The following is a 72,089-nucleotide window of genomic DNA, read 5'->3' on the forward strand; positions in this document are numbered from 1 at the left end:
TTACAAATGGAACTTAAGCTCCTTTTATAGGGAGCGGAACTCAAACTAGAATTCAAAACATAAAATGTACAGGATAACTCCGTGATCTTCTGCTTTTCTGAGTGCTCCTGATGATGGAGGTCGGACAGGGAAAAGCAAAAGCATTTGGGTGAAATGTTTTTCACCTTCTTCTTTTCTGAAAAGCAAAAGTATCTTTTTGAAAAGGAAACAGTTGCTTTTTTGTTTTGGTGCCTTTTTCTTTCACCAGCTGCTACATGTTGTCATCAGTCTCTGAGTGGTGGCCAAAGACAAACGAGTTGTTGTCTGTTTGCGCCATTCTAACTGTTGTAGCATTGTCTTCTACATCCGTGTCGACATACATCTTGTAGTGGTTGTCGTTTTCAAGTTTGTCCATCCACTGCATGCATGCCATTGTTGAGTCTATCTCTTTTCGGGTGAGAGATAGGAATAGGTCACTGCTGACTACGTCAGGATGATCGTAAGCAGTGATAATAATCTTCTCTCCTGCTGCCAGGAAGGTATTGCTGAGGTCTTCAGAGATGATCTTCTTTATGTATTCTAAAGTCATGGCCTTCATCCATGGGATGCTAGAGTTTGGTTGGCCATTATACCTAACACAGGCAGGTTGCAGATATTGTCTTGGAATAATTCTCACATAGTGATATGGAGCAATATATTCAACCTCACCATTTGCTTGCCGGATCCATTCTGGAGGGGTGGATCTAAACTTCAGACGAAGCTCACAGTCTGTTTTTCTAACATTCTTGACTGTATTGACGATGATGGGTGGCAAACCTTTTAGATCATCATTAGTTTTGGTCCACAGATTATGGACAAAACCATTTTCAACAAGCCAAAGCTTGTGTTCTTGTGGATGTTCACTCTGAACATTTACCAGGTATCTTCCAACATATGGTCCCGCGATGATGAAGAGGGTTGGAGGAACTAGGTCTTCTGAATTATGCCTTCCTATTAGATTGTGGAAGTAATGCCAGTCTGCTTCAGTGAGTGCCATGATAGGGACCCTAGCACTTTCTGGGCTTTCCAGGAAGTTAATTTTTTCTTTCTTGACAGCACTCTGCTGTAGTTCTTCGAACTGTGGTCTAGCATTCTCGTATAGTTCTTCAGCTAATGCAAATAGGCTGGGAACATTAGACCACTGCTTCTTTCCTGAAAGGCAAATAAAAGATTATCCAGAATTGCCTTCTGGTGGTAAGCTAGTCTCCTGCCAGTTCTGAACACAGGAGTATCGAAAGTTCGAAGTTCATAATTAAAAACATTTATTACTCCAGTTGGAGTAGGTTTGCTTTTTGGCAAAGCAACAGCCGTCAACGGTCTTGATGAGCCTTTACCGTCTGCCGTTTGAGACGGGCTAGTCAATCCTTTACCCTGGGATTGATCAGTTGTGGCTAAGCCTCTAGGACTTAGCAGGAATCTCTTGAGGATTTTTTCTTTGGGATCCTCATTGGTTTCATGTTCTTTCCCAGCTCTTCTGCTTCTGGGATTGCGACCTTCGTCGTCGTCATCATTTCTTTTGCTGAACATGGCTAATTCTCTTGTTAAGGCGTCTGGAAGATAGTTCTTGTTTCCTGCAATTAATTCGACAACATAATCATATTGGTTAAGGAATAATTGCCAGTTAGCTAGTCTTCCTCTATCAGCAGCTTTATCAAGTTTGAAATTTTTGAAATTCTTTACTCTGGCACAATCGGTGCGAACAGTAAAGGGTTTTCCAAGAAAAGCTGGAGAATTTAAAATCGTTTTCTTTACAGCCAAAATTTCTTTTTCCCCTGTGGGATAATTCAGTTCTGCAGGGCTGAACTTGCCACTACAAAATTTACAGATTTTTTCAATGTTAGTTCCAGGCGTTTTTGCCAGGACAACACCGGACCAGTAATTATCACTCGCATCTGTTTGGAGGATAATTTCATCATTCTCTTCTGGTTGTTGAAGAGGAGGGAGGTTTTTGCAGAGATTCTTTATCTGCTTCACAGTTTTTTCGTCATCTTCTGTGAAGTTCCATTTTCTTTTGGAACTTGTCTTTGTGGATAACATTGCTGTTAACCCTGAGATCTTGGGGATGAAATCTCTCCCATAATTTATGACACCAAGGAATCTCTCTAGACTTTTGGCATCAGGAACTCTATCTAGGAATTTCCAGATTTTCTCAAGGATGTGAGGTTGGAGTTTTATTACTCCATTCTTGATATTTATTCCTAGGAAATCAACTTCATCAAGGATAAAGAAGATTTTCTTTTCACCTAGGATAATTCCATGCTGAACTATTAGCTTTACAACCTCATGAAGGTGTTTCATGTGTTCTTCTCTGGTTTTAGAGAAGACCAGAATGTCATCTATGTAGACGACGCAGAACTCCGCAACATGTTTGAAGATATTATCCATTTTTCTCTGGAATATGGAGGGAGCTTGCTTTAGACCAAAAGGCATTACTAACCATTCGTAATGTCCTTGAGGTGTTCCAAATGCAGTGAGAGGTACACTCTCAGGATGCATTTTGACCTGCCAAAAACCCGACTTTGCATCGAATTTTGAAAAGACTTTAGCTCCTCTGAGCTGGTTGATCAGTACTCTTACTTGAGCAATTTGATAACCGTCTTTGACAGTCTTTTTGTTGACGTCTCTGTAGTCAATCACCATTCTAGCTTTTCCTCTTAGCGTTTCTGCATGGTTTCTTACGTAGAATGCTGGAGCATGATGAGGGCTAGTGGAAGGTTGAATTAATCTCTTGTTCAGGAGATCTTCAATATCCTTTCTGAATTCTTTTTGGTCTTCCTCTTTGTATTGAGGAATGGCTTTGACATGACAGATGGCATTCATGTCATGCAATCTTAATTCACAGACCACTGGGTCTTTTTCCCAAAACTTCTGAGGATCTACATCGATGTTCTGCTCGAGTAGCTTCTTGATTTTTTCAAGAGTGGGAATTTTCTGAGACTCAAGCTTATTCTGAAAGTGCTTGAGGTTATGCTCATGGATGAAACTAGCTTCTTCTTCTTCACTAGTTTCTGCTTCTTCTTCTTCTTCAGAAGATTCTTCAACAAGTAATTCTTCTTGTTGTTTGATTTGGAGTATGGGTTCAAATTTGGGTTTGTAGGGGGTAAGATCACCACTATTCTGTTGCGATCTCTGATATTGGGTAGTAAAGTTTGGTCCTATAATACTTTTGGCCTGAATAAGCCTATCAGCCCAGAACACCCGTTCTCCTTTTCTGAAGCCTATTGCTTCTTCATCCTGAATAAATCGCTGTTGGAGAATGAAATCATTACCCAACAAGAAATCTGCGCCTTGTCCTTCAGATTGCCAGACGTTATGGATGGTAAATGTTCCTCCACCAATGGTGATATGAACATTTTTCGCTACTTTATTCATGGTGAGATGGCTTCCATCAAAAGTAACACCAGTAGCTGTTTTCTTTTCTTCTTTCCAGAGTTTTTCTAGAATTGCAAATCTTTTTGCAACTGTAAATCCTGATCCATTATCTACAAAGGCATGTAGATGATATTTTTTGTGATCAGGGAATTTTAGTCCAATCTCTATGTAGTTGCTGTATCTACTCGTAGAGACGACTTTCGATTGCTGAAGCTCATGTTCTTGAGCTTGTTCCTTTGGAATGAATGGTTTACATTCTACTGGAACATTTTTCTGAGTGGGAGATTTATCAAAACTAGAAGGTTTTGTCTCATCCCAGTTTGTAGGAATTATCTCTTTGCTATCTGGATTACTGAACCATGACGGAGGGTCATATCGGACTTTATAATCATACTTGCCAGAAGGTTGGCCAAGTAGATCCCATGTTTCAGTAACTGTTATGGCTGCTTCTTGCTTTTCTAAGAGATGAACAGTTTCTGGTGGTTTCACCAGTTCTATATTTTCTGGTATTTCAACCAGTTCAAAGTTGTCTTCTATTTTTTCTTCGATGATGTCTCCCTTTTTCGAGGAAGATGGTTCCATGGTTTCCCGGAACAAAGTTTCTACTTCTTTCTCTTTTTGTTCAGAGAAATATTCTTCATATTCTTGTTCAACCAGTTGGCTGACAAGACCATTCTTGGTTTTTCTTCTTGCTTCAGCTATGAAACATTCTTTGTGATACGTCTTTTTTGACTCTTCACAAAACATAGGGAGACCATTCTTTTCGTGACATAAGCAGTAGTCACAGATGAATGTACCAGGGTTCACCTGATAAGAAGACATTAAGGATTCTGTCTTGCTTTCTTCCCAGTTTTTGATTTTTAAAATATTCATTTGTCTGGATTCGAAGTACTCTACTTCAGAATCTGTCTCAGACTCAGATGAATCTTCTTCTTCGGACCAGGCAGAGTAAACTGACCTGTCGTCGTCTTCATCATCAGAATAGGCTATTTCGTAGCCTTTCATATTTGCTGATTCTACTATATGCTCATATTCTTCAAAGAGAGCCTTAGTAGATGTACATACTAGGGAAGTCTCAACTAAGTTTGGCACTATCGGCTTGGCCCATCGGTACTCCCATGTACTATGCCATGGGCCGGGTTCACGACCCACCATGGCGGGGCTCATTTGGGATGCCACCCCGGGCACCCAGGGCCCTGGGCAAGGCCAGCACAGCCCAACTATTTACACACAGGAGAACTGATATGGCATCAGAAGAACAACTAGTGTCCCACATCGAAGATGGGGGAGACTTCCTTGACATGCTCGAGTATAAAGGCATTAGCACAACCACCTTTTACGGGTAATAACTCCTTCGTCTACTATTTACTTACTGTACACTTATATTAGCTTCTCACTCAGGCATCGGAGAGGTGTAAACCGTCCGGTACGGTTTACCCCTCTAAGCGTGTGTTCTTGGTACAGGATTTAGAAGGTGCATCGGTACCCCAGACGGTATAGCATTCTGTGTGAGGTACCCGGAGAAAGCCACCAGAAACATTGGCGCGCCAGATAGGGGAGCAATCATGACTGAGCCGGAAGGAGCGGCAGAAGAGGGTAGAAGTGTCGCCCGGGCACTGATATTCTCTCCGGGTACTTCATCAGCACAAGCGCCAGGTGTGGAAGAAATTCATGGTCTCGGATCCTCGGACCCGCATATCCCGGACCAAGTGTCTCCGGTATCGGAATTGGAATCCATGCGGGCGGAGATAGCAGCGTTCAGGGAACAATCCAGGATCGATCGGGAACAACAGAGTACCGATAGGGAAACGAACCGCCTTACGCAACAGAAAATGCAGGAGCTGGAAGATGAAAACACAGCGCTGGCCCGAGCACTGGACCGGAGGCATCAGCACAACGAGGCGCTCACCCAGGCCCTGGCTAGGGCATCCCAACCAGCAACGGGCGTGAACGCTGCCCAGCGGGTAATCCAAGTACTGGTAGAGTTGTTCCCGGAAAGCTTGAGGCATCTACCACCACCACCGTTGCCACAGCCAGTACCGAATATTCCCCCGGTAACCGACGCAAACACGGCATTACTTGTGCAAATGAGCAACTCTTTGCATGCTCTGCAAGCAAGGGTGCAGGCCACAGAAACCAGGGACACATGGAGGGCCCTGGCCACCTACGAGGACCGCCCGGGTCCTTTCACCCAACAAGTCAGGGGAGCCATTCGAGCGGATATGTCGAAGCCACTAAAGATTGACTACACGGGGGTTAGAGACCCCTATCAGCATCTATAGGCCTTCCGTTCACAAACAAGCGCCAAGGGATATACGGATGAGGTGTGTTGTAATATGTTCCAGGAAACCTTGTCAGGGGAAGCTTTGAGTTGGTTCTACGAACTGCCGGTCGGTTCTGTAGGGAACTTCAAGGAGTTAGCTGACAAGTTTGTAGCTCGATTCATCTTACGCACCGATGGGATACACACACCAAAGGGCCTATTAAAGGTCCAGCAGGGAGAGAATGAGACTTTGAAGTCTTTTGTAAACCGGTGGCAGGCGGCTACCGCCAAATGCCGGGACCTTAACAAGGAACTGGCCGAGCTGGCTTTCAGGAGAGGCTTGAGGCGCGGAGAATTTCTCTATGGGATTAACCATAATCCTCCAGCCAACTACGACGAGCTGATGGCCACTGCCATCAGACACGCCCAGGCCGAATTCGAAACCTACGGGGACACCCCCAGACCAGAGCTAAGGGTGCCAACCCCGGCTTCAACTGTCAGGGATGAGCCACGAAAGAGGGAGTGGGCCCATAGTCATGACAGGTCACCCCATACCTCGGGCAAAAGAAGCAAGGAGTCCTCGTCCAGGACTAACAGTTATGGGACCACTCACCATCAGCGGGAGCCAGGGGTACAGCAGGCCCCGCGAACACCACCACCCCCTCGGTATGAGGTGTTCACAATCCTTAACGCTTCATACGAGACTATTTGGAACGAAAGTAAGGATGAGATACCGGGCCCACCCCCAAGGAAGTTCCCGAAGAGTAAACTTACCCAGCAGGATACCGGAAAGTTCTGCACTTATCACGAGGATGCCGGACACAATACCAATCTCTGTGTTGCTTTAAAAAATACTATCGAGTCCCTTATCCAGTGGGGCAAGCTTCAGCGGTACCTGCCTGCTAAGAAGATAGGAGCGGTGGACGTGTACGGCCAAATCTTCACGATCCACGGTGGGGGCCCGAAGGAATTACATCCCCAAAGGAAGAGGCGAAATTCTAGTTTCGGTCATCCGGAAGTTTTCAACTTCCACAAGGCCCCGCGGCCGGACGGGGGTACCGGATGGACATCGGTGACATTCCTGCAGGAGGAGGAGGCTGATCTGAAAATGCCCCATGATGATCCCTTCTTAATCACGCTCCAAATGGACCATTATATAATGTCCCGGGTTCTAGTGGACACCGGGGCTTCAGTTAGCGTATTATTTCGCGATGCGTACAAAGCTTTGAACAGAGGGAGAGCCAAGCTGTCGCAGGATAATGAGCCCCTCATTAGCTTTTCGGGGGATATTGTCCAACCACTCGGATCAGATTACCTATCAATCACGGTAGGCGAAAGCCCAAATTGTTCAACCATCAAAACAGAGTTCATCGTGGTGGACTGCGTCTCATCCTATAATGCTATCCTAGGCCGACCGGCACTTTGGCGTCTGAAAACCTTCATTGCAGGTCACATGCTGATGATGAAGGTGCCAACCCCGGTCGGCATTGCTACGATCCGGGGTGACCAGGCCGCAGCGAGGAAGTGCTATTCATTGACCGTATCTCGCGGTAAGGGAAAGTCTGAGATGTTGCCCGTGGCTACTAACCCTCTGTCGGAACGGTACGAGGATCCCAGGGATGATACCGATTCAGACGAAGAACGGCCCGGTGCCGTAGAGGACATTGAGGAAGTGGTTCTATCAGAGCAGTTCCCGGACAGGACTGTTAAGATAGGTACTAAGCTCCCTCCGGTTATCAGGGAAAGGTTGATCTCGTTCCTCCGCTCAAACTCATCTGCATTCGCCTGGTCATATGAGGACATGCCCGGTATACCAATGGAGATAGCCACGCACAATCTTAGTATTGTCCCTTATTCAGCACCGGTAAGACAAAAGAGGAGGGCCTTCACACATGATAAGTACCGGGCTATCCAAGCTGAAGTAAAAAAGTTGATGGCCATCAACTTTGTTAGGGAAGTCACGTATCCTCGGTGGTTAGCTAACGTGGTCATGGTGCCAAAGAAATCCCAGGGATCATGGCGCATGTGTGTGGACTACACAAACCTCAACCGGGCATGCCCCAAGGATAGCTTCCCGCTCCCGCGAATTGACCAACTAATCGACTCTACTGCTGGGTACCGGTTACTCAGTTTCATGGATGCGTTCAGTGGGTACAATCAAATTCGAATGAACCCGGCAGACGAGGAGCACACTGCCTTCACCACAGACAAGGGTCTCTATTGTTACCAGGTCATGCCTTTCGGATTAAAGAACGCAGGTGCCACTTATCAGCGACTCGTCAACTCTATGTTTGAAGAGGTCATCGGTACTATCATGGAAGTTTACGTGGACGATATGCTGGTAAAAAGTTTAACTCCGGAGGACCACGTAACCAACTTGTCAATCGTCTTCACCATCATATTACGCAATGGTATGCGGCTTAACCCGCAGAAGTGCATCTTCGGGGTCGAGGTAGGAAAGTTTCTCGGGTACATCATTAGCCACAGGGGAATCGAGGCCAACCCGGAGAAGGTGCAGGCTATATTAGACATGGTATCCCCAACCTACCGGAACGAGGTCCAATCTCTTACAGGCAAGGTGGCCGCCCTGTCAAGGTTCATCTCCAGGCTGACGGACAAGTGTACTCCTTTCTTCAACCTGCTGAAAACCCAGCACGTCGAGGTAATAGCCTGGACAGCTGAGCACAAGACTGCTTTTATTGGCTTGAAGGCGTACTTATCAGCGGTACCTCTACTTTACAAACCTGTTCCAGGAGAAATGCTCTACATATATCTGGCGGCATCTTCGACGGCTGTAAGCTCAGCTTTGATTAGGAAGGACTCCGATTGCGAGTACCCGGTGTACTATGCTGGAAAGGGGTACACTGGTGCAGAGTCCAGGTACCCGGACATTGAAAAAATAGCACTGGCCCTCCTGGTATCGGCCCGGAAGCTAAGGCATTACTTCCAAGCACATTCAATCACCGTTTTTACTAATCACCCGCTAAGGCAGGTTTTGCAGAAACCGGAGACATCGGGTAGGTTAATTAAGTGGGCCATCGAGCTGGGAGAGTTCGATATCAAGTACCAACCCCGGACAGCTATCAAGGGCCAGGCAGCGGCAGATTTTATTTCTGAGGCGATTCCCTCCCATAACCCTTCCCGGGAATCATCTGAACCACCAGCCCCGGATCCGCCTCCACCGAGCACTTGGCGATTATATGTTGATGGCGCATCCAACAAGAAAACAAGTGGAGCCGGTATCCTGCTAATTAGCCCGGACGATCAAGCGTACGAGTACGCCCTCAAATTTGCCTTCAAGGCATCCAACAACACCGCAGAGTACGAGGCACTCATAGCAGGTCTGCAGATCGCCCGGGAACTAGGAGTGCAGCACCTTAGCATTTTCAGTGATTCCCAGTTAGTCGTGAACCAGGTCAGCGGTAACTTCGAGGCAAAGGAGCCCCACATGTCCTCTTACCAGGCTCTGGCCCGGGCATTAGTGCAGAGGTTTACCTCTTACATTTTTACCCAAATACCGAGGGCAGAAAACGACAAGGCAGACGCCCTTGCTAAGCTTGCGTCAGCTTCCCCAAGTCCTACCTATGGAGCCACTAAAGTCGAAATACTCGAGAGACCCAGCACCTTTAAAACGGTGTCAGAAATATTCGCTGTGGATCACACAGCTTCGTGGATGGACCCAATTTTGAAATATATGATCGACGGCCTGGCACCGGATGATAAGGTCGAGGCCAGAAGATTGCAGTTAAGGTCAGCTCGATACACGATCATGAATGGCAAGTTATACCGGAGAGGCCACTGCTTCCCCAGTCTGAGGTGTGTAACACCGGAGGAAGGTCACAAGATAATGAAGGACATACATGCTGGTGTATGCGGTAACCATGCCGGAACCCAGTCTCTTGCACACAAGACCCTAAGGGCAGGATATTTCTGGCCAACCATGTCGGCCCTAGCCCAAACAATATCCAGTTCTTGCCACAAGTGCCAAATGTATGCAAATATCCCAAGGGCACCGCCCATTGCGCTCTCCATCCTCCTGGCACCGTGGCCGTTCTGTCAGTGGGGTTTGGACTTGATTGGTAAACTTCCCACTGCAGTGGGACAATTCAAATACGCCATCGTCGCTGTGGACTATCAAACAAAGTGGGTTGAGGCAGAACCTCTTGTCGCCATCACCACGGAAAAGGTAAAAAATTTTCTGTGGAAGAACATCTACTGCAGGTTTGGAGTCCCGGACACCATAATCACGGACAATGGTACCCAGTTTGACAATGATGAATTGAGGGCTTACACAGAGAACCTGGGCACCCGGATTCTGTATGCGTCCCCGGCCCACCCCCAGACCAACGGTCAGGTCGAAGCTGTCAACAAGATCATCAAGAAGATACTGAAAAAGAAGCTCGACGATGCCAAGGGACTTTGGGCTGCTAAACTCCCGGAGGTGTTATGGGCTATCAGGACCACGGCAACAGAGGCCACCGGAGAGACCCCATTCTGCATGGCTTTCGGGACAGAAGCGGTACTCCCTATCGAAACACAGGTCCAGAGTCCCCGGATCGAATACTTCGATGCGGGTACCAACTCGGAAGGCCTACAACTCGATGCCGATTTACTAGAGGAGCGAAGGGATGTGGCACACATGCATAACTTGGCTAACAAGCGCAGGATAGCTCGCTACTACGATGCCAAGGTACAATCCCGCACACTGAAGTTGGGGGACTGGGTCATGAAGCAGGTCTACCCAGAGCCCCGGGGGCTGGATCCATCCTGGACAGGCCCTTACGAGATCATTGAAGAGGTAGGCCCCGCAACCTTTTTTATCCTGGACATGGACGGAGTCGTATCCCGGCATCCATGGAATACCCAGCGCCTGCGGTACTATTACAAGTAGCTCCGGGAGCATCTTGTCCTAGCTTTTGCTTTTTGACCATACAGCTATGGCAAGCTACCCATCGGGTACTCATTCTGTATTTAACCACCATGTGGTATTTGAATGGAAAAATGAATTATTCAGACCATTTCTAGCATTTTTTTTTTACCTACCCCGGACATGCCCGGACATAGCTATTGTCAGTTACTCTATTCCAGTAATAAGTGATGCAAGTAAATGCTTAAGGTACAAAATCCTAGAAATTTTAATTCCTTTCCAATTCCCATTCAAATTCAAAAAATTTTAATCCACAAAAGCCTGGACTACCAAGCACAGGAATTACGCCATTGTTCAAGGCAAGGGTTACTTCTACTAAAAAAAAAAAAACATATACAAAAAAAAAGAAAGAAGGGAATCCAGGTATTACTGCTCCCCACCGGTACTCTGGGATCCACCGGCACCAGACCTGGCCGCCGCATCCTTGTCTTTCTTCTTCTTCTCAAGAAGGCCCCGCCTGAATTTGGCCTCGTCCAGGTACCCGGCCGCCACCCATCCATTCCTTGAACTTCATGATAACAGCTTTGTCTTGGGCAGCAGCCAGCATGGCAATGAGCTCTTCGGAGGCCTTGTACTCCTCCACAGCCTCGTGCTTCTCCGCGGGAAGACGCTCCTCCAGGTAGTCTGCTTTCTCCTTCCAGGATGTGGCAGACTCCGCAGCCTCTTTTTCGGAGTCCCGGGCACTTTTCACTTCTTCCCGGGCCTCTGAGATTTCAGATTCAAGCTCCGCGATCCGCTGCTTGGCCGCGTCCATCTCGGCAACCAGGGGAGTCAAGGACTCAACCTTCTTCTTCAAGGAGTCCCGCTCCTTCTCCAGCTTGGCCTTCTCGCCATGAAGAAACTTCACCTGCCCGGAGAGATTGCTAACCTCCTCCTTCAGTTGAGTGTCTTCCTCGCTGGCATCCACCGCGTAGACATTGAAGAGTGCCTGCAAGCGCACCGATTAAAATATATATATGATAATAAAAGGCTACAAGGGTAAAGCCAACTCCGTACCCGCATCATGGATTCCCGGGCGATACGGCGATTCTCTTTGGGAGTATTGTCTTTCGCCCGCACCCGGTCGAGATCAATATCCTTCAGGTCACTAAGCATGGACCGCACGAACTTCTCGTCAGCAACCCCGTACTCACTCAGCAGCTGCTTGATGGGCTTTTTGGGGATTACCGGAAGGGCAGGAGAGAACAGGGCAAGCGAAGGCGACGACTCGGGTACCGGGTGATCCTTCTTCTGTCTCTTAGCACCGGACCCCTTAACGTCCCGGCCGGTGTAAGTCACCTCGTGCTTCTCACTTCGGTGCCGATGCTTGTGAGATCTCTTCTTCTCACCCGGAAGCAAGGCCTCATCACTCCCAGTGGAGCGGGAGGAAATAGATACGGCGGCCGGTGCTTTTTCCTTTCCGGTATCAGCAATTGTAATAACGTCAGCAACTGACGGCTGTACGACTTGGGTCGTGGGAGCTTCAGGATCAGGTTCCCCGTACCCCGCATCGGTAAGCTCCAGTAGGGTCTCTTCGACGGACCGACCCGTAGTTTTCGACCCGAGGTCGACTTCAATGTGCAGGGCGTCTTCTCCCTGCCCCATCAGCATATCCATCAGCTGATTATCGTCCATCCTGTCCTCCTCTTTGCCTTTCCGGGGTTTCCTCTTCGGTGCTTTTACTGCAATCAGTTCGAAGTTAGTCAAGGAAAAAGGATAGGGTGTCATACAAAAAAAAAAAAAAAAAAACAAAAAAAAAACCTCTCAGCCTCACCGGGAAGCCATCCTAGTCCTAGCCTATAAAGTATTGAGTGCCGGATGAATCTATAAGAGCTCCTCTCCTTCTCACTCCAAACAGCATATACCCGGGCTATCCTCTTCCTTTCTACCTCAGACAAACTGTAGGCCTGGTCCCCGATGGCTTGGAAGGTACCGGTCAGCTGCCACTTCTTATTTTTGATTTGCCACCGGCCCCCGGCTAGAAATACTTTGTTCCTCCACCTTTTGCTCATCGAGGAAGGCATATCGGTAACTAGCGGTTCGTAGTCCCTAGCAGCAAATGTCACCGTACCCGCACAGGACAGCTTCCTCGAGTACAGGATCCTGTGCACCGCGCGGAATTCATTTACGGAAGGCCACCCTTGTTGGCACAAGTCCCACATGGCCAACATACTGTATATTTGACGAATAGAATTCGGGGTCAACTGCCCCGGTGACAGGTTCAGCATCCGCAGCAGATACTGTAGGCACCGGGGCAGAGGTAGCGATAATCCTTGGTGGAACTGGTTCTCGTGCAGCGCTACCCACCCCGGGGCAGGATTTGCGGCCATCTCTCCATCCTTGAGAGGCCTCAGCTCCACTGTATCCGGTATTCCCCACTTCAGTCGCATGGCGATGATCTCCTTCATCGTCATACTTCTCCGGGGTTCGTCGCACACGGTCCCGTCCGCAAGTATATACCTAGGCTTCGGTATGCCCTCGGGAATTGCCACTGTGACTACCGGGGCCTCCGCCGATCCTCCCTCGCTCTCACCCTCGTCCGACTCCTCACTGCTCTCCGAGAACACCCCAGTCGAGGATCCGGTGTTCTCTGCTAATTGACTTACTTGCGCTAAGTACCGATCGATGTCCACTTCAGCTTGCCTGGCAGAGGACTGGTACGACGATCCCGCATCCCCACCCTTGGTTTCTGATTCCATCCTAACTACGATACCGGGGACTTCAAACTCGATGTATCTGGAATCAGAAGCACAAGGGTTAGCCTAGCCAGATCTAAGACCATGGTGAAGCGCGGATCACTCCCCACTTCAAACGAAAAACCCAAAAATTCAAGCAAAGTCCATAAACACCCAATCGGCTGTAGCAATCCCTACCCACTTTCACATATTGCTTATTCTGAAAAACCCAGAAAACGCAAACAAACAAAAACCCAGAAAAAACCCAGAAGCGCAACACAAAAAAACCCAAGAAAAACAAAAAACATGCCAAACGAAAACCACATTCTCTTACCTTTTTTCCTGCAGTCGCTAATCCGGCCAAGGCCTTCTCTGTGATCGCACCTCAAGGCTTTCGTCTTCACTCCTCACAGCAACAGAAGCACACAGAGAGAAGGTGAAAAAGCAAACTCGCAAATACTCAGAATTTTGGAAAAAGTGAGAAGGGAAACAGTCTGTTTCCCTCTTAAATTCAATCTCCAAAGCATCAGGACCGTTGAAGACAAAAAGACTTCAACCGCCAGATCACTACACGTGTCCCAAGTCTCGAAAACCGTCAGTTGAGGGGACGGGCATTTATTGCACTCAGTCTGCCCCACGTGGCTGACATGCACCACCTACCTCATTGGGTACCGGAGTCTCACTTCCTCTACCCCATCGGGTATCAGAGCCGAGTCATCCTCCACCCTATTGGGTACCGGAGTCTCACTTCCTCTACCCCATCGGGTATCAGAGCCACGTCCTCTCTCTACCCCATCGGGCACCGAAGACTCGCATCCTCTACCCCATTGGGTACCGGAGTCTCACTTCCTCTACCCCATCGGGTATCAGAGCCGAGTCATCCTCTACCCCATTGGGTACCGGAGTCTCACTTCCTCTACCTCATCGGGTATCAGAGCCACGTCCTCTCTCTACCCCATCGGGTACCGAAGACTCGCATCCTCTACCCCATTGGGTACCGGAGTCTCACTTCCTCTACCCCATCGGGTATCAGAGCTTCTCACATCCTCTACCCCATTGGGTACCGGAGTCTCACTTCCTCTACCCCATCGGGTATCAGAGCCAAGTCCTCTCTCTACCCCATCGGGTACCGAAGACTCGCATCCTCTACCCCATCGGGTATCAGAGTCGAGTCATCCTCTACCCCATTGGGTACCGGAGGCCCAACCCTCACCCTATCGAAGCGTGTAGATTAGCTACCTACCGCGTAACCCGCTCAAGATATCCCTTGAAAGGGAACTTGGGGGACTCCCTATAGGCACACTAGTGCCAAACTTCCGAGACAATAATAAGTCCCCACCCAAGAAACATCTTGAACGGGAACTTGGGGGACTTGTACATACTAGGGAAGTCTCAACTAAGTTTGGCACTATCGGCTTGGCCCATCGGTACTCCCATGTACTATGCCATGGGCCGGGTTCACGACCCACCATGGCGGGGCTCATTTGGGATGCCACCCCGGGCACCCAGGGCCCTGGGCAAGGCCAGCACAGCCCAACTATTTACACACAGGAGAACTGATATGGCATCAGAAGAACAACTAGTGTCCCACATCGAAGATGGGGGAGACTTCCTTGACATGCTCGAGTATAAAGGCATTAGCACAACCACCTTTTACGGGTAATAACTCCTTCGTCTACTATTTACTTACTGTACACTTATATTAGCTTCTCACTCAGGCATCAGAGAGGTGTAAACCGTCCGGTACGGTTTACCCCTCTAAGCGTGTGTTCTTGGTACAGGATTTAGAAGGTGCATCGGTACCCCAGACGGTATAGCATTTTGTGTGAGGTACCCGGAGAAAGCCACCAGAAACAGTAGAAGATCTTTTACCCTTTTCCGGGCATTCATTGGCATAGTGCCCTTCAGCTTTACATAACCAACATCTGCAAGCTTTCTTGCTTGGTTGTTTATGTTGATGAGTATTCTTCTTTTTCTTGAAGAATTTCTTTTTTGGATCTTCATCCTGATGTTTCTTGTAATTGGAACTTTTCTTGAATTTCCAATTTTTTCTTTGATTATTCTTTTTGAATTTTTAGAGTAATATTTTCCTTTCTTCTTTCTGTAGAACTTGGATTCATGACATCCCCAGTTGGTTGGCATGTCCAGTATTCCATAACAGAAATTTTCAACTCCTTTGAGTTGTTTCTTGGCCATCTTAGCTCTAAGATTGGCTTTGCATTGATCTTTCAACAGTTGCCGGATTCTGTCGGCAATTCCTCCAACTGAAAATCTTTCAATTGGTTTTTCTGCTATGCTTTCTCGCACAGCTGTTCTCCATGGTTCAGGGAGTTTCCTGTGCAACAGGTTGACTAGATCAATATTTTCTAGTTCACCAATTGTACAGTAATATTCTTGAAATTCATTCAAGTATTCTTCAAAATATCTCATGTCACAAATTTTGAGAGCATAGATATTTGATTTGGCCGTTTCTCTAGCCTTTTCACTCATATTTGCAAGATCTCCACAGAACTGATCGTACAGTGGTGCTGCAAAATCATACGGAGATTTTGAAGTTTTGATTTCTTCCAGCCATTCTTTTCCTCTAGCTGTTTCTTTGAAGGAATAGTAATACTTCTTGGCGACTCCTGTGAGAGTAGTTTCGAAGTACATCTGAAGATCAGGAGCTTCAAATTTTCCAAGGGTTAGAGCAGATGCCATCATCAGGCTGTCTACCCATTGATCAAGAGTTTTTCTCTTGTCTAGAGCTTTATCTAAATCGAGCCAGATACCATAGTTGGAAATAGGTACTCTGGGTATCTTGTCCTCTGGGACAAATCTTTGAGAATTTCTTTCTCCATTTCTGCCCGTAGGGGCCTTCTGTATAGGGAGTTTCACTTTTCCCTTTTCTCTGGTGATGGAAGTTTTGGAGCTTTCTCCTTCTTCCATTTCAATATCTTGGTAGGGAAGGAGTTTTCTTTCCTTTCCTGGATTGAAGTTTTTCATTTCTTCGATTAGTTTTTCTAATCGTTCAGGATTTTCGCAAAATTTTGCTTCTTCATAGAGATCATAAAGCTTTTGTGCTCTAAACATATTAGCTGGTCTGTTTAGATCAGCTTCCAATTCTTCTTCAGTGATGGATATGGACTCTGATGGTTCTTCATAGCTTTTTGTACCACTAACACTAGCTTCTCTAGTGCTGTAGCTTCTTCTGAGAAGATTTTTGTTTATCCTGATATTTTCAGGACAGACATCACTTTTTCTGTGATTTTCAAAATTTAGACTGATTTCTCCAGTCTTTCTACTTTCATAAATTTTAGCTTTTGCACTTTCTGCTGGTAGCTTCGGACCAGATAATTTCCATTCAATGGGAAAAGTTACTTCATTCCAAGTAACCTTATGGATCTGTTGTGAATGGTTCTTCTGACTGGTGAGGAATCCAGTAGTAAGACCAGGGATGTTTGATATCCTTGTCTTTGGCTCTACTGTAGTACTCATCAGTTTATAGTATATCCTGTATACTATTGCCAATTCTTGCATATCATTTTTCATAGATATGCCATCTGTCTTGACTCTCAGTCGGAGACAGTGAGCTGCATCTTTCAAGCTTGTTGAAAAGTTGGGGAAGCAGTTGAAATATGCTACTTGGTTGCACAGAGATGCTTCAAGGGTTCCCAAAAGACTAGCTTGAAAATCTGTTAGTCTATTGTCTTGTAGGACACATAGAACTGAACAGTTTATGCCTTCTCGAGCAAGAAGTTTTATGCCTACTTGGACTGCTCCAATGTGCATAAATTGATAATTTTTTGCTTTTGCTCTGGCAACTTCAGCAGGAGTGATCAGTAGTAGATCTGTTTCTCCTGTTGTAGAGGGGGTTGTAAATTCAAGTAATTTGAAATGATGGCTGTCCATCAGGTCAAACGTTCCCTTTTTGTAAATTTGTTTGAAATCTAGCTTTGGAATTGAGGCGTTTTTTACCTCATGCTCGATTTCATTGTATTCAAATTGTTCAGCATTTAGGAGTTGAACTCCTTTCTTTTTCCCGAAGATGCTCATCATATTGACATCTCGAGTTTCTTTCGGCTTTTCATACCGAATACTAGTAGAACTAGTTGAGGGATCCAGAAAAATCATGTTTGGAACAGGATTCTTTTCTGGTCTTTCTAATGGTTTGAATCCATTAGCCTTCTTTGGTTTTACTGTAGGCACTTTCTTGTCCTTCAGTATATTTTTCATAGAATCCAGCGTTTTTTGCTGTTCATTGATTTTTCTGCTAACACTTGTTAGCTTTTCTTCTTCCGTTTTTGGAAGATCTTTGATATAATCTAGTTTGTTTTCCAATTTTTCCAATTGGTGGATTATAACAGAAATTTTTTCTAGATGTTCTTGATATCTAGAAATCTCTTTCTGCAGGATCTGATATTTTTCATCAGAAGATTTTAATAGAGAATTCAGTCTCTCTATTATTAAATCAGACATTGTCCCCATAGGGGATTCCCCTGCTGAGCTATTTTACAAGCTCTGATACCAGTGATTTGCGGATCTAACCAATGCTCAGATAATCAAGAGGTTTTTGTTCCTCTCCCAGAATATATAAAAGATTTTCAATATCTTCTTCTAATTTATAAATTCTGGTTTGAAGTCTATAGATAATATCCCAGTAGTTGGGAGTTTCTCTACTAAGACCTTCTCTATATTCTTTCAATTTTCTCAATTTTTCTTTTTCTTTGTGCAATTCTTTGTTAGTATTCTTGCAGATAGCCTTTAACTCAAGTCTGTCGATAATCGAAATACTGAATAATAAAACGTACTGTTCACCTTTGAACTGGAGGATGAATTTCAGCTATTGTATTTATTTAAACAAATAATTTCAAGATGGGCCCACCACGTTTCATCAAAACAGAAAAAGTTTAAGTAATATGATAGGAACTCATAAATAGACAGAAAGAAAAAGGTGAAGGGTATTGATGGTAGGGTTTTTAGAAGAGACGGGTAGGTGAGAATAAAGGGAACAAAGACTTGGGAAAAGAAGAAGAAAAATAATACACTGGGGTGTACGAGAAGTATTTTATCAGAATTGGGGTGTATGAGCATTAACCCAAAAAAAAACTAAAAAAAAAAAAGAATTTTTTATTTATTTATTTTTTTTTTTTTTTCTTCTGTTTTTTTATTTTTTTTTTTCTATTTTTTTTTTTTTTTTTTTTTTGTCTTCAACAGATACACCACAAGTTATAATAGGTTTATAAGAACAAAAAGATACTCTAGGTGGTTGAAAGCCGCTCGCTGATCTACGATATTTGTGATATATCTCCGATAATGTGAAGAATTTTAGGAGATATCCCCAATAAAGTGAAGAAATATCTGTAAAAAACGATTTTACACTTTATTTATAAATATCTGTAAAAAATGATTTTACACAGATATTTCTTCACGATTTTACACTTTATCTGTAAATATCTGTAAAAAATAATTTTACAAAGACATTTCTTCACTTTATTGGGGATATATCCTAAAATTATTCTCTTTATCAGAGATATATCATAAATATCGTAGATCAGCGAGAGACTTTCAACCACCTAGAGTATTTTTTTGTTCTTATAAACCTATTATAACTTGTGGTGTATAGGTTGAAGACAAAATTTATATAAAAAAAAAAAGATGGAAAAAAAATTTTAAATGAAAAAAAAAAAGCAGAAAATAAAAATAAAATAAAAAACTAAAAAAAAAAAATTTTTTTTTTGTCTTTAAATGACCATTTTAGCCCTCAAAAGTCAGACTTAACGGTCCAAATTGGACGGAATAGTAGAAATTGGACACGGCTGATTGAAATTGGAAAGCTTGGGGGATAAACTGATTAAATTGAAAGGATAGGGACTAACATGAAATTACCCCCAAACCTTAGGGGGGTAAACTGAATTTAATCCTATTTATAATTAGCAGCCACTATGCCAAATGTGAGTAGGGTTCAAATCACTACAAGACATGAACTATGTGTAAACTGGGGATCAGGGAGAAGAAAAAAACAATGTTTAATAAGTGCTATATCATTTTCCATTCTGGCTTGGACATCTTGATGAAATTTTTGTCTAGAACGGGTACATGAGCCTCAACACCCCAAGCTGAAGTTGATTTGTTGGCCCTCAAACAATCGTACAGATGACGAGCATTAATCTGTTGAATAGTCACAATAGTTCTATAAGAAAATGAAGTTACAATAGCCATCAATGGTAGTAAACAAAATCCAGTAATATTGCAAGTACATAAACATTTACAGCGACGACAAGATGAGCGAAAATCAAACAACAGATCGTTTATATGGAATACCTTCTGACATGCTTCTTGGTGAAACTCCTCCTTGTTTAGTGCCTTGTGGTAATACAAGTACCCCCAAATACTTCATTTGAACCTTCACCAGAAAGGACCATTTTTCACTCCCACTCTCCCAGAGATTTGATTTTCTGAGGCATAAGAAACATTGGAGTTCTGGCTCTGACAGTGATCACATCATATATCTTAAGATGGTAGATAACTTCTTCAAGTGCATCTATGCCTTCCTGAAACATCCAGGCAAAGAATTAAGTTATCTGCATAATTCTTGGGATTAATATAGAACCAGGCCTTTGTCTGGGATTACTGATCTAGAACAGTGTTTCCACAAGAGCTATAAGGAGAAGATGTGAAAGAAATTGAAGGAAAGGAGAGAGAATGAGATAGAAGGCAGATTGGAAAAAAGAAATAGAAATGAGCGAGAAAATCAGGGTGAACACAATTTTGTATTTCCAGTCACCAATCAATATGAATATTCTGAACCCTATTTCAAGCAATTCCTAAATATTGAATAAGGTAAGATTAAAACTGCATATGGACCTGAATTATAATTTAAGAAATTCTAATTTCCACCCTTGAGCCTAAGTAAATATATTCTTACATCCCTTATACCTGAACTGTAAAGTGAAACTTGTGATGAAGAGTTCAAATATCATCTGCTACTTCTCTTGCTGCTTTCAAATCTGAAGAACCCTGAAGATTGTAAATAAAAAGCATTTGAATAAAAAGAAAAATTATTAGAGAGATAATATCTTAGCCGGTCAGGTATCAAACTTTGCATGGGAAAGGCTATTGAACATTAACACCGAACCTTTAAACATACCAAGTTAATAACCTATACAGATTTCAGACACATATTACCGATTCAATGCCCTCATCACAGACAACAACCAACTTTTTATCAGACACTTTGACACAATTAGGCCTAAGCAACAAGAACCCAGCCATGGTTGAATTTTTATACTTGATCAAATAGGATTTATGTTGTGTGCCAAGTTTGTGAACAGACATTTCTTGTTTATAAAACGGAAAAAATGGTGTAGTTAGCATTTTCTAAGCACTGTTGGGGGAATATAGAGGGGAAAGGAAGAAGACTGGGAATTATGGTTATATAAAAAGACATAACATATAAAGGCCTCGAGCCAATGCACTGCATTGGATTAACAGCTCAGATTTACGTTATCTAAACAGAGAAGTAAACTGACCTCCAAGCTGACGCAAAAGGTTTGCAACTGGATCCCCACTGAAGTGCAGCTTCTGATTTAGCCAAATGGCGACAAGCCGCAGCAGCAACAAGTGACGAGTCCGACCCGCCGGATAAAAGACACCAAATGGTCATAAGTCTCTTTAACACAGCCTGCAAGAGTAGGAAAAGGAAAAAAGAAAATGTAAAGAAATGTATGACGCAAGAAATTATAAAGAGTGACTGCAGAATGAGACCCAGAGGCCAGTTTAAGTCTCTTTAACAGACCACATATCTGATGATCATTCGAATTCATAGCATTGATAGAACAGGCTGAACTCATATCTACATCTTTTGCATTGCCCACAATTACTATAAAGGCATAGGTAAATTGCTACACTAATATTACGATACAAGGCAGCGTGAAAGAAAAGTTGTATGCAACTTTGTATAATTATACCAGAAATAAAAAATATCAAGAGGGAAATAATAAAACGAGTATATCATCCGATCTGAGTGTGTGTGAGAGAGAGGGTTAGAAGCCGTTTCTCAAGAGAAGTCGAGCTGTCATTTTTTTTTTTTAATAGCATATGAGTAATTATATATACACGTCCCTCTTTTATTAATACACACTCCATAAAATTTTTTTGGCCAATTTTTTTCCCATATTTCCTTTCCTGCCCTTCCTTTTTCTCCCTCATCTCTCTCTCCAACAATTTTTTCTCCTTTTTATTTTTTATTTATTTATTGTGAAATTAATTGCTAATTAATTCCTACACATTAATAGGGTGATTACTTTCTTCTTCCTCACATCGATGAGGTTGATATATTGCTACAAGATTGAATAACTAAACTTTCTTACCTTTATTGTTCTTCTAGTTGAAAAAACTTGATGCCTCTGAGATTTAAAAGATTCAATATATGTCAATATCTTCATGGTCCATATAATCATGGTCAATATTTAAATCGGTAATTAAAGAATGAGCCGAGATGGTTGGATTTGCAAACCAAGTGATTGATGATGGTTTCTAAGATATATTTGATGATTTTATAACCTCTTTTAATATGTTAAAACCAATTTGGTTACTTGCTAATTCTTCATGTGGACTACAATAATTTCATTTGCCATTGACATCGTTCACTAATGATCTTGAATATATAGAGGTCGATGTATGATGAGGACAATGAGAAAATTTAACCCTATAAGAGAATCTTTAATTACTATTTTGATATATGAAGCCTTTATTTTTGTTGATTATTCTTTGTTTTTATTTTTACTTATTTATTTATTAATGAGGAGGGGTATAAATGGAAGTTTAATGACAAAAAATATAGAGGGTGTGCATTAAGTAATTAGGAGTGTGTATTTAAATTTGGGTTTTTGTCCATTTACCCCATTTCTAGGGATTTTTTTTCCCACTAACCCCATTGAGTTTTTTTAATTCCCTCTTACCCAATACACTCTAAGAAAGTTTTCCCTAATACCCCATTAAGATTTTTTTTTTGTTTTTAATTTTTTTTTAATACCATTTTACCCATCACCCCTTATTTACTTAGAGAGAGAGAGAGAGAGAGAGAGAAAATAGAAGAGAGAGAAACCATAGGAGACTTCGCCGGAGCCCGTCATCGTCGCCGGAATCTGGCCAACTTTCGCCGGATTCCGGCGAACTTTCGCTGGATTCCGGTCGCCGGATTCCGGTCACCTGCCGTCGCCCACCGGATTTTTCTGAAAACCATTATTGCCCTCCAATAGAGGGGCAATAGAGGTCTATTGCCCCTCAATAGACGTCTATTGCCCCACTAGTCTATTGCCCCCTAATAGACGTCTATCAACCACGTATTGCCCCCCAATAGACGTCTATTGCCCCCTAATAGAACTTTCGGTAGCCGGAATGGGAACTAATCTTTCTAAGATTAGACAAATAAAACTTTGATTAAAGAAAAAAATGAGGTAATTACATCAATTCAAAACATATATTGCCCCCTAATAGACGTCTATTGCCCCCCAATAGAACTTTTAGTCGCCGAAATGGGAACTAATCTCCCTAAATTTAGACAAATAAAACTTTAATTAAATAAACAAAAAAGGAGATTACATCAATTCAAAACGTCTATTGCCCTCCAATAGACGTCTATTGCCCCCCAATAGACGTCTATTGCCCCCCAATAGACGTCTATTGCCCCCCAATAGACGTCTATTGCCCTAATAAAATTTTTCTTTCTTTCTTTCTGGGCCTTCTGCCCCATTACAAATACAGCCTTAAAATTGTTTGCTGCCTGAATTCACATAATGATACACTTTTCCTAGGGCTTTTCAGGTATTGGAGAAGAGAATGTTGTAGAAGTTCTGACATTATGTCTTGGCCCCTGCAAATTTTGAATTGTTGCCGTTAGATTTATATTGCAATACTGGAAAGAAAAATCCAAGTAAAACAAACATGCCATGATTTATAGCAGTCCAATCATAAAGCAGAGAAAACATACTACTAGACAATAAAAAAAAAAAATGGTCAACGGTACTAGGCAGAACGGTAATGTGAAAGTGGTGGGTTAGTACCCCTAGGTTTCTCTGGACTATTGGGTTGTTTGTTTTAGCCAAGGACGATTCTGGCCTTCTTCCCTGCAGAGAAGAATAATTGCTTTTGAGAATCAAAGTCGAGTGATGAAAACCCATATTATTAACTTATATCACCACAACTGCTAGCAGAAAGCAGTTTGATCTTTCTCGAAAGTAAAGCAATTAGGTCGAACAGCAGATGATTAAGAAAGAACTTCTACCTGGGAACCTGTGACCATCCTTGGATTCGACTCCGGCCGGTCACTTAAGCAAATCTGCTGTCGCCGGAGCTCGAGGCTGAAACGATGGCGGCTGGTGGTTCTGCAAAACGAAGCTGAGGTCCTCCGCCGGATCGCGTTCCACAAAACGATGGTGGCTGGTGGTTTTGCATCGTCTACTAGGCCGATCGGAGCAGCAACGACGACTGGTGGTTCTGCAAAAACGATCGGAGCAGAGGCCTGGATCGTCGTCTACGAGGCCGCTGTCTAGAGAGAGAGAGAGAGAGGCGTTTTGGTTTCATAGAGAGAGAAGGGGAGAGTCAGGAGAGAGAGACAGAGAGGAGAGAGAGATCGAAGGGAGGAGAGAGATAGAGAGTGGCAGTAGCTGTAGTTATGTAATTAGGAAGCGGGCAGAATAGTAATTTCAATTTAAATTGGGTTAGTGGGAATAAAAATCTGTTGCTGGGGTAAGTGGGATAACTTTGGCTTATTTTGGGGCTTTTGGTCAAGGACCCTTTAAATTTCCTCATAGCATATTCATTTCAATTTCAAGCTAATTTACCAACAACCCGGTTCCTGTTCCATCGGTTCTGCTATTATCCAGTTACTGCATATTTACCAAATTGGGGTTAATGAGGCAATTAGCTTCCAAATGCAGATGTAATGTTGCCCATTCAATCACAGTGGACTGAGCATAAACACAAGTTTAAGTCTCAGAGATAAGTTTGGCTGACCAAAATAAATTTGGGACTAGAAAGTATATCGAATCCCACGCTCATTCCTCACAAATATCAAGTCCTCTTCAACAAAATTAGTTCCAATCAAGCAAGTTCCTCAAAAAAAAAAAAAAAAAACTCATTATGAACAAATTCCCATGAATATTTAACGCTTCATGTTGTTTACAAATTAAATTAAAGGTATGGAATTGAGAACATCACTTGTATTTGAATTTCGAAGTGGAAAAAACTTGGACCTCTAGTCCTCTATTTACATTCTGTTGGATAGAAATGCTTTATCATTGTAAGGCATTTTCTTTCCAGCACGGTGCTGGTAGATGTCCAAGTTCAAATACCCTTCCTCTCTTTATAAGAATGCCCACAATCTTTTGATACTAGACATCAATGCAATTGCTTGTGTTCAACCTATCATTCCAGAAAAACCCCGATTAGGAGGCCCTCCATTGTTGAAAGGTTACGACTATTGTCACCCTATCAATTCCTTTCCACACCCTACATTCAATATTTTTGTCATAAACTACCAATTTTACCCTCTTTTCACAATTAGAAAATAAAAACTAAAAAAGCTAAATAATAAATAAATAGAAGAATTTCTGAAAAGGCAAATTAAGAAATCTGGGAACGTTGTATCATCTCCAATTGACCTCCTCCCTCTTCCCTCTTTCCTTAACCTAATGTAGAAGAAGATATAAAATAAAACTGGGAACGCTGGGAATTCTAATTTATTTTAGAAGATAATATATAAAAATAAACTGAGTTAAAAACTTCAAATTGATCGAGTTGCAGACTTGCAGCAAAATTAACCATAATGAAGGTTGAAGTATGATCCATGAAATTGGGAAGAGGTATATTAAGTGTAAGTCAATTGTCGTCATTCTTGAATATGTAATTTTCATTAGTTCAATTAAGGAGAGAAATAAAAAGAGAAATAGAGTAATGAAAGAGGGAAGAGGGAAGAGGGAGGAGGTCAATTGGAGATGATACAGAGTTGCTAGTTATCTTAATTTACATTTCCAGAAATTCTTCTATTTAATTATTATTTAGTCTTTTTATTTTATAAGTGTGAAAATAGGGTAAAACTGGTAGTTTATGACAAAAATATTGAATGTATAGTGTGGAAAAAAAAATGGTAGAGTGATAAGAGCCGCACCCTTGTTGAAATCTACTTGCCCTAGCAGTGGCAAAAATCAATTCTTAACCTTATCATCAAGTGATGCAGCAAATTCAGTTGTATTAGAATTTGAGATGCAATCATCTGCATCTCCACACTTCTCCATCACAGCCATCGCAGCTATTGATAAACACCAAGCCTCAGGAAGGTCAGGTTTGAAAGCACCCATATATAGCCTCGGAAAAGTAAATATGTTAAATGTATTAATGCCAGACAGAGAAAATGGTTGGTGGATATCGTTGTGTTTTGGATTCAAGTCATCAGAGGTTCAAATCAAAGAAAAGGAAGGTCCATTTGTACTTGTACGTGTCAAACTCACATTACATGCACACTGCACTGAGACCACGTGGATTTGCGTGTCCAAAGCCTTGAGCGAAGAAGAAACGGATCCTCATTTCTGAACTCTTCAGTCAGTCTTGAGTCCGAGTCATTCACCAGATTTCATAAAAATGGTCACCGGGAAATCAAGCGACCCAGAGCGTCTGCAGCAGCTGAAGGCCTTCGACGACTCCAAAACTGGTGTCAAAGGGATCGTCGATGCCGGAATCACCAAACTCCCACCAATTTTCGTCCGTCCAAAGAAAGATCCCTCCGTCGTTGGCGACCGTACGGTTTCAGGTCATTTCAGTATCCCAGTGGTGGATCTGGCTGAATATAACGGAAGGCGTGCTGAGGTGATCGACCAAGTCCGGAGGGCCTCAGAGAGCTATGGCGTCTTCCAGGTGGTGAACCATGGGATACCCAAGAGAGTGATGGAGGAGATGATGGAGGCGGTGCGTGTGTTTCACGAGCTACCGAGGGAGGAGAAGGCGGAGTACTATAGTAGGGAGATGGGGATGAAGGTCAAGTACTACTCTAGCAGTACCATGTATGATTTGATGTTTGCTGATTGGAAGGACACTTTGCAGTGCATCGTAAGTGACGAGCAGTTTGATCCTCAAGAAATTCCTCTCGTTTGCAGGTATGTCCGACGTCCGAGATATCACATCATTTACATATGTGATGACCAACAAGAAATTTTTGTTATTAAGCATGATAATTATACTACATATATAAATTTATATCTATCATTTTCATATATTGTTACTCATAATCACTGCTTTGTTTATTTAATTAACCATGATATCATATATCTATTATTTTTGTAAATTCTTGTGCTGGCTTAGACATGTTAATTAATTTGGTGTCCTTTGTGTAATCTCTAGAGAGATAACTATGGAGTACTCTAAGCACGTTCGCAAATTAGGTGTCACTTTGTTTGAATTTATATCTGAGGCGCTTGGGCTCAAACCTAATCACCTCAAAAACTTGGATATCACAAAGGGGCATATGATTCTTAGTCATTACTATCCACCATGCCCAGAGCCTGAAGTGGCTATTGGCACTGCTGAACACTCGGATCCTAATTTTATGACCATCCTACTTCAAGATCAAATTGGTGGACTTCAAGTTTTGTACCAAAATCAGTGGATTGATGTTCTTCCTGTACCTGGAGCTCTAGTGGTGAACATCGGAGATTTCTTACAGGCAAGTTTTCTTTATCATGTACATTCACAAAGGTTGTTTGCTATTGCTTCACTACATATTGGAGTTATATATATATACGAGTAATTAAATTGCATCTTGTACGTACACAACTTTTTATTTTCACATAGCATAGGAGATGTACTTGTGAATAGTATGAAAGCTAATACATATGTTGTCAATAAGAAACAAAATGGCAATACGTACATTGTCATTCCAGAAATAAACCGGCAACACATACGTTGTCATTTTGGAAAATTTAGATATAGATAGAGCATGCAAAAAGTCTAAGACCCTATTATAAATTTGCAGTTAACATACAACATTTTTCACATGAACTTTTCAATCCATTGATTTATTACTAGTATAAATAAGTCCATTTTCATTTCTTCCCCTGGTTATTACTTGGCCGTATTCTTTTTTGACTTTAACTTAATGATTTGAGGATAGTGAGATAAAAAAAAAAGTAATACTTCCATTGCATTCCAGGTGAAACGGTCTTATATGTGCGTGCGCACGTGAGTGTTTATATATGTTTATTGATTAATTGCGTACAACTCCTTATGTCATTGAGACATTGACTATAAAAGTTTCTAAAATTAGGCCACCACGACTCAAATACATTGGACATTCTCTGTTTTAAGTTGTCTTCTTTGTTATTTTAAACACCACTCATGAATTATTCTAGAGACTTTTTAAAAGGGTTAGTTCTGTTGCATTTTTGTACTTTCACAATGTTTGAACTTTAATCCATTGTCGATTTATATTTCTCTAGCAATCATAAATCAATTCATTAGTGCGATTATGTGATTAATGGGTGCGTTGATGCAGCTAATCTCAAACAATAAGTTCATAAGCGTCATTCACAGAGTATTGGCTAAAAATGAAGGTCCAAGAATTTCTGTGGCATGTTTTTTCAGACCTTCACTAGAAAACTCCTCAAGATTATATGGGCCAATCAAGGAGTTAACATCAGAAGAAAAACCTCCAATTTATCAGGAAACTACAGTGAAAGATTATGTTATGTGCCACTACAAGAAATGGGAACTAGATGAGGTCTCTGGGCTAGAAGACTTGAAACTGTGAAATAACTAGTGTTCGTCCTTAAAAATGTATGGTCTAATTAATAGTTTATGCAATAATTGATCAATCGATCTTGAAGTTTGTCCTTCAAAATGTATGGTCTAGTAATAGTTTATACAATAATTGATCAATCAATCTCTTATTTATTGATAAACTTAATGTTCTTTTTGGTGTTAACATTGTCGCATGACCTTAAGGATCTTCTGAGTACTTTTTGATTTATGGGTGTCTATGAGTGCCACATACTGTTAATGGATTATGCGGAAATTTATTGCTAGTGTCTTTATTTACTCAATAGATGGAGGATACTGTATATAATGGTCTATATATGTTCAAGTTTGTGTGTAATTTCTCCATATCAAATACTAGTAGTTTAGAGCTAGCTTTTATATATTTGTTTATGAATAAATATTTTCATTGATTAAAGATTATTACAAAATTTACATAAAACGATTAGATTGGGGAAAGAGGTAAATAAGGTATTGGTAGGCGATATTAGATTTGTAAATATAATACTTTTGCTAGCTTTCTAGTTAAAGTGGTCAACCAAATATGTTTCGGGTATTAAGTGTCTATGATCAATATGTATCATATGTTATGTGGTTTAGGTCTATGATCAATTTATATTGGATTAGTATGAATCATATGTTTGGAATTTTATCTTAAATTTGTGATTGAATATATACTTGGGGTCTCCGTAGTCACATGACTATCTTTCTTAGCCTCATGGTAGACCAGAGGTGGTGCAGCTTCTTGTTAGAAGTATGGAAGATATATTTAGGCCTAATGGCCTGAATTGTATTATAAGTTGTAGTTAATAGCTTTGGTTTGTATTGTTTCAACCTAGTTGTAACACTTCTTTCAATGAATGAAGTTCATATTATGATAAAAAAAAATAGTACAGGCGCAAATGGAGGGCTTCTCATCAGCATCATATACAGAGCACAAAAGTAGAGAGGTATCATATTTTTAATCTGCCTTCAACTAATTTACTAGTAGTAAATTTGTCCACGCACTGTTCATTGACTTAGTAACAGTGCCGGCTGGAGCTGAGCCGGTCATGGATGAAAAGACGATTTTGCCCTTGCGTGCTGTTTCTTGCTTCGACACCTGGGGTGCTGCTCAGTGCGTGCTGTTTCTTGCTTCGACACCTGGCGTGCTGCTTAGTGTTATCGTGTCTTTGCTATTTCACTCCACAGAGAGGTAGATAGTGAAGGAAGTGGTGCTATTTGTTAGCATGTACGAGTCTGATTCCATCTTCCCTGTAACACTGTTTGCTGAGAATTGCGCAACCGCTCTTTTACTCGCTTCTAAGGACTTTTGGCAACATCAGCTGCAATCGATTTGCTGGTAATTTTAGTTCTGATGTTGACGCTGCATTTCTATCAATTCTGCATGTCATGATTGTGTCTATTTTTCTTCTATTTAGGGTTTCTTTTTTGGGTTTTCTTTGGATTTACTGTTCGTCAAATTCGATTCGGGTTGAAAGATCGGGTTCTGGTGATGAGTTAAATTTCTGGGTTTCACGTAATTTGTTTTCTCAAGCTGATAGACAGGATCTCTCTCTTTTCGTTCTTGGCTAAGCTTTGTGTTTCTGTTGTTGATAGAGTGAAAGAGAGGGAGAGAATTGCAGAGAATAGGTTCTGCATGTTCTCTGTGTGTCTGTTTTTGTGTTCTCTTATAAGAGAAATAATCAAGAAAAACGGAGAATGAAAGAATTTGTGGTTTTTTTTAAAGAATTCTGATTTGGGGTTTTGGTGATGTAGGGGTTTAGGGTTGTCGTATTGGGTTTGTCATCAACAAGGAGAAGGAAGGCAATTCTGGGTTATTGGCTAAACCTTGAGGTGGAGGTGCGTTCAGAAAAGCAGGAGAGCTGCAGCTTCTGGTATTTGAGTTGTGGCCTGAAACATCCGATTCCAGAGTCATTGTTCATGCATGTAGACATAGATTGCTTCTACGTTCAAGGTTCCTTAATTCCCCTCTTTCAATTTCTCTATTGTAATTGTAAATTGTCCCTATTAGGGTTTGCAATTGAGTAAAATGGTAGGGATGAAATTCCAATTTAAGAGATGCTCACCTCGGTTTTCTGGTATAAACAATATCTCCCGCACTATTCTCTTTCGAGAAGCCTCTATCAACATTAAGCTTTCCCCTTAACTGACATCGGAACTACCCATTACTGTCAGGATCAATCAATATTGGTAAGCTTATAGTTTCATACAATTAGCACATGATCAATCATTCTGTTTATTAGATTATTCATCTTTGCCAAAAATTGTACTCCATCTCTAAGAGCTGGAAACTGTCTGATTCAAACTCTTTGATTCAAGTTTTTCATGTTCTTTTGGTGCACCGTTACTTTGCCGTTTTAGTAAACTTGACAAGAGTGAAGATTACAATTTTGAAAATCTTCGTCTCCTATCATTTTGGGATTTTTAGCGTATTTTGATCTCTAATTGGATCTTTTGTTGTTATTGATTTTCAATTCATATGGGTTTTAACACTATAAGCATTCTGTTTGTTTTCAACTTCAACAATTAGATAATTGGTGCATCAATTCATATCTGTCTTGAATAAAAATTTTCATTACTTGATAGCACACTTTTATCTTCCTGTAACTACAATCAATTCTGTTGCAAAACTTTAATCATTTGTTTCCAAAAAATTTTAGTCAAATGGTTCACATAGTCTGAGCATATTGAAAAGGAATTCTCCCTTTCTTCATTCATTCAACTGTATAATCTCAACTAATTCATTCAATTTTTCATTTGAATCAGAGGGTTTCCAGTTCTTAGACATGTATTACATGCAGATAAACAACACTTCCAACTGAGTTTTACTTGAAATTCGTTGTAGACACCCTAGAATTTCATTTTGTGTTCTAATCTGTCCTTTTGCTTTTGAACAGCTGTCAAACTGAGACTCATGATAATCTGAGAAGACAAATTTGTGTTCACAGCAAATACACAAGGTTTGACTCCTATAAAAGCGATTTTTTTTTTTTGCTGTTTTTCTCTTAATTCTTATGCGTTGTTACTCTTATTCCACATTGTATTATTATTAAGCTTCAACTGATACAAACTTTCATCTTCTACGAACTTTGTTTCTTATATGGATTCGTTCTACAAATACTCATCTATTTATCTTATGAATCCATTTGTTTTATCAATGTTTTCATTGTATTTTCACTTATGATTATTGTTCTATTTGATTCACTAGAACATCAGCTATTTATTATGTCTATGACGATTATGTGCTCAGCTCATTTCACAACCATCTCTTTTATCCTTTTAGAACACTCTTTCCACTTATTGTTTTCTTAATGAATTATTCTCAATCAAAACTGTACTAAAAGCTAATATATGAAAAATATACTAAACCTTAATATATCTTTTGGGAACCTGTAAAGGATCATTGCTTACCAGTTCTTGAACATTTGATACAGCAAGAGATAATCTATGTAGTCTCTGGGAAACACTCCGAACATCCTATCCTCTTGCACACACGCCACTTCTGTGTTTGAACTCATCTTCTTTCTCTGTACCCCTTTACTGATTAGCTACAGCTTGGATGTTATATATGGGGATCTAAGATGATCTTAATGATTTCTACTTTCTGGTTAGTTCTCTGAATTAAGATAGCATTGTGTCTTTGAGCTTTCGTAATCTGTTTTGTACAGTCACTTTAGTTGACGACACACGATGAAACTCATTTCCCTTTTGACTGTGACTTTGAGAGACTATAATTGGAGTGACTTGGATTCCACTTGAGCGGGAGCAAATAGTTAAGCAGAAATTACATTGTTGATCCTTTAATAATTGCTATCTGTTCATTGATATGGTTATGGTTTTTGTTTAAGCAGAAGGTGCAAGCGCTGCTTTGAGTCTTGCCAGGACAATTCTTCGATTCTCCACTGTGAGGGTGTTCCCTTCTGAGATAGCTATTGCACCTGTTAACCCAACATTCTTGCCTCCAGTAAGTGAACCTCTTATTTTGAGACAGTTACAGATTTCTGAACTTAAAGTCTTTCAGCACCACAAAATTAATAGTTTCTTTATTAATAACGTGGTTCTTCTTTGTACTTTGGTTTAGACTGAAGATGAACCTGAGATGTGTGCAAGAATATATATACTTTACAAATATTGACAAGAAGGTACTTTTTATTGGTAACAATTTGTCATTTGTTGGTACCTAGATTTTTAAATTTCTTATCTAACTGTTTTTTTTTTTTTTTTGGGTACAGAGTGTGTAATGCCAAGAGGTATATGTAAGGGTAGGAGCAGCTCAAGTTCAGAAAATTAGTAAATATTCAATTTAAGAGCAATGAACTTGAAACTTTCCAGATCCTAAGTTGACATGCTAAGGTACAACATACTAAAATTTCAAGCAAATTGGAGTTCAGCAAACATGGCAAAACATGGATGGAAACAGACTGAACTGTGCAGTTTTCTTCAGAGTTTTTGTAACAACCTGGAATGTAAGAGGGAAATCTCTCCATAGTGACCTTAATCTGCACGATTTTCTGCAGCTTGATAATCCATCAGACATATATGTCTTGGGGTATGGTTTCTCTTTTCTTATTTTTTGTCTTCCTCTCTGATTTTCTTCAGGTTAATAATCCACCTTTCCTAACTCCTTTCGAATTTTGACTTTTTGTTAGTTGACTTCGATAAGATTGGACAAGGTGGTTTTGGGGCTGTTTACTATGCTGAGCTGACAAGCAAGGTACTTGCTGAACTTTTTCTTACCGTTGTGAAAATTTGGGTAGAATTTGGAGAGAGATGTATGTATGCAGTTTTCTTTTATCAGTAAGATAAGTCATGGTACTTTTGGGTTCATTTGCTGATGCTTAAGTTTATTGTTAAATATTAACTAGCAGAAACTAAGAAAGCTGTAGTTCTGATTTCAAATGGTATTCAATGAGAATCTTATTTTGGTTATTTAACTAAAGACTTTTAACGGTGCTGCTTCCATGCAATATGCAAGAGCTTTCAATATTGTTTCTGCTTTTGATATCGGACAAGTGAAAGCTACCTTTCTTTTTATCGTAGTCATATGGATATCTTTAATAGTTTTCTTTGTACCTCTGTTTTACAGCCCTACCATTTATTTTTCAGTACATTAGTTTTCTACAGAAGAAAAAAAAAATGGAGGAAAGGTAAAAAGTTTAGGCACTGTTTCTCCAGGACCATTTTGAAATTAGCAGTAGTCAGCCTTTTCTTATTAGTTCCTTATACTGCTGATTTTTAATTATGAGAATGATTTAACAAAAGATTTGCTAATTTTGTTAATTGAAAAGCTTGATAAAGGTTGGATTTCTGTTTTATTAGACCTAATAAAACATATTTTCTTTTGGGATTTTGTTATTCACCCAACACAGAGAAAGGGACGAGACGAAACAAAAAGAGAGAGAGACAAGAGAACAGGCAAGAACGAAAAGAAGGAGAAGAGAGAGACGGGAAGCTCTTGCTTAGATTGGTAAGATTTTGGTTTAGTAGAGTCAATACCAACATACTTTAAACTGATTTCCTTGAATTAGTTATTTGTATGCAGTTTTCTAGCTATCCTAATCAGTCTTTCTTTTGCTTTGTATCCAGTACTTTTTGCATTGTGAACAGCTCCAGTTTTTAACAAGAAGATCAGGTCAGTTTACTTTATTACTGCTAGGCATATCCATGTTTTATTAGTCACTATCTATCTGATTTACATATCAATTTGCTGTCTTTGTATTTGGATCAAATAAAGCTTGCAAAAATCAAAAAGGCAAATTACTTTGTTGGCTTGGGACAATAATAGGGAATGAATCATAGTAGTTATCATTTTTTTTTTTTTGATATAATTAGGATAGACACGGTAGGCCATTTATCCCGAGTATTGCTTCCTGCTTTTCTGATTTGTCACTTTTTTTCCCAGCTGCCATGTAACTTTTGGTCTCTGGTTTTTCTTCTTTTTACTGAGACCTGTCTTCATTTATTTGTGTGCAGCTACTTCGTCTATGTAATTTTGCTGATGGAGATCTTCAACATCAGTGGTAACTCATTTCATATAAGAACATGTTGTAGACAATGTCTATTGGAAGCATGTTGTGCACCACACTGTAGCATGTAAGGTTGTACTGCATGGACATGCTGAGTTTGAGGCAAGTGATGTTATCTTAAAGGTTAGTTTAAACAAATATTGTGAATATGCAAAGAGGAAAACAGAAATTCTTCAAAATTTTTGAATTTCAGGCTCTGTTTTTTTTCCCCTTCAAAATTTTGAATTTCAGGTGCTTTACTACATATTTAGCTTTACCAATGTGTAGTGGTTTTCAAGAGGTAACATTAGCTAAATGCTTTTTAAATTCATTTTCAGCTTCTCCTGTAATTCTGATTTTTTTTTTCTTTCATGTTAGTAGGTTATTTGTTTGGAACAAATAAACACTACAGACTGAAAGCACACTGGAAGATCACATGATGATCGTTATTGATCTTGGATTTAGAACAAATCTCCTGAATAGAATAAGGACAAGTATGATGGTAGAGTTTCTACGAGTTCAGAGTCGATGAGTAAAATAGAGGCAATGTTTGAAGCCGAATTTGAGAGGTTAGGGCTAAACAGCAGTACTTCTACTTTGGAGCAAAGATTAACTTGAGAGGTACAAAGCCTATGCTGATCATTGCAATGTTAAGTTTAAGCAGCACAAGTAATTCGTATGTTTTACTTGAAACATAAAGTAGTGAAAAAAACCCTCATTTTTGTTCTGGTTTACTTGGTATGTTAATCTTCCTTTTTCCTCAATTCCAATAGCTCTGTTCTGTAACATTTCATATGATTATAAGCATCAAATAATTGTGTTCATCATGAACTGATTGAATTTGTTGCAGCTTCCAAACAGTGTTCATCAAGTTTCTGAAGATTACATTTGGGAAAACTCTAATACTTTACAGGCCAGTGTTTACATCAGAGGAAGTCAAGGTAAAAAAAAATATTGGAAAAGAGATGAAATTTCATTTGTGGTTTGATCCTTCCCAAATATATGTGATCATCCTTTATTTCAGTATAACCACATGTTCATAATGCATGCTATTGTACACATACAACTTCGATTTATGGTGTCCTACCGTCTTCACTATATACCATCAAAGTTTTGATTTCTCTCAGTTTTGGCAGCCATAACATCAACAACTAGAACTTGCCTGGTGGCTCCAAATGATCACAGAAGACTAAGCCTAGACGCTTTACAGAAGAATGCACCAACTGTGAAGAACAGACTGCTGCTGTTAGATTTGTAGCACCATCAAGGTGGAAGCAGCTTCTCAGGATTATGCTCATGTCAAAGCGTCCTAAAATCCCACCTTCTAGCCCAAGCCACAGGACCAACAAGACACCTAATTCCTCAAGAGATTACTAAACACTTCTGTTATTTGTATACAGAGAACAGCATTTCCAACTGAAGTTTGGTTGAATTTTTTGGCAAACTTCTTCATGTGTTTCTGATTTTGTTTGATGGATTTGATTATTCTTCTATCGTTTCTTGAACAACTATATTCCCGCAGCAAAGCACGGGCACGCTTTCTAGTGAATTACAATATTTCAACCAGATCATCATCTTGACAAGTCGAGGTGAACTTGGGTCATTAAAGCATAAAGGTTCCCTAACAATCAGATGGTACATTTGAACAATAGGAGGTTTGAGCGTCTAAGGTCAAGCTTTTAACACAAGTAAAGAATGGACAATCATGCTCGGGAAAAACAATTTTAGAATAACACTTTTTTTTCTTTTCTTTTTTTTGACGACTAAGGTTAAAGAAACAAAGAAAACAGGAAAAAAAAGAAAGAAAAGAAAAAACCCATGAAACAAGCTCTCATGGGGGAGCTGAAACTGCATCAGACGGCAAGATGTGGAGAACGGTTGGAGGTGGATTCTGAATCCAATTCAGAGGACACTCCAACCTTGAAGCAAGATGAGCAACACGATCAGCTGCTTTATTTGCTTCCCTACTGATCCAAGACCAGTTGATACTAGAAAAAGAAGAGGCCATACACCTGATCTGTCTTAACCAAGAAGCTGAAGACCAGGAAACAGCTCCTTTAGGGGATTTCAAAGCTGATATGAGAGAAAGGCAATCAGCTTCCATAGATATAGAGTCGAGAGATTTAGATTTAGCCAAACGCAGGCCCAGTTGAGCAAAAACAAGTTATATAATCTACACATTAATTTTCACTGAAACTATTATTGCACTTGGTGCAAGTGTAGAAAGTAGTTGCCCCCTCATCAGCTGATCTCATCTGTACAAAAAGATATCAAATAAATTAAAACATGGCAACTAAGAAGATAAAAGAGAATAGTAAAGAGCAAAGATCCGTTATAGAATACCTGTCTAGAAAAATACGTATGCTCATTGTGGCCACACTTTTCACATTTTTTCATGTCCGTCTGTTTTAGAGAGAAAATAGTATTAGAAAATTAATGAAACAAATATAAAGCCTTATGAAGATTGGAAAGTGCATTTACCTTTGCCAATTCAGTCTTTTCCTCCTTAATTGTTGACTTGCCTAGCTCCCTTTGAATATCCTGCAACAAGGACACACAGGGAGTAATGACTTGGTGCTACGATTAGTAAGAACGTGGAAAATGATATAAAGTCTGGTTATCTATTCAGCTTGATCCAGATGCTATTATGAGATTGTAAACCGACAAAGTCAACAACTCAACATCCAAGGTGCATAATTTTACAACGATGTCAAGTATACCATCGGGTTAAAATCAGAACCTAGGCCATCATCTAAATGAAGCAAAGCCATATCATTCCTATAGTGCAAAGGGGCAAAGAACTGTCGACGCCAACAACAACCTCTATCATGGAGTAAACCTCCCACAACTGAAATAGGGCATTATCTATCATTTATCTCCTCTCTCTCATCTCATCTCGTCCCCAGTAAAAATTTATGTTTCTTGCATCTATACATGTCAGTAGTTACTAACAAACACATCTAATATGAAAGACATAAGAGCTTATCTGCATAAAAGAAGATGCACATCAGGCCATCAGCAAGTACAAAGCATACCTCTTTACTGACTGTGTATGAATATTTACATTTGGAGAGCCCTGAAACAACGATGATCATATCAGAAATTCACAAAACTAGGGAAAGAAATATTAAGATACCATTCAACTTCTATTACATTTTTGGTTCTGAAATGGACTTAAGAATCATCTATGCCAAGCAATAGAATGCCCCAACATACACATGTCATTTATAAGAACACACTCGATTCATTTATCCCTCAATCATGCAAATCAATTTCGATACCCAAAAACAGATTATGCAATTCAGCTGGCTCTACCTTCTATAGGTCGTGGATGGTCGCAATAGGGGCATCGGCCAGGTTTAGCATAAGGAGTTGTCGTCAAAGATAGCATATACCCACAGCTGTTGCAGAACAGGAAAGCACGAGACTCTGACATGGACGACATTGTTGAAAGTAAACCTATATGCATTCACAAAAGTAAAATCCCTGCATGAATTCTCTGGAGCATTTGCTCAAACAGCAAATGGGCACAACTGATGTAACTCACCAAACCATCCAAAATTTGAAATGAAATTCAAGTTCAAACAGAAGGACAAGCACAAAACTCAAAAACAACTTCATGATTCTTCCATATCTTCCTCATCATCAAGTTGCAAATCACCAATACTATTATTGTCATTGTGACTGCAGACTATCATAAACTCTTGATAAATCACAATCCTAAATGGCTAAATTCCTAATGATGAACTGAACTGAACTGATAAAAGTAATGATAATCCTCAGTTCCTGACATACCCATCAAATTATCCTCAATTCAATACCTCACATGATGATCCACAAAGGAAATCTCAAAATAATAAACACGAATGACAGGACAAATCACCTCTATAGAGTCTCGGGAAGAGACAGAGCAGTGAAGAAGAGAGAGCGGCGGGCGACGGTGAGAGAGCGGCAACCCAAAGATTGTGACTTTGCGCAAACTCTAAAACCCTAATCTCTGATTTTTTTTTCTTCTTCTGTTTTTTCGAGAGAGAAGATCTCTGATAAGGAAAGAGGTGCACCTACAGTGTTTGGGCACTGACAGCGTGCTGATCACGTGACCATTAAATTTTTTTTTTTTTTTTTTTTTTTTGGCACCTCTTATATGAAAAAAACTGCAGATAGAATTTCAAAAGCAGTACAGAGAATTGTGTTCTCAAACTAGCTCAAGAACTAGCTGTGTTACTAAAAAATGGAATGAATAAATAGTCTGTGCAGTGTCTACATGACTGAGTTTTCCATGTGAAGCATACCAACTATAGGGAGCCTTATCATGCTCGTATATGGTTAATTGGTATGATTTGTTTGTTTATTGTATGCTACGTACATACCGTTTTAAACACAACTACTCTTTCATTCTTTGATGGTTTTGTTAAATGGTCTCTGTAGTTGAATTATGGGCAGCATCACATTCTATAATTGTTGTCATTGTGCTCGAGTCCATGCCAAGTTATCTTATAGACTCCATTCTTAAGTGGATTGTCCGTGCTAGCATGCATCCTTCTTGGAAAACTTTAGTGTCTTCACTTCGATCAAGCTTTCAAACAGTACTGATTCTGCCCAGGCAGTGCATTAAGTTATTGTTTCAATCTTTCTTTCACCAAATAGAGAATTACTGCCTAACTTGCTCCTCCAGCTTCTTGTTAACTCACTGATATACTTTATTTGGATGATGAGGTGAATATGACTGATAAAATCAAAGCATAAATTGCTCCATGGAAAGTTCTCAGAGAGGTACAATCATGAGGATACATCAGAATGTTGGCTAAACGGAGCAGGGCACAAATCAATGCAACCTCAACAATTATTTTTTGGCCAGGTATCTCTTCAGACTTCTTGTTGTACTTCTTTTTCTTATTGTTATCCAACAAAAAAGAAAAAGATTAGTTGCGCGCATTTGCACCCTTATACTGTTGAGTACTTGATTATGTTTTAGCAAAATGTCACTATAATTTGGAAAGCTCTGCTTCCCATCTCCAGAATTTATTGTTTAATTAGTGTTTCTATCTTACAGGATTTGAAAGCTGTGACCCCTACAATAAGGATCTAGTCTTTGATTCCCCCTGAGAGTTATTTTGAGAGGCGATGTTAAGAGAGACAAAGAGCATGAAGGAGTTGACTACAATGGTTGAATGGCTCATGGAGTACTCGGAACGGAGAAAGGATCAAGCCATTTAGAAGACACTTGACGGAGATTATGAGTCCATGCTTCTCGTCTTAGTGCTGTACTATGATAATGCCAAATGTAATGCGTTTGGTTCTTTTGTTTTATGGTTATGCCTCAAATAAAATTATCTGCAACAATATGATAATTACAGATTCATATTATAGGAAGAAATAGTTTTCCTTCACCATTGTTGGCAAAAATGCTCTGACGAGCAAAACTTGTAGTAGAGAATTTGATTCTTTCCTCTTCTTGGCAAGCTTGGTTTATACATAGACTCGCATCCTAAAAAAACTATATATGACACAACATAAAAGCTGATTGGCAATATAAAAACTATCTCAACTTCAATGAAACAAATAGGCATTACATTTTCCGCAACATTGAACCGCATATCCACAATTCAACATAAGTACTTCTTGCAAAGCTTTCCCCATTTCATCTCAGAATTCTTTATTTTTCCATGCAGTTTCACTCTAAAAAACTCTCTGTAACTTGCCAAGCCTAAACCTGTTAATTTGGAATACCTTGCCCAGATTCAAGGTTACTCAGACGTCATCTGCAAATAACTTAAAAATCTGTACATAGATGTATTTAGTGTGTTATGCACAGATGTAGAGCATAATTCTAGCTAATGCCCATTTTCAACAGTCTTGAAAGCAAGTACTTGTCAAATAGGCCAAAAAAAGAAAAGATAATGAAGACTATAAAGCACCTTTGCAGCTAATTCAATTTATTCTGTTTGTTCTCCATAAACATAATGTCGGTACATGGATCAACAAATCCAAAATATCCGTCAGAATAAGCAAACCAAATGGGCAAGATTTAAACACATGGTCGTATAATTTAACATTAGGTTGTCAATTAGACTCAAAACTTTGCAGGCAAACAGAAGGAGGCAAATGAAAAGAATTATTAAAGAAATACAGCTTAATCACACACAGGCATGAATGCTTTCAATATTACCACTTCATGATTACCATAGCTATAAATCATAATACTGAGTAAACTGAGCATAAGCTTACCATGAGAAGATCCAACATCCAAGACTAAATCAACTGCATAAAGATAATACAGCACTCAGCTGAATAGTCCACAAGAGGTTTTAAAATCATCTTGTATGTAATCGCCATCACCTCGAGCGAAAGTTATTTCCTCTGAAATTGCAGCACCATGATATCCTAAGATGTGCCACCTCCATCTGAACCACTAACATATAACACTTTGCTTCTGTTTGCTTTATCTACAACCAATATTAATAAATTGCCATTAGTATACACATTATAGTGAACACAGATTAACCTTGAGCTGTTTACTATTAGTAGGCAGATAAAACAGTTTGCAAAGAACTAACTGTAAGAAAATAAGTTCAACAAGCAAGTTACTCTCATTTTTGAGTAATGGTTTATTTCACACTGTTCTTAATACAAAAGGGACACATTCAGATTTCAAGAACAAAGTGTTCTATATCTCGAGCGGGAACTAAACTCCATTGCACAAGACAGCAGTTTACCATCATACCAAGCTCTATAGTATTAGTTGTAAGCTTTTATTTGGACTTACATATAACACATAATTCATCAAGCACATGCATTACTTAAGAACATGAATTAAAGTTTGTACATTGTGGGAGTGGTCAACTTTTGCTGGGTCTGCAATTAAGGTAATTAACTCCGTAGTTAGTATGGCGATAAATTTCAGTCATGAATGCGGCTATTATTACGGCCTTAACTACGATAATAACTACACGCAATGATTACGGTTATGAATGAGCGATGAATGACCATCGTAAATGAGTCATGATTAACCATCGTTAATGCAGTAATGATTATCATCATAACTGTCTAAGTAAATGCGGCCATAAAAGCGGGAATAATGGCGGCTTGTCCCCCAAGTAAGTCATCGCCTATATAAAGGCAGCCCGCCGTCAAGGTAAATCATCCCATTCCGACTCTTTCTATTCCACTCGACTAAGAAACGTATTGACTTAGGCACTGCAGGTATCATCCCCCCCCCCCCCTCTTCGAGCCGACAGTCAAACTTCCGAGTTAATGCCCAAACGAAGCTTCTCGATTGTTCCCGATCAGCTTCCGCTCCAATCTACATTCAATGGTGAGTCATAATTCTTTTCGAAATTTTTCTTCACCAACAGGTGGCGCCATATTGGGAAACACTTTTCCCTAAAAAGTGAGGTCAAGAGCTGCCCCTTACAGGATCCCATTTCTGTCACTGAGGACTGATAGTGACGAAATTCCCCCCCCCCCCCCCGACCGTCGAATAGGTCCATCCCAAACCCAAAAGGCGACCTGAACTTGCCTCCCATTAATGAGACGCAAAGGCTGAGGCAAGAACTTAAGTAACTTCAGAGGGAAAAGCAGAACCGCGAGGCTCTTCGTCGGCGAAAACTTGAAAAAATTCTCTGCAACTTGACAGCAATTAGTCAGACGACGACGTCGTTGGCGACCTCCGTCAAACCAACAACGTAGTAGCAAACACGGGCACCAGCGGCTGTTTGAACCTAAATTTAGCATGGCCTACGTGACGTTAAGTTGGGTCCCACATGAAGCAGGCCTGGATCATAGTGAGCCGTGATATAATAAATATTTAGCCGAGGCCCGGCTCACTTCAGCTGAGGTCCGGCTCACTTCACCTCACTTCAGCTGAGGTCCGGCTCACTTCACCTCAGCCGAGGTCTGGCTCCCTTCACCTCAGCCGAGGCTCGGCTCACTTCAGCCGAGGTTCGGCTCACTTCACTTCAGCTGAGGTCTGACTCACTTCAGGCTCATTTCACCTCAGCCGAGGCCTGGCTCACTTCAGCCGAGGTCCGACTCGCTTCACCTCAGCCGAGGTCCGGCTCACATGAGTCGATTTCTGGTTTACTTGTGGCTGAGAAAGTCCTATCCAAAACCCGTCAGAGACACTGATAGCATGACATTATGAGCAGATAAATGCCAACTTCTACGTTACAGCACTAAGTGTGGCTGTTACAAAATAATCATTGAAGAGTCATGATGGCTGATTGTCAGTTATGCACATCAAAGGAATTTTATTCTTAGAATTCAATTTGTAATCAATCCAGTCTCAACAATTAAGGCTGAGATTGTACGTATTAGTCTTGTTATCTTTATTCTGCACTATAAAAGGGGCCGTAGACATCTTTGTTAAAGGTCCTCGACCAAACGCTCTACGCGATTACACAAATTTTATCTCAATACATTTCAACATTTCAGCAACACTTATCAATCTTCACGTGTTTATCTTATTGCTTTCTTTTCTGGTATTTATCTTTCCTGCACTTTACTTTGTTGCTCTTTACATTCAAGCAGTTTATCTTCCTGCACTTTATTTGCTGCACATTTACATTCCTGCACTTTACTTTGTCTTTACTTACACTTTTATTTTATGTTGCTTACTTTACGTTATTTAATTACTTTATACAAAATACAAAATCACAAAAAGAATCATCATCACTTCACTTTCATCTCAATCACCGAGTTACACAGCACTGCGGCCAGATAAGGCCGATCCGTGCTAAAGTCCTTGCATTCAAGGCAGAGAGAACCCCGCGGCCGAGATCGATCCTTCCTCGGCCCACAATCAACTGATCAGAAGTCAGATCGGCGCAAAGATCTACAATCTAGAACAAAACCTCGCTTGGTCAACCGCCGCGAGTTGGCACGCCTGCGCACACGTCACCACTCCAGAAGGACACGTGTAAGCCAAAGAAGACCTCGGCCCAGTGACACGCGGCCGGGACGATTTTTGAGCGAACATCTTTTGGCACGCCCAGTGGGACAACACTCGGTGAATGTTACCAGATCCCTACGCTAAGTCTCGAGGGAATCATTGTTACAGGTGTAGGCAACAAGGCCACACCTCTTCTTTTTGTCCAAACAGATCAGCTACCTCTAGAGATCTCATTGTGTCCATGTCAAGTCTCCCAATGACATCAGTTCAACCATCAACTTCGACGTCAAGTGGGACCTCTACGAGTGGAGTCATGGCACATCCTGCATCATTAGTCGCTACGACCGCCACTGTAGTGTCAGCCTCCACTATAGCGAGTCATCCATCTTTCAGTCAGCAACCGCAGTCACATGTCGTCCAAACCTCAAGGACAACAAATCAAGTTGATTTTACAACTGCGGCTAGTACTCGACAGTATGATCCTGTAACTTATCCATGGGGCCTGCCACCAGGGTATACCCCTCCTTATGAGTCAGTCAGTGTACTAGCAGCTACAGCCTGTATCGGATCATTCCCTTGGGGGTTCTCTCCAGGATATAATCTGCTGTATGAGCCGCTTAACTCCTCTGCAATAGTGGGTACAGGACAGACTCCGTGGCACCATCGGGAAAGCTTCCGGAGGACCCTCGTCGAGGGGATGGGAGGCATGTCGAATGGGGAGCAGAACGGCCGAACCGGACTAGGCCAATCCAAGAGAGCACGCAACGAATCATAGCGTGAAAAGATAGAGAAAATGATTGATGCATGCAAGTGTGCCGGCCTCGAGAGCTCGCGGCCTAAATTGCCAGAAACATCGGTAAGACTCCTTTTACCGTTGACATCCTCAATGCCACGAAACTTCGCATGATCACCACCCTCGTGTTCCAAAAGTATAATGGGACTACCGACCCCGTGGATCACATCAAGAGGTACAAACAGCAGATGTCCATCGAAACAATCGACGAGAAGTTGATGTGCAAGCTCTTCCTCTCAAGACTCACAGGGCCGACGTCAACATGGTTCCAAGATCTCAAGCCCCAATCAATCCCAAATTTTGACACATGGAGCATAGTTTTCATTTCGCAATACTTCTGTGGTCGTTTGCAAAGGAAGGATATGGCGACTTTGTTCAGCATTAAGCAAAATACAGAAGAGAAAATAGGACGGTTTTCTGAACGGTTCAAGGCTGAAATGTGACACGTCAACTGTGAGCCTCAGTTTGCCGCGATTTCATTTAGAGAAGGACTCCTCCCAAGCACACCCTTATACGAGAATTTGTTGCGCGAACCCCCAGGAGGCATGGATGACATCGTTACAGGAGTCGAGGGGGAGATCAGGATCGAGAGACAAAGGAGGCATGAGAGGCCCGGGTTACTACTGCCGTCGACTGGAGTAAAATTAAGAAGGACATTCAGAGTAATAGTTGTCTTAGCGGAGGGATACCTTGAGATCTATCCCGCCCCCTGAAGAATGGTTTACGATCCACCTCGTAACCATATACAAAAGACATAGCCACGAAGGAATATTTGAGAAGCCCCCCCCCCAACCGGAGTCTAGTAACGAGGATGAGAAAAGTAAATATTGCCTGCTCCACGAGCAAGGGGGCACAGAATGTATAAGTGCGAGGAAGTGCGGCCAACAATCCTTGCAGCAATGAAGGTTGGTAAACTTCTTCAGTATAAAACAAGATAAATTGAGGCAACCAAAGGGGTCATGGAAAAGTCCACGTGCTGAAATTCATCTCGAGTAATAGAGAAGGTCGTGACTTCGTTTTGATAAAAAGATGGCACGACTTGTAAAACTCAGGTAAGAAAAATAAAAGAGTTTAGTGATTTTTGCGCATGTTGATATCTCATTCGAGAGACTATTGAAATTACGTATTTTGTATTTCTCGCATGAATAATATCACTGGGACTGGTTCCTCGAGTAGGACAATCCCCTTTAATTTGTATGACTGGTTCCTGGAATAGGACAGTTGCCATTAATCTGTATGAGTGGTTCCTTGAGTAGGACAGTCCCCTTTAATTTGTATGACTGGTTCCTTAAGTAGGACAGTCACCATTAATCTGTATGACTGGTTCCATGAGTAGGACAGTTGCATTCAATTTGTAGAAACTGGTTTCTCGAGAATGACAGTTGCTTTGATTTGTAGGTGTTGGTTCCTCGAGTAGGACAGTTGCCTTAATGGTTTGAAACTGGTTCCTTGAATAGGACAGTTAATTTGATTCACAGGAGCTGGTTCCTCGAGTAGGACAGTTATATTTGATTCGTATAAGTTGGTTCCTCGAGTACGATAGTTGCCTTAATGGTTCGAAACTGGTTCCTCAAGTAGGACAGTTGCCTTAATGGTTGAAACTGGTTCCTCGAGTAGGACAGTTACATTTGATTCGTAGGAGCTGGTTCCTCGAGTAAGACAGTTACATTAACACTTCGGAACTGGTTCCTTGAGTAGAATAGCTGCGTTGATTCATATGAGCTGGTTCCTCGAGTATGACAGTTACCTTAATGCTTTGGGTGGGTTGGCATGCCTCACCCTCACTACAGGCAGGGACATCACCCTCGCTGCAGGTGGGGGTAGGACGAGGTGATGGATCTTACCCTCGCAAGATGTGGAGGTGAGACAACACAGGTTACGAGATTGGTAATAAATTTGAGCCCCTCAGGGCATGGGGGCAATCCCATCCTCAGAAGACGATAAGAATTAGTATGTGGAGAGAGAATCGTCCTATACAATTTGGTTTCAAATTCTCCAATACATTGTTTTTGTTTAACGTTTATTAGATTGTCAGCTCATCGCCGAGTATATTGGCTCTCAATTTCGAATTGCCCAATGCATTGGGTTCTCGTTTTGTTTTTCTTCCTAAGGGTCTGCACGCTCAGAAAAGAAAAACAAGAGGGCATGTAGGGAAGTGAAATATACGTCACAGCCATGGAAACACTGATGACTGTTATCGAGGTCAGCATCGTCGACGTCGAAGCAGGCGTCGCCGTATCGAGAAGGGTGTCACCAACGTTGGGGCCAACGTCGTGGTCATTGAGAAAGGCATCACCGATGTCAATGTCGGCATCGCAGTCATATTGAATGGTGTCATCAACGTCGGAGTGGACGTTGCGGTCATTGAGAAAGGCGTCACCAACATCGGGGCCGACGTCGTGGTCATTGAGAAAGATGTCACCGATGTCAAGGCCGGCGTCGCGATCATAGTAAAAGGTGTCACCGACGTCGGAGTCGACATTGCGATCATTGAGGAAGGCATCACCGACATCTGGGCCGACGTCGCAGTCATCGGGAAAGACGTCACCAAGGTCGGGGCCGGCGTTGCGATCATTGAGGCAGTCATAGTGAAAGGCATCATAGATGTTGGAGTCGACGTCGCGGTCATTGAGGAGGGCGTCACCAACATCGGGGCCGACGACGATGTCATTGGGAAAGAAGTCACTGAAGTCGTTGCCGGCATCACCGTCATTGAGACAGGTGTCACCTATGTCAGGGCTGGCATTACTGTCGAGATTAGCACAGTCGTCGTCGGGATGAGCGTCATGGACATCAGGACTAACAATCAAGGCTCAAGAAACCAAACGTTTAAGGGATTAAGCAGTTGAGAAGGTCAGCCCCTAATTTTATTGTACTTAAATTAATGAACTGATATTATTTGAGCATAAGTAGAACATTCAAAGCTGGAAATTGAAAGAAATCAAAGCGATTGCCTCCCACACGACCTTATGACATGGACATAACATTAAAAGCAAAGGAAAAATAAAACATTCGAGGATGAGAAGCTTCAGAGTCGGGGGGGGGGGGGGGGGCGCCGTTGGAGCCCACATAGTATGGCAGGAGAGACCCGTCTATCTCAAGGAAATTCAGTATCATGCATTGGCAGTACTTGATGACAGCGTCACGAACCAAAAAAAAACAAATCACAGGTAGAAGAGAGAGAGTTTAGCAGCAGGGTACCTCAGGCTCGGAGTCCGGTTTGAGCTTCGCTGGGGGCACCGCACGTAGGCGAGATTGGAAGCTAGGCTCTAAGCAGCGGGCGAGGCACTGGGCACACAACGCGAAGACCCAACACTGGACTGGCTGCAAGACAGATGCAGATCTAAGTCCTCGTTTGGGCGGGTCGGCGTCATCGACGAGATGAGATGCAGACTCTGAACAAGGAACGAGGATCTTCTTATAGGAGCACATCTACGCTTTCAGTGCAAGGAAGGCCTTAATGAAATTCAAAGAAGGGTACCCAAACAGAAATTTGTGGAGCCCAGAGAGGAAATTTGAGCTTTGGAAATTTTCTCTTAGGATGAATTCGCTGGGCCCGCAATTAAGGCGATTAACTCCATGTAAGAATATTAAGAAACATATATGCAGTTATATATTGTACTCAATACAAGAACACATGTGATGTAAATTCATGAGTAAGAAAGCTAACCTGAAAAATACATGCTTGATCTTCTCCTCTGAATAATCTGATGAAGGCAATCTCACTAATGGGGTAGAGAACTTGATTACTTGTAAGTGATTGCTAAAGCAGGGATCAAGGTCTATAAATAGGCATTGAGGATTAGATGCCTCCCATAAAGGTTCCCTAATCCTATTATATATATATTTAGGCCAACCTGTTTTCAATTCCATATACAATTAGGTATACCTCATTAGCAAAGTAACCTCTTAAATCAATACTGATATCAATAGGAAATCCAACATGAACCGATGAACACTAGGAATGTCTATATGCTTGTCCCGCAAGTATGCAGCTTAGTTATTGTAATACTTGATGAATATTGATAGTCCACTTTAAGTCTTACAATCTCCCACTTGGACTATCAATGTTCAAACAATAATAAAAGTTGTTGCATCAGATATAGCAAAAATGAAGTGTGCACAGAGACATACTTAGCATCATCAAATTCATTCCAACACTCGGTCATTCTGTAATCCATTATATTGACCCACAGAAAACATAATGCTTAACCAAGCATTTGCACCCTGCAATCACAATGTAATATTTCACAGAACACATGAGCACAATTGCATATGAAACTCAGATTTTCTTACAAAATGCAGTGCAAGAAAACGATCCAAAACAGAGATTCTGAAAATTAAGGAATCTGTAACTTTAGTGCTTTTAACCAAGCTCAACACAAATTTCATCAGTATATTGAAAACTTCTGCAAATAAGGCTAATGAAACAATCAATAATACTCGAGTAAAACATTACAAATGCAGAACTTATTCAATAATACTTCTTAAGTCAGAAATGTGCAGATTCAAAATACTGAATAGGAACCTGAAAATCAATGTTTTTAATAAATTTGAATGAAGTCTACAGCAATGAAATCAAATAATGCAAGAAAAATAAATTCTAAATCCTCCCACTAATCTAAAGCATCAAAAACTTAATAAGATCTCCATATGAGTTTGAAACAAACCAACTGCCTTAACTTCTAGCCTCCTTGTTTGGGATCCTCTTCCTTAGAAATCCCTTTCTTCATAAGCCAGTCTTTGAAACCCTTGCAATCCTTTTTGACATGTCCAGGCTTTCGGTAGAAAAAGCATTTTACAGAACTATTCTTAAAATTTTAAGAGTTGCTAGACCCCTGAGAAACTTTAGAAGATGAGGCACCTGATTGGTTTGATCTATAGTTGAATTTCTTCTTAAACTGAGGCTTGCTGACATGGTTAATTCTGATCCTCTTTCCCTTCTTAATTCTATCCTCTTCTTGGACACGTATTGAAACCAATTCATTTACACTCCAACTCTCCTTCTGCGTATTGTAATTTGACTACATCTGACTATATTGTTGAGGTAGAGAATTCAAAAGCAAGTGTACAAAGAAGGTGTCTTCAATACTGACATTTAGGACCTTGGGTTTTGCAGCTACATCAATACCCTTCATTATATATTCTCTACTGCTTCCAACTCCATCAAACTTCATGGTAATGAGAGTATTCATCAGGTTTCCAATTTCAGCTTTATCTGTCACTTTGAATTTTTCTTCTACATTTTTAAAGTATTCCCTAGCATACTCAGACTCAGGTATACTATCTCTCACAGCTTCTGTCATAGATTTCTTCATAATTACTAGGGTCAATCTATTGTGTTTATGCCATTGATGGTACCTATCTTTCACATCCTTGTTGGTAGTAGGTGTTGGTTCAGCTGGTGGATCTTCCTTAAGAACATGGTCATAATCTATCATGCCTAAATGCAGCTCTATATCCTGCTTCCATCTTTTATAATTTGATCTATTTAAGCTCTCAATTTGATGAAATCCAAGAGGGAGGTTAATGGTTGTAGCAAAAACATTAAAAGGTTCCAGATTTAGTAGGAAATTTATAAATTTGAATTCATGGCATTAAACTGAAGTGCCCCCCAAATAATACATAAGGTGTCTGCCTTACCTAGAGTGGCAAAGGACATATAGGCTTAGTTTGGGATTGTTGTGTTGTGAGAAGAAGCACTTCTGATATTGCTGCAAGAAGAAGTAGCTGATGCGTTTGGTAAACTGTTTTTAAAAGTGTTATGTGAACCAAAAGCAATTTTTGACTGTTTGGTAAGTTGTAAGTAAAAAGTGCTTTGGTTCTGTATAATTACCAAAATGGGCATAGATGATAAAAGATGCTGCTAAAATACATAACTTTGTTTTCTGATTATGTAACTATACCAAATTAAAAAAAATTCTCATGTATTGTCCTTGTACACTAGTTCAAATTATCAATTCATCACTTTTATCTCAATATGTATATTAATTCTACAAATTATATAAGCAATTTTAGTTTTTTGTAATTTGTTTGGTTATATATTGCTTAGATCAAATAAAAAATTACATTAAACCCTTAAATATTATACAAATGAGTTGAGAATATTACACAAAACATTCCCCCACCATAGTCAATGGGAAACATTACACAAAATGTAATAAAGTCAATACAACTTTGCAACTAAATGCTAAGTAGATGCATTCATTAGACTTTGTGCAATTGTATTTCTTAACATCTCCATTTCTTGTCTTCTCAGACCATCTTCTTCATGTGCATTGTCTTCCATCTCTTCATTGTTGTCTTCACTTGAGTAATTTTCACTTTCATCAAAATCATGATCTTGTTGAGCATATCTTCTTATGTAGTTATGAAGAGTCATTGTAGCAATAACTATTTTCACTTGTTTATCATAAGGAAAGCTTGGCATATCACGTAAAATACTCCACTTTTTTTTTCCATATCCCAAAAGTGCGCTCAATAACACTCCTAAGTGAAGAATGTGAATGATTATGACCCGTCAGTTCATCACCTCTACGAAAATGTGGAAGGTGATACCGCTCACATTTATACAGTCCTAAAAACCTTTCATTTGTGGGTATTCTGCATCCACTACATAATATTTTCCTGAAATGAAAAATTATAATGAATGATTGATTATGATATAATTTAGGATTATTCTTTGTGCAATCTAGGTAAAAAAATTACCATATGGGGGTTTAGGAAAATTCGATCGAGGATTGCGGAAAACCGATAAGAATACTCTACTGTCATGGGCAGTGCCTTCCCACCATGCACATGCAAATGTGAATTGCATGTTGAAGTTGCATATAGCTAAAATATTTTGGGTGGGTGTTCCTTTTCAGCCAATGTATGGCACTTGATCCAATGGAGAAATCGAAGCTTGAACATGAACACCATCAATAGCGCCAATACAATCCTACAAATTATTATGTTGGATAACAAAACGGCAAGCATTCATATGTATGTATGTATGTATGTATATATATATATATATATGATGATGATGACAAATTGAGTTTATTTAAATGGAGCAAAAAACCAAAGCATATAAATCAAAACATTATACATATCTTAAAATGAGGCATGTATCTTGAGTCATTTAGAATTTCATTTGGGATGCTCGTAAATTCAGGATCCTCTAGCTTTATGAGCACTTTCGCCATATTATAGAAAATATTGAGCATTATATCAAAATATCTACTAACCGTCTCACCGAAACGTTGAAAACGTTCTTGTGTATTCCTATTGGTTTGGCCTTGTTCCAAAATATAGAGAAATATTGCTAACATTTCAGCGGTACTTATGTTTTTTGAACCCTTCAACACCTTCTCAACATCATTCAATAGCATTAAGAATCAGTTTTTATCCATCCTAAATGCATTATAACACCTACTTTCATTCCCCTCTAACACTTCCATTAACCAAATATAACCTATTTGGGAGCTTGTCATACATGGAGTTTTCTGAATATACTTTTCAAGATAGACTTGAATAAGACGACCACATACACATATAATTTGGTATATCTCCTTCTCATCTCCAGAAGCATCCATACTTCACAAAACAAAACTGCCACTTTATACTTGTTCATCAAATTTCAAACTATAAAATGGTTGTAACAATGAAAGCATAAACATGTAATGGAGCAGCAAGATAAAAACGGAATAGCAAGATAAAAGAGTTCAGCAATATACATAATATCATATGTACTGGAGCAGCAAACACAACTTACTAATCATTCACAGCAAACACAACTTCAAAGAACCAAACAGAAAGCAATAATTAAAAGATGCATCAATATCACCTTCAGCTTAGTAAAATAAAGTACCGTAGACAATGAACATCAAACAATCTTAGTTCCTGGAAAATCACAAAAATAGAAAGGAGTTCAGCTTAGGTCTAAACGACAAGCAACATGCATCTTATTAAAAAGTAGGATCAGCCTACTTAATTTTCAGCTTTTTTCTTATTAAGAATCAGAAACTAAAGCTCGAGATTAGCATCTGTCATAATGGAAAACATCTCTCACTTCTCTTGAGAGCAGAACAACTCTGTTGCAAACTACCACAGCTTGGTACTAGTTTCTGCTCCTGGTAAAGTTGCAACAACTCGCATCACCTCCTGAATATTAGTTCCTTGTTCCGTACTAGTATTACGGACATATGTTGTTGTACTCCTACTCTCGACTACTTCAACAAGACGATCAATTTGTTTAGACAATTTCGATGCACCTCCCATCTTTTCTTTCTTCCTCTTTGGCCCTCCCATAACTCCTTTATTTTTTTTTTCTTTATTAGGCCCAATTTGGCACTCCACACTTGTTCTCTTTTTCCCTCTACATTCATTACCTTGCTGGTCTATCTCCTCATCATCTCCAGAAATTACGTTATGCTCAGAATCCTCCACAACCTCTTCAATATCTATACTAGCTAAAGGAATCATGACAAAGTGACCTAGGGCTATGCTACCTCTTACAGAATAAACATGCAGCTCCATACGTTTCTTTAGAGTCAATGCAGACAAACTGTAACAAGATGGGACCCTAATTCCAATATTAAAAGTTTTTTGGATATTCAATTTACAAACTAAAATCTAAACCTATAGGGATTGCCACCTACTTTTAGAGAAGAATCACACCAGTTTATAATAATCAGAAAAAACTGTTACTTTTAGGAAGCAACTATCAATTATCAAACACTTGCCTTTTCTGAATTAAAAAGGCACAGAGAACCTTGCATCACAGAGAACCTTAGCATCAATTATCAACTATCAACTCACAATCCTTAGCATCACAGAGAACAGTGCATGCTAAATTTTGATACACAAGCAGCTCCATATTTTCAAAAAAAAAAACAAAAGTGCATTGACATGTTTATGGTTTAGTGACAAACCCAAGCAACTGCCTTTATTTATTTATCTTATTTATGCACCTTCTTTGTTGCAGCTTGATGTACTTAAAACTAAAGATAAAAACAGAATTCATACTAGAAAAAAAAAATTTAAAAACACAAGCAAAGAAGGAAAAATACACACCTGAATTTTGGATTCCCACCATTCAACAGGTGCATCGACAGTCATCCTAGCCGGATCCCATCCAATACCAGTTTCCTTATGCAATAGTGAACTCCACAATTTCCAATCATTTTTAAGTGAATTCCACTTATTTTTCAATTGCCTTTTATCATAATCCCTTCCTGTTAACTCCTCAAAGGCCTTGATAACATTTGACCATCCCTTTTTATCAAAATGTGTACCAGGTCTGTTCCCTTGGCCACTTCCTTAACAGCTATATATATCACAAAATATAGCTACTACCTCATCAAGCCATGTGGCTTTTGGTTTTCCAGATCCCTCATTTTCAGTACTGGTGGATTTCTTCTTTCCCATCTAAAGATAACACATGCTTAGTAGTAAACAAACAATTGTTATAAAGTACCGTATCCAACACCTAACATGATCCTCACAAAACAAAGCTGTTGACCACAATAAAGAGCTAGATATATCATTTGTTTCAAACCATAGGATTCAATGACCAATTTGTAATTGGAACTAGGGACCAGAATATATCAATTTGACACTAATATGCAAAGGTTGAAATATATACATATAAAAGAACCAGTAGCAAAAAAAAAAACCCAGGTAGCATCATAATCAAAGAAATGAAATCAAAGGGTGAAATAATTGGAGGGACTAGAATTGAATTGAAAGAGAGTGAGAATCTTACTTACCCCGTCTCTGCATGCGGAAATTTAGTACCCAAAATACCACAAATTGACCAAATCTAGAAACAGGGCAGAAGCGAGTTGTTTTAATCTGTTACTACTTGTTTTGCAGGGGACGCATATGGGTAAAAGTAAGAACTTTAGAGGAGAGAAAGAATAAGAAGCGTAGTGAATCGAAGCTTACAACAGCAATACACTGTAAATTTGGGGAGAGATGGAGAAGACTTACAGTGAGTTTGATTCGCTGAAGATAGATAGAAACTTTCGGCTCAATTTGTTGCTGAGTTTGAGAGAGAGAGAGAGAGATAGAGAGAGAAGCGGTGACTGAGAAAATATTGGTAGGCTTTGAAGATGTGGGAGACACAAAGAGAGATCTCGAGAGAGAGGGGAAGATATGTTTTTTACGGTAGAGGAGGCTGGGAAGAGAGAATGGATACGCTAAGCAACCTTATCTGGCTCAATGTAATTGTTAGAAAAGGATGAGGATAGAATAGGTAATTTGGTAAATTTTATTAGAGATGCACTGTTCACTTCGTGTTTTCCACAGAAGAAACTTCAAAAGCTAGCACTTGGTTGCTTCTCACTTTTAGCTTCCGAGAGAAGCTATTTGGACCAAAAGAAACTTCTAGAGAATTTACCAAACACCATACCATAAGCCCAAAAACTGAAGCAGCCCCAAAAGCAGCTCCAAAATCATCCCAAACTGGGCCATAGACATTAACAGAATCATAACCAGAAAATGAAAACTCAATTATAGGTTGTTTAGAACATGTCAACACCTAGGGTGGCAAGAAGACAGTTCAGTTCACCTTCTGAAGGCAAGTTTTAAATCTTGTTATATGCTAACATCAATATCAGGAGCCATAATCATTTAAACCTCCTATGGGGAGCAAGGATTCCAACTTCTAAAACTAATGTCACAAGATGTTAATCCAATATTGAGGTTTAATTAAAGTTTTTAACATGAGATTGCTATTGACAATATTATATGTGAAAAATTTAACTAAACTGGATCAAGAGAATATTTGAAGTTTGTGTCTTGAGTTTTGTTAGAGTGTTCACAAAAAATTTAATATACTGAATAGGGAGATAAACATAAAGCAGTGAACACACAATACTTGGATGCAGAAGCACGTACAAGAAACCCAAAACACATAATTGATCAATTACGTAATCACACATATGCCAACAAAGCTAAGTAACATAAGGCAAAACAAATTTGAATTTATATATTTAAGATTGGTTCACTTCAAAGCTTGTCTTTAGCAATACGAAAACATACCAGAATACAAAAATTTATTTGCTTCTTTTTGATAAGGAGAGACCGATCAAAAGAACATATGAAATTTTACATTTTTAATAGTAATACAAACAGTAAATAATGATTACGAGGAGAAGTAGACACAAACCAATTAATCACAGGAAATACTGAGATAGAGGATATGTACTGGCCAATGAACAATAATACTCAAAACACACAACAATCGCATAAATTTAGTAGTGAATAGGGAGATATATAGCAAAAGCTCAATAAACCCAGAATACATAATTAATCAAGTGGGATATATATGTATATATACACAGCAGTAAACTACGAATACTCACAAAGGACCAAATAATCATAATCACAGATAAGCCAACAAGACCAAAGAGTGAAAAACATGTCTCAATCTTATATCAATTTACTTCGAAAAATTATTTAGTAAAGTAGAAAACATACTAGGACACAAATCTTTGCTTCTTGTGGACTGAAGGGGGACTAATCCAAGGCTCGAATGACAGCATCTAAGGTTGTTCGATCAAGATTCCGATCATAATTTTGAGAAGATTTAGGCAGAAAACACATGATGGAAATCGCCATCGAAGAACCTAGCTTAGAATTTGGGAATGAAATTTGGGGCTGACCGTTATGGGTATAACGGTTAGCTTGGAATGAATGACTGTCTTACTAAAGCGGGTCTTGGGTTTGTCTCCGAGTGGATTATGGGCTACGATAATGAAGCGAGGCCTAACGAAAACTTAATTTATACAAGAAGCAGTTTTTATTTTATTTTATTGTATTTTTTATTCTATGGTTCTTGATTGAGCACAAAGGCTCTGATAACAATTGTAAGAATATTAAGAAACATATATGCAATTATAAATTGTACTCAATACAAGAACATGTGATGTAAATTCATGAATAAGAAAACTAACCTGAAAAAGACATGTTTGATCTTCTCCTCTAAACAATTTGATGAAGGCAATCTCACCAATGGGGCAGAGAACTTGATTGCTTGTAAGTGATTGTTAGAGCAGGGATCAAGGTCTATAAATAGGCATTGAGGATTAGGTGCCTCCCATAAAAGTTCCCTAATCCTATTATATTTAGACCAACATGTTTCCAGTTTCATATACAATTAGGTATACCTCATTAGCAAAGTAACCTCACTACAATAAATTCTAGCTTTTGCAACGGGTTTATATGCAAAGACTGAAAATTCATTGTATTTGGTATGGTTATGCAAGGAATTTTACCGTCCCTTACATTGTTTAAGAGTATATGCAAGGAATATCCAATTTCTTTGCATTTGGCTTCTAGATATTTTAGAACCCACCCATAAATTCCTTGTACATATTTTCACTCTCCTTGCATTGTTTTGAGCGGGAGCATTTAGCGCTTAAATGAAAATCACTTAATGCTTTAATGCAAGGAATTGCTAAGTTCTTTACTTTTTATGCACAATTATTGCAAGGATACAAGATATTCCTTGTATGTTAGTAAATACAATGAGCTAAATCCTTGCTTCTTGTGTCGATGTCAAGACGAAAAGTGAACAGCAGAAGCTTCCTCTCACACACTCCAAAGACCATATCCACTGAGAGCTCTTAATAATCTCTCAGAATCTGAGAGCAAACCTTTTTTCAAAATCACCAATATTCCATGTACCTTTCTTCATCTCTCCCGTTCTTGATGTAATTCACATGACGATACTTGTATTCAGGTTCTCTCTCTCTCTCTCTCTGGTTAAGGTTTAATCTTTCATAATTCATATATCCTTGCGAATTGATGTATGGGCTTTCCATATTCGTCCTCTGGGTTCTCTTTTCTTTTATCAATTTGGGATTTTTATCATGTTTCTCTGTTTATGGGTTGTGAAAAGGTTTTCAATTTTGTGTGTAAGAAGATGAAGGCAAGGATCTTAAAACGTGTGCTTTTGTGTTGATTTTATATTGTCTGGGTGGGTTCATTTCAATATCCACAAACTGGTTTTAGGCTAGGGTTCTGGTGCTAATTCATTCTCTTGTTTCACTATGTCTGTAATTCATTCTATTGTATATGTGTACATAATGGGAGGAACCACCTGCATTAGAACAAACTTTAATCAATCTCAACACTTGTAAGCTAAAATTATATTATGATATATAGGAGGGATAATATTGCTATGTTGGTACCTTTAGGTGTCCTTACAAGATTAAAGAAATTTTGTTTTTTGCTTTGTTGATATGAATTAGAGTTTACCGAATGTCATTGTTTTGTTTATTTATTATTATTTTTTTTGTATTTCTCAGGGCTTGCTATCCAAAATTGAGTTAAAGATCATTCAGCTACCTCATCACTGATCTTCAGTTGCATTGTTTCTGGAAGGTATAAGATATCTTTTCTACATTTGTTTATGCCAAAATCATCGGTACATAATTTAATCTTCATATGAGGTTTATTATAGCATATATGGATTCCAAAATGTCTATTGCCTACTCTCAGTTCAAGACTTGATGAAGGAGTAGAAAGCATTTGGGTCTCCTGAGTTGGGACGAGTAAACTTGCCTAATACATATCTTTGGAATGAGAGACCCATCTCACATTGGCACTGGCTATGTGACAACATATACACCAATCAGTCTTGCATTGTATACATTCTACTTATTTTCTTTAGTCAATTTTTCTAACTAAAACCTTAAAGTTCAATAATAGTCTATTGTTATAATGAAGGAAATTGAGCAAAAGAATTCTGCAAACCAATATATGCCCCCAGCATACCCACAGAGCCGGAGCACGACCATATGTACAATATGCTTTGGTGGCCTCTAAAGGTAAATAGAAATTAGTTTCAATTTTCAAAAGCAAAATTACAAATTTTCAAAAGCAAAATTTCAATGGACAGTTAACTGGTTAGTGATATATATGTATATTTGTTTAATGGAGGATGGCAAGGAGTTATTGCTCATACAGTCATACATAATTGGGGAGAGAAACACAAGGATGATAATCATGAATAAATCAAGGAGGTTGCCAAGAACAAATATGTAAGTCAGCTAATGTAGGTTCTGTATATCACATTGTGTTAGTGACCTGCACAAAATTAGTGCTCAATTTAAAACCCTATCAATGTAGTAAGAATAAGTAGAGATCGTTCTCAACCGGGGATTAGGGCTTAATTAATTCCTGAAAAATAAAACGTTAGTAAAACAAAACTATATATTATAAACAATATTTACGAAAAATACAAGTAAGGGGATTTAGGATTTATTTAATTTAACAACTAAGTAAATATATACATGTGACACATCAAAACCAAAATCAAGTAGAAATATGTAAATGGAACGAAATTAAATAGGATTAACTACTACTAACACGTTGGCAAAGTTTCAAACATCAAATCACGAATCAAAATATGTTTAAGCATAGAATTGATCAAGAACAAAGATGAACACATACAAAGTTTTTTTTACTTCCCTTAATTAAATTAACTAGATGAACGCACCATAGTTAACCCTATTAATCATGCAATTACTAGTGGTAGCTAATCACTAACAAAAACACTTTTAACGCATTAAGAATCATGGAAGTTTGATCAATTCAAGTCAAGAACACAAGTTAGAACGTGAATCAAGCATGCAAGACTCATTGTTAATTTACCTAAGTAATTTTAGGTTTTCCACCGAAATTATTAAAGCCTAGAACGCTAGCACCTTAATATAGATTCAATTACATGCTCATCAACCTAAGTATGCATCCAAAGATCAATTAACACATAAAAGATGGGATTGAAGCTCGAAATTAACAATCATGCAAGAACATATAGAAATCGCAATTTTTCAATTCAAAAACCTAAAACATGCTTCATAGTATTCGAAAATCACATATCTAAAATCAATCTTTCATCATCACAAGAAATCACAAATCATCAATCCAAGAAAGAAAACCAAAATCGAAATTTATAAAAACCTGAAATAACTTTCTTATACAAAACCGAAAACATAAAGTTGTGTTCATGGTTACACTTTTTGATCTTCAAGGACGCAAGAAAATAATAGTAAGTGATGGAATGGATGAGGATCACGGCAAGGTTGATTGAATGGAGAGGATGGATGCTCACGGCCTTGACTTGGAACTTCTTTGAAATTGCCGAAACTATGGAAGAGAATGGGAAGTGTTTGTGACTTTTGATTATGAATTTTGTGGTGTGTAGAAGAGCTTCACAAACCTCCTTTATATAGTGAACGGAAAGGGCTAGGGTTCCCTTGAATTTCTCTTAAATTATATCACTTCGACCAATAAGAAAATAGCATGAAAATTGGAGAGCAAGTAACCTTTATTTTGCTGAAATATTCCATGTATGTAGACTATATTTCGGCCTCCTTGTATGTAGAGTCATAATTCAATACTTATTCCTCTATTTTCTCTTCAAAAATTCTCAAGAAATCCGAAAATAATCCCAAAATATATTTGCCGAAAATCCTTGAATATTCCTTGTATATATCACGGCAAAAAAAAATAATTAGAATGGGCCATGGACTCCTCAAGACGTCAAGAAGGATCTAGAGACTCATGTGCAAGTCACATGCTTCAAACTTCGGGACAAACTCTCCCAAAATGGGCCAATTCGAAATCCATCTTATGTATTGCCGAAATTCCTTCAATAATCTAGAACATTCTTGAACTATCTTGAGTCATCTTCAAGACACAGCATCTCCTAGTCTCACCAGGTCTCCTAGCAGCATCAGGACTCCTAACATCATTAGGTTTCCTAGTCCAACTGGGACTCTGCCATTTCTTCATTTCCGAACATCATTTTTCTGAGCTCTTTCCTAGTTGCATTAGGATTCCTACTTCAACAGAGATTCCTTTTCCTAGTAGAACTGCGAAAACTTCATTTCTCCATTTCTTCTCATTTCTGCGCAAATAACTCCTTGCCTTCCATTTCCAGACTCAAAACTACCTAAAAACACAAAACAAGTTAGAAATGACATTGTTAAGGAAATAACTAAGCAAAATGTAGAGAGAAATGTACTAAAAATATAGAAAATATTCGTCCGATCAGTTAGTTGGTTATCACTCCATTCTTCTAGGGCCCTCAAAAATCTACTTTACCATGTATAAAATGATTAGGTTAGTTGCAATAAACTTCGGTTATTAAGCTCTTGGTAGGTTACTATAGCTTAATCATGGAGTCATTTGACCAATCTCTTTCTATCATGTCTTAATCTCTTTGTTTTATTCTTTTTTGGTCAAAATTCATGTTTCTCTTACTAGCTAGTTTAATGATATAGCTCTGGGCAGCTTCTTTAATTAGATATATGGATATATTTAATGTAGAACTTGACTTTTGTACCCAGATCAATCGGTTTTGTCATGGATTTGAATATACAGGATAATTTTTGGAGGGATGATGTTGTTGTTTTAAATGACATTGTTTTTTTTAGTGTTTTTCTTGTCTGGGATTTCTCAGTACTATTGAACTATTCTTTTTTGGTAGCTTGTGATTATCCAACTGCTCTGTCTTGTACTATACAGCAACCCCCAAATGATATTCTTAGTCTCATGAATTTTAGTCTTACAAAAGGCAACACAATCTAGGCTTATTCTATATATTGGCTGGACCATAATAATGGAAACAAACGAGCCCTATATTTCTTAGACATATCACATATGTGTCGAGCCATGTTATTTGTCTTTAGTCATTCTTCTTCTTTTATTCTTTTAAAGGAGAAGATGGAGGCAGAGAGAAATGCCCTTATAGAGAAGTTGTACTAAGAGGTGCTTGAGGATACTACACATGATTGTCAAACTGACTTTGGAACCTGTGTAATACCCTGGAAAATCCAAATTAAATTCCGTGGATTTTTAGAAATGATTTCACGATAGTAGGAGCGAGTACGAAGCTTGGAGAAGTTGTGGAATTAGTTCGAACGGTTTTATTTTCGAAAACGAACGTTTTTAGGGGGTCAACAAAGTTGACTTTTTATACGTTCAAAATTTGGGAAAACTTCCTTCATGAAAGTTGTAGAGCTCGTCGATACGAGTTCGTGGACATGTAGAACGCAATATTCGGAGTTCGTATGATTAAGTTATGAATATTTGAAAATTGGGAATTTTCTATAAATAGGAAAAATATCTGATTTTTCATTTAAGGACGAAACATTTTCATTTTTGCTGAACAGTCCCCCAGCTCTCTCCGTTCTCTCTCTTCTTTCGACCGTCAGACCCAACGGGTCTTAGCCGACCCGACCCGGATTTTCCTTCCTCCTCCGGCGTCCTCCGGCCACGACCCGGACACCATGGTGATCGCCGCTCCAAGCCCGGCCTCCCTCCGGTGTCGCCTTGCCCCGCCGCTGCCCCCAGATGGAGATCGAAGAAGCCAGCCAAGAGGAATCCGACCCGACCGGAATTCCATTTTTCCGGCGTTGCATGGGCCGATCGTTCCCATTTTCGTGATCTCCTCCTCCCCCTGATCATCCCCATATAGGCCTTGCTTGACGATTTGGAGTGTGGAGTGAAAGATCACGAGTTGAAGATTTCGACGTCCCTGATTCAATCTGGAATCTGATCAGACGCACGAGATTAATCCAACTTCAACGCTTGATCTAGGACGATCTAGGCCGAACCAGGCTTAGCTCCAGGTATGAAAGTCGACCACCCTTTCATTTTGAACCAGTTTGTAGTTGGTCACTTTGCCATCTGAGGTGGTTGACCGGCGTTGACCGCCGCGTTGACCGCCCACTGACCACCGCTTGTGGCGGCGCATCAGACCATATTTCGAGTTTTCATTATCTAGGCGATGATCTATGCATCCATACGAGCGTTTTGATATATAACATGGTCATGTTAGAAAAAGTTGATAAATAGTGGATTTACGTTTTGACGTTACTATTTAACGTTTTTACGTTTATCTTCGGTTTACGATCTGTGAAGATCTGACCATCGGTTTTGCTTCAATTTTGGATATGTTGATCGTATGACTGTCTCGGTGACCTTGTGAGGTCACGGGCGAAGATCCGACCGTTGGATCTTCGTATAATTGAGAAATAGTGATTCGGAAGGCGATTCGTGAGAATCTGACCGTCGGATTTTCATATAATTTTGTGGAGATGTTAGTAAAGGCGATTCAGGAAGATCTGACCGTTGGATCTTCGTGATAATTTTGGAGGATGATCCTAAAGGCGATCCGTGAGGATCCGACCGTTGGATCATCATTAAATTCAGATCCGACCGTTGGATCATCGTTTAATTTGAATCTGAGCGTTGGATCGTCGTTTAATTACATATTTGAGTTGTTGGCTAAGTCAAGATCATTATTGGACTAGGTGATTGACGGTTTGAGTTGGTGGACGATTGTGGATCGTATTTTGAGCTGAATTGAAGACGCAGCGGGATTATCGAGGTGAGTAAACCTCACGTGGTTCATATTACGAACCCAATATATTTAATTGCTTTATTTTGCAATCATATGAACTATTGTTGGTGTATTAGACATTCCTGTGTGAATGTCTGTATATATATTATTACGTGAAATAATATGTATTGTTGGAGTTGTGTTGAGTTTATTGTTGAGAAACAATATATTGTGAGAGGTATTGAGTTTATTGTTGAGAAACAATATATTGTGAGAGGTGTTGAGTTTTATTGTTGAGGAACAATAAATTGTTGTGATCTGTGGAGATCACTAGGTCACGAGGTGACCATGGCATCTATTAGTGAATCACGCTCTCGTACCGGGCTGGTGGTTATTAATAGTATTAAATCGTAATCACGTCTGTGGCCGGACGAGTGGTTACGTTCAGTTAGAGCTCTAGTCTGTCTGCCAAATGTGGAGTGACCTTATGAGTGAAATTGAGAGTAACTCATAAGTGTCAATATATATATGGTAACCTTATGAGGGAAATTGAGAGTAACTCATAAGGGTCTATATATATATATGAGTCTGTCTACCAAATGTTGGGAAATCTTATGAGCGAATTTGAGAGTAACTCATAAGTGTCTATATATATATATGAGAGTGAGGGATCTTATGAGCTAAATTGAGAGTAACTCATAAGTGTCTACATATATATATGAGAGTGAGTGATCTTATGAGCTAAATTGAGAGTAACTCATAAGTGTCTATATATATATATGAGAGTGAGAAAGTAACGTGGGTTTGTGGTAGTCTTGAAATCTAATAAATCAACAGTTCTTTCTTGTTTACTCATACTGGCTGTAAAAAGCTTACCGGGTTTTGTGTTGTTGCAACTCCCGGTACACTATTCAAATTGTGTAGCGGGTAATCCTACAGGACAGGAGAACCAGGACGGTGATCGTGCGGTTAGAGCAATTGTTAGAGTTTTACAACAATTGTAAGTTGTGAGGTGTGTTATGCTCATTTGAGCTTTATAATATATTGTGAGAGTGAATTGTAATAATGAACTCGAAGTTTCGAGATTTGTTTTTTTTGTAATTGTAATTATTCAGGTTTCGGATTTGAATTTATCATTCAAAATCCGGGGCGTGACAGTTTGGTATCAGAGCGTAAGGTGCATATTTGGTGATGTGTCAATACCTTCCGAGTGATGGCCCGTCTGCAGCGGATCCCCATCGTGTGCTCTTCGGTATTGGCTAAGTCATTGGGTATGCGTGAGTGTTGGGAGTTGTTTAGGCCGCTAGGTCGTTTTAGGAACGTGAATACCTTCCCTATAGTATTGACTTGGTTAATATGAATTTGTATTTGACTTATACTGTGTTTTAGGTGTTATACATGTATTAGCCAAGCATACTATACTCCTTAGGTGATGGAGATTCGAAGGGGTTGTACTTAGAACCTTACAGTTGTCTTGTAGGTTCGTATTGGAATAAGTTCAGTGGCCGCGAGTTACAATCCTTGAGGAATAGAAACCTCTTGATTCAACTCTGTTAAGTCAACGAGGATTGTTTTATGGAAATGAGGTTCTTTTGATTGTTGAAGTGTTTGGTTGAAGGCATGGTGTGGACCTATGCTCGTCTGTAATGTGGATACGAGTATTAATCGATAGTAATTTTGCCTTTTTAAGTTGGATATACTAATGTTTTTGAATAGATTCTTGACTCATGTGGAGTTGTGAGTAGTGTTGCGGTTAGGGAAGGAATTATTGTGGTTAATTCTTCCATGTGTTTGTAAGTTGTTGAGCAGAGTTTGAGGTGCGAGAACGGAGTTTGATCTTGTGTTTGAGTGATTGAGACGAACGACTATATATTTAAGTTATCTACAAGTACCTATAATCATAAGGGTTATTGAAGTGGGACTAGTAGTAATTTTAGTGATTCTAAAATTGAATCGAGTTCGAGGAACATGTTTTATATACGTGGTTGATGTTGCGAGCATCATTTTTGATTGATATTTTGCGTTTCACAAAGACAACTGGATTGGAAATTCTCCATTTGGACACCTTGGTCTGTTGACCTGACTATGACTTGTGGACATAGTTTTATTTAAGTGAAGGAAATTGATTTTGTGAACTAGTTTTCTTAAGTTTTGGATCGTAGTATGGAGTTGGACTGAAGTGAATTTGAGGTTGTTTGTGTTTTAAGTTTAAGTAGGCGGGACACTTAAAGTTTTGAAATGGAGTTGATTTTGGTGTAATTAATTGGGAAAGTTAGAATCAGTTCTTGTGAAGGATGTTGGATGAGAGTGTGTGCCTTTGGTGATTGATCTTAGGTGATATAGTTAAACGCAATTTCGGATATTGATTTTAGTGACTTTGTTAGGTATATCCATAGTGGTTCAAGTGAATTACTATGTGATATGGAGTTTGATTCGGTTTCTAAATCGTAAATTCATAGGGTATGAATTGTGGTAAGTTTAATGGAGCAATTAATAGAGGAAATGGTTGAGATTTTATAAGATTTGTATGGGTAACTCTAAGGATGTGGGTTTTTCCTAGCTAACTCAGGATGTGTTTAGCTTTATTAAACCCTAATTCTAACGACGAAATTGTTTGTGTTTGGTTTGACTCAGAGGATACTAGCTAGACCTCGATGCGACTTATTTGATTGTTGGATTCTTTTTGAGTGATTGTTTTTATTGCATCATTATGAAAGATGTGTGCAGTAGAGTTGTTTATGGTTTTGAAAATAGTATTGGGTGACCAAGGTTCGATCCTTGGTGTTGTTGTTGGTTAAACAAAAAGAAAAGAAAACATGCACACCATCTTATTGATTTTATATTACAAAAAAAAAAAAAAAAAAAAAAAAAACGAGGACTATGCTATACTAAGCCTAGTCAGCAGCTCCGGATGGATTTAGGCTGAGCTCAAGAGAAACGTTTGAGCCACTGTGGTAACCGCCTGAGCCACCAGAATAGTAACCAAAAGCGCTACCTTCCTCGGAAGTAGCCTTCAGGTTACCAAAGACGTCCTCGCCGTGCACGGGGAACAGAGGAAGAGTTTGAACCTCCTGGTGATCTCCTCCTCGTTGTTGCAGGGATGTTTGTCCTCCTGTTGTGCCAAAAGAGTTGTACTGGTATTAGTGTTGAAGTGTGAGGAAGAATACGAAACAAAATTTAAGTAAATAAATCCTTCATTACCAGTAGAATAGGTGGAACCAAAGTTGAGATCAATGGATCTACCATCATCAGTAGAACTAGTGGACCCAAAATTGATGTCAATGGATCCACCAGCTGGCCCAAAATTGATGTCGATGGATCCACCAGCACCAGTAGAACCAGTGGACCCAAAATTGAGATCAATGGATCTACCAGTACCAAGAGAACTAGTTCTCATGGGCACTGGAGCAGCCTGATTACACCTATTCATCTGCTTCTCTCGAGCCCTGACGTTCTGGAACCAAAAGTAAATGTTCTTACCCTCAACATACCCATACTGGTTCAGCTGGAGACAGATCTCGTGAATCTGCTCTGTAGTTGGGCACTTAAATCCCTTGACATAGTAAAGATCCTTGAGGATTCTTATTTGTTCTGGAGTAGGAATCCACCTGGTACGGCTTCGCCAGAAATCCATGTTGGCACTACTTCCAGCTGCTTGGGTGTTTCCTCCCTCCTCTGTTGGTTGCTGTTGTTGTGGTTCCATTTGTTGCGGGGTTTGGAGCTCCATTAGTTGCAGAGTTCGTGGCTCTTGGGTCATGGGGTGAGAGGATGTGGAAATCGAGGAATACATGGTTTAGTGTTTGAGGGAGATTTTGTTAGAAGGATTGGAGTTGTTGAACTGGTGATTGGAGATCTGAGATTCTCAGAGGAAAGATGAGATCGAATCTTCAAATGGAAGAAAAGATCTGAGAAAGAAGGATTGAAGATTTGGAGGAAAATATTGAAGATCTGAAAGTTCAGAGGAAAGATGGGATTGAATCAACTAGATGGGAGAGAAGATCAGAAGAGAAGGATTGAAATTGATGAAGAAAGGATTTGAGAAGAGAAAGGCTGAAGAGTTGAGAGAGAAAGACTTGAGCTCGGAAGAAAAATTTCTTTTCTTTTGGAGTGAACAATTTTTCTCCAGAATGCACCTATTTATAGAACAAGGTGAGCAGATCTCCACCGTTGGATGAACGATCTCAGAATTTGAATCCACGCGTTGGATTAAAGTCGCCCCGAAACCCGGAAAAGCTGTTGGCGCGTGTTGAGCGTGTAAGGGGACAGGCCGAACCTCGAGACGCTGTGGCAGACAGCTTTAGCCGAAAGTGATTTGCTTTCCGTAAATCACGGAAGAGACGTGTCGTGGCACGTGGAGTGTACCGACAGTTTGTTGTTATTCTATCGCTTATGATAGAATAAATAAAAGAAGTTGCATGGATAGTAACGAGAGCAGCTGGTGCTCTAGTGGTTGAAGAGCAAGGCTCATGTACAAGAGGTCAGAGGTTCGAACCTTGCCTCTCGTTTATTTTTATTATGTTCGCTTATGACATAATAAGTAAAACATTTGTACACATTATATTAAGCACAGCTTGTGCTCCAGTGGTTGGTGGGCAAAGCCCTTGTGCAGCAGGTTAAGGTTTCGAACCTTGCCTCCCCCGTTATTTTATTTATGTCGCTTATGACATAATAAATATAACACGTGAGCATATATTAATGAAGGCAGCTCTTGCTTCAGTGGTTGGGAGCAAAACCTTCGTGTTTGAGGTCGGGAGTTCGAACCTTACCTCTTACAAATATTTTTGGATCTCGTATATGCTTGATATACGACGTATATACGGTATGTACGGTATACATACGTATATACGGTCTGTACGGTATGCATACGAATATACAGTTGTACGGTATGCATACGTATATACGATCTGTACGGTATGCATACGTATATACGGTATGTACAATTTCATACCGTAGCCGAGCTGGAAGTTGGTGGGCCGATTGGTAGGCCCAAATAGTAAGCCCAAATAGTAAGCCCAAATAGTAAGCCCGAATGGTAGGCCCAAATGGTAGGCCCAAATGGTAAGCCCAATTGTTCGGCCCGAATAGTAGGCCCAAATGTTAAACCCAAAGTGGTTTGGGCCGGTTCGAAATGTGGATGGTCCGATTTCTTCAGGCCCAATTGGCCAGCCCTAGTGCTTAACCCAAGGATTGAGCAAGCCCAAGTCATCATCATTGGATGACATAATTTATTGGCGTGCTTTTGGGGATGATTTGTTTTGAGTGATGCATCTTAAGTTTTACTATGGAGATTTACCGTGATGCTAATTGAGTAGCGAAACACTTTGTGAGAGTGTTTACTGTGCTTGTATGCCAGTACAGAGTGATGATCTATGTGAAGATCTATGTGATGATCTATGTGAAGATCTATGTGAGGATCTATGAGATGATCCATGTGATGATTTTGTGTAATTGATGTGGATTGATGTTGAACAGTTGTGTTGTGTGTTTACGTTTGTGATGAAAGGATTTAGTGGCTATAGGAATGTATTTTTATACAAGGGTTGAGGCTTTGTAGATTACTACAGCTTTGGGAAAGATGGAGATTCGATGGTTAGGTCAACCTTAATCGAGAGGAATTGACTTACGCTCAAATTTCGGGACGAAATTTCTTTAAGGAGGGTAGACTGTAATACCCTGGAAAATCCAAATTAAATTCCGTGGATTTTTAGAAATGATTTCACGATAGTAGGAGCGAGTACGAAGCTTGGAGAAGTTGTGGAATTAGTTCGAACGGTTTTATTTTCGAAAACGAACGTTTTTAGGGGGTCAACAAAGTTGACTTTTTATACGTTCAAAATTTGGGAAAACTTCCTTCATGAAAGTTGTAGAGCTCGTCGATACGAGTTCGTGGACATGTAGAACGCAATATTCGGAGTTCGTATGATTAAGTTATGAATATTTGAAAATTGGGAATTTTCTATAAATAGGAAAAATATCTGATTTTTCATTTAAGGACGAAACATTTTCATTTTTGCTGAACAGTCCCCCAGCTCTCTCCGTTCTCTCTCTTCTTTCGACCGTCAGACCCAACGGGTCTTAGCCGACCCGACCCGGATTTTCCTTCCTCCTCCGGCGTCCTCCGGCCACGACCCGGACACCATGGTGATCGCCGCTCCAAGCCCGGCCTCCCTCCGGTGTCGCCTTGCCCCGCCGCTGCCCCCAGATGGAGATCGAAGAAGCCAGCCAAGAGGAATCCGACCCGACCGGAATTCCATTTTTCCGGCGTTGCATGGGCCGATCGTTCCCATTTTCGTGATCTCCTCCTCCCCCTGATCATCCCCATATAGGCCTTGCTTGACGATTTGGAGTGTGGAGTGAAAGATCACGAGTTGAAGATTTCGACGTCCCTGATTCAATCTGGAATCTGATCAGACGCACGAGATTAATCCAACTTCAACGCTTGATCTAGGACGATCTAGGCCGAACCAGGCTTAGCTCCAGGTATGAAAGTCGACCACCCTTTCATTTTGAACCAGTTTGTAGTTGGTCACTTTGCCATCTGAGGTGGTTGACCGGCGTTGACCGCCGCGTTGACCGCCCACTGACCACCGCTTGTGGCGGCGCATCAGACCATATTTCGAGTTTTCATTATCTAGGCGATGATCTATGCATCCATACGAGCGTTTTGATATATAACATGGTCATGTTAGAAAAAGTTGATAAATAGTGGATTTACGTTTTGACGTTACTATTTAACGTTTTTACGTTTATCTTCGGTTTACGATCTGTGAAGATCTGACCATCGGTTTTGCTTCAATTTTGGATATGTTGATCGTATGACTGTCCCGGTGACCTTGTGAGGTCACGGGCGAAGATCCGACCGTTGGATCTTCGTATAATTGAGAAATAGTGATTCGGAAGGCGATTCGTGAGAATCTGACCGTCGGATTTTCATATAATTTTGTGGAGATGTTAGTAAAGGCGATTCAGGAAGATCTGACCGTTGGATCTTCGTGATAATTTTGGAGGATGATCCTAAAGGCGATCCGTGAGGATCCGACCGTTGGATCATCATTAAATTCAGATCCGACCGTTGGATCATCGTTTAATTTGAATCTGAGCGTTGGATCGTCGTTTAATTACATATTTGAGTTGTTGGCTAAGTCAAGATCATTATTGGACTAGGTGATTGACGGTTTGAGTTGGTGGACGATTGTGGATCGTATTTTGAGCTGAATTGAAGACGCAGCGGGATTATCGAGGTGAGTAAACCTCACGTGGTTCATATTACGAACCCAATATATTTAATTGCTTTATTTTGCAATCATATGAACTATTGTTGGTGTATTAGACATTCCTGTGTGAATGTCTGTATATATATTATTACGTGAAATAATATGTATTGTTGGAGTTGTGTTGAGTTTATTGTTGAGAAACAATATATTGTGAGAGGTATTGAGTTTATTGTTGAGAAACAATATATTGTGAGAGGTGTTGAGTTTTATTGTTGAGGAACAATAAATTGTTGTGATCTGTGGAGATCACTAGGTCACGAGGTGACCATGGCATCTATTAGTGAATCACGCTCTCGTACCGGGCTGGTGGTTATTAATAGTATTAAATCGTAATCACGTCTGTGGCCGGACGAGTGGTTACGTTCAGTTAGAGCTCTAGTCTGTCTGCCAAATGTGGAGTGACCTTATGAGTGAAATTGAGAGTAACTCATAAGTGTCAATATATATATGGTAACCTTATGAGGGAAATTGAGAGTAACTCATAAGGGTCTATATATATATATGAGTCTGTCTACCAAATGTTGGGAAATCTTATGAGCGAATTTGAGAGTAACTCATAAGTGTCTATATATATATATGAGAGTGAGGGATCTTATGAGCTAAATTGAGAGTAACTCATAAGTGTCTACATATATATATGAGAGTGAGTGATCTTATGAGCTAAATTGAGAGTAACTCATAAGTGTCTATATATATATATGAGAGTGAGAAAGTAACGTGGGTTTGTGGTAGTCTTGAAATCTAATAAATCAACAGTTCTTTCTTGTTTACTCATACTGGCTGTAAAAAGCTTACCGGGTTTTGTGTTGTTGCAACTCCCGGTACACTATTCAAATTGTGTAGCGGGTAATCCTACAGGACAGGAGAACCAGGACGGTGATCGTGCGGTTAGAGCAATTGTTAGAGTTTTACAACAATTGTAAGTTGTGAGGTGTGTTATGCTCATTTGAGCTTTATAATATATTGTGAGAGTGAATTGTAATAATGAACTCGAAGTTTCGAGATTTGTTTTTTTTGTAATTGTAATTATTCAGGTTTCGGATTTGAATTTATCATTCAAAATCCGGGGCGTGACAACCTGGGTTCTCAATAATGGCCAGGGAGCATGGGAGGAAGGGTATAGGATGATCCATGGCATTGGTAATGTCCCGCACTCACATTCTCACATTCGCAGAGTATCTGCATGTGTTGCAGGGCCGGTCCTGAGGTTTTAATGGCCTGAGACAAAAAATTAAAATGTGGCCTCTACACAGACACCCATGTACATACACATATTTGCACCAAATAATAGTACAAAATAATCTATTTTGAATAAAAATAGATATAGAATTCATAAGTGATTGCCAAAAAAAAAAAAGAAGTGAAAAGAGGAAGCAAGGTTCGAATTTGCACCAAATAATAGTACAAAATAATCTGTTTTGAATAAAAATAGATATAGAATTCATAAGTGATTGCCAAAAAAAAAAAAGGAAGTGAAAGAGGAAGGAAGGTTCGAATTGGGCCCAACAAAAATTGAATTAAAAAAAGGGGAAAGGAAAGTAGCAGAGTTCGAACCTTGGTTAGGGAGGAAGTGGATTAACAGTACTTCCACTGAAGCAACACGCTTGTGCGTGCATTTAGAAGCAAAAATGGAATATATACCTATATAACATATATACAGAACTAAATTTTCAGAGGCCCCCGGGAACCGGTGGCCTAAGACAGCCGCCTCAGGCGGCAGCCCTCAGGGCCGGCCCTGATGTGTTGTAACCAATTCTGAGGAAGTTGCTGAATTGCGTGCTCTTATCAACCAACTTACCTTCAACATGCTCAGTATGAAGGAACAAAATGGACACTTGAAGGCTGAAGTGGAAAGTTTGTTGAGGCAATATCATGGGCAGATGAGTGAGGATGACTTTCTCCACCCCAACATTGGCTTCTAAGACTTGCTTGAGAATTTTGGGTGAGCATTTGTTGGACTTTTGGTCTGATGTTCCTTTTTGTGCAGTTATAGTCGTTTGCCTTGATTATGCTAGTGTCCAGCAATACTCAAGAAAATCCAATGTGTCCATTTTGAGTAATACAGATTGACACGTTACTGGCATGTACATTGAAACTTTAGTGGATTTACTTGAGTTTTGACCATTCTACCTCACTCGAACGGATGAGACATGTAAATTAATCTTGCTATTGATTAGTGTAGGCTATGAATTACCTTTAACTTTTGATGTACAAATGAACAAGTTAATTATATATGAAGCACATATTTTATCTAAACTTGTTATAGATTAGTGTAAGTGGCGTGGCTTGAACTTTTGATGTATTTCTTTTTTTCTTTACATATGAAAATCTTATTTTTTTAATCATTTTTCCAGAAAAGCAAATGTACAAAAATCTCATTGTATCTGCATATTCATATTATTATTAAAAATGCAAGGAAATTATCCTTGTATAATAGTCCTTGCATTTGGGTGAACACTGAAAATTCTTTGCATATACTTTAATACAACTGATATGCAAGGAAAATTCCTTGCATAAGGGCAACAATGTGGACCCCAAAATATAAAATGCAAGGATAAATTCCTGCAAATGATTGTTCAAATGCAAGGAAATTTTAGGTCGTTGTATTTGTTCTTTTGCAAGGGCCTCTTTGCAAGGACCCAAATGCAAGGAATATTCCTTGTATTTGGGTTAATGCAACAAATTTCCAGTTTTTAACAAGGAAAAAATTCCTTGCAAAAGACCTTTTTTCTTGTAGTGCCTCTTAAATCAATACTGATA

The 72,089-nt window shown here is 39.8% G+C and overlaps 3 protein-coding genes, 1 long non-coding RNA gene and 1 pseudogene across 15 annotated transcripts; 2 read left to right on the forward strand and 3 right to left on the reverse strand.

The window, feature by feature from the left end:
- Nucleotides 1-19,252: 19,252 nt before the first annotated feature.
- LOC133726233 (asparagine synthetase [glutamine-hydrolyzing] 2-like) lies at nucleotides 19,253-25,521 on the reverse strand (annotated as a pseudogene).
- A 232-nt stretch (nucleotides 25,522-25,753) lies between these two features.
- LOC133726241 (deacetoxyvindoline 4-hydroxylase-like) lies at nucleotides 25,754-27,017 on the forward strand. Its single transcript, XM_062153755.1, has 2 exons — nucleotides 25,754-26,367; nucleotides 26,612-27,017. Exons 1-2 carry the CDS (start codon nucleotides 25,856-25,858, stop codon nucleotides 27,015-27,017), a joined length of 918 nt encoding a protein of 305 aa, XP_062009739.1. The 5' UTR covers nucleotides 25,754-25,855.
- A 2,152-nt stretch (nucleotides 27,018-29,169) lies between these two features.
- LOC133724678 (uncharacterized) lies at nucleotides 29,170-35,520 on the forward strand. Of its 12 annotated transcripts, none has more exons than XR_009853886.1 (14): nucleotides 29,171-29,363; nucleotides 29,780-30,214; nucleotides 30,922-30,984; nucleotides 31,876-31,988; nucleotides 32,106-32,166; nucleotides 32,257-32,377; nucleotides 32,469-32,573; nucleotides 32,674-32,738; nucleotides 33,394-33,491; nucleotides 33,611-33,656; nucleotides 33,998-34,173; nucleotides 34,411-34,650; nucleotides 34,880-34,970; nucleotides 35,166-35,520. It is a non-coding gene; the product is annotated as an uncharacterized LOC133724678 (long non-coding RNA). The 12 variants fall into 12 exon arrangements; XR_009853888.1 differs by having other exon boundaries at nucleotides 29,172-29,363; nucleotides 32,257-32,274; nucleotides 32,357-32,573; XR_009853891.1 differs by having other exon boundaries at nucleotides 29,172-29,363; nucleotides 29,780-29,978; nucleotides 30,142-30,214; nucleotides 32,257-32,573.
- Nucleotides 35,521-36,108: 588 nt separating this feature from the next.
- Nucleotides 36,109-38,066, reverse strand: LOC133724676 (DNA-directed RNA polymerase I subunit RPA12-like). The gene is made up of 6 exons (XM_062151462.1): nucleotides 37,913-38,066; nucleotides 37,345-37,488; nucleotides 37,065-37,105; nucleotides 36,511-36,570; nucleotides 36,373-36,432; nucleotides 36,109-36,284 (listed from the first exon to the last, which is right to left on the reverse strand). Exons 2-6 carry the CDS (start codon nucleotides 37,472-37,474, stop codon nucleotides 36,210-36,212), a joined length of 366 nt encoding a protein of 121 aa, XP_062007446.1. The 5' UTR covers nucleotides 37,475-37,488; nucleotides 37,913-38,066; the 3' UTR covers nucleotides 36,109-36,209.
- A 13,731-nt stretch (nucleotides 38,067-51,797) lies between these two features.
- LOC133726250 (uncharacterized) lies at nucleotides 51,798-54,323 on the reverse strand. The gene is made up of 6 exons (XM_062153766.1): nucleotides 54,306-54,323; nucleotides 54,109-54,237; nucleotides 53,052-53,123; nucleotides 52,770-52,949; nucleotides 52,439-52,443; nucleotides 51,798-52,278 (listed from the first exon to the last, which is right to left on the reverse strand). The coding sequence occupies exons 1-6, from the start codon at nucleotides 54,321-54,323 to the stop codon at nucleotides 51,798-51,800; spliced, it is 885 nt and encodes a 294-aa protein (XP_062009750.1).
- Nucleotides 54,324-72,089: the final 17,766 nt, after the last annotated feature.

Source organism: Rosa rugosa, chromosome 1, assembly GCF_958449725.1.
Source record: "Rosa rugosa chromosome 1, drRosRugo1.1, whole genome shotgun sequence".
Taxonomy (NCBI): domain Eukaryota; kingdom Viridiplantae; phylum Streptophyta; class Magnoliopsida; order Rosales; family Rosaceae; genus Rosa; species Rosa rugosa.

Excerpts from the sequence above, each read along its gene's own strand:
- LOC133726241 (XM_062153755.1), top strand. The coding sequence starts at position 25,856 with ATGGTCACCGGGAAATCAAGCGACCCAGAGCGTCTGCAGCAGCTGAAG. Across the intron at positions 26,368-26,611 it reads GAAATTCCTCTCGTTTGCAG|AGAGATAACTATGGAGTACT; the intron begins GTATGTCCGACG and ends TGTAATCTCTAG.
- LOC133724676 (XM_062151462.1), bottom strand. The coding sequence starts at position 37,474 with ATGTCGTCCATGTCAGAGTCTCGTGCTTTCCTGTTCTGCAACAGCTGT. Across the intron at positions 37,106-37,344 it reads CCATCCACGACCTATAGAAG|GGCTCTCCAAATGTAAATAT; the intron begins GTAGAGCCAGCT and ends TCGTTGTTTCAG. Across the intron at positions 36,285-36,372 it reads ATACGTATTTTTCTAGACAG|ATGAGATCAGCTGATGAGGG; the intron begins GTATTCTATAAC and ends CTTTTTGTACAG.
- LOC133726250 (XM_062153766.1), bottom strand. Across the intron at positions 53,124-54,108 it reads CTTCAGTTTTTGGGCTTATG|ATGGGAAAGAAGAAATCCAC; the intron begins GTATGGTGTTTG and ends TGTTATCTTTAG. Across the intron at positions 52,950-53,051 it reads AAGCCACATGGCTTGATGAG|GCCTTTGAGGAGTTAACAGG; the intron begins GTAGTAGCTATA and ends AATGTTATCAAG.